Source organism: Peromyscus californicus, unplaced genomic scaffold (assembly GCF_007827085.1).
Source record: "Peromyscus californicus insignis strain IS unplaced genomic scaffold, ASM782708v3 Scaffold_6__1_contigs__length_162567912, whole genome shotgun sequence".
Taxonomy (NCBI): domain Eukaryota; kingdom Metazoa; phylum Chordata; class Mammalia; order Rodentia; family Cricetidae; genus Peromyscus; species Peromyscus californicus.
This window is the reverse complement of record NW_026294584.1, coordinates 137,956,051-138,020,854: the sequence shown is the minus strand read 5'-3', so window position 1 is coordinate 138,020,854 and position 64,804 is coordinate 137,956,051. Positions and strand designations below refer to the sequence as shown.

Genomic DNA, 64,804 nt, shown 5'->3' with positions numbered 1-64,804 from the left:
CCTTTTATTTCCCAAATTTCAGCATTTCTAACCTACATATGTGACTGGAAAAAAAACTATGTTCATTGTCTCTATGGAAAGCTCTCAAGTGACAATCTCTTGAGGCTGCCCATCACCCTCCCACATCCTCCACTAAGCTGCCTATCTCTCCAGGATGGGCTCCAGCACTCAGGTCAAACCTTTGTCCCCTGAACTGATACCTTCCTCCCTTTAGCTGGATGTTCCCTCTCAGGACCAGACACCTTTCTGAAGTTCTCACATCAGGGCGGAGGAAGGCCTCCTTCACCAGGCTTGCGCTCTGAATCCTGGTGCTAATCCCTGAGGAGTCTCCACTTACCTCCTGAGGCTTTGGCACTCCAAGGTCAAAACAAGTTCCCCTCCAAGTGCAGAAGCCCTCAACACTCTGGAAGGTAGTCAGTGGTCACACAGAGCTATCCCACCAGGTAGACAGCATCCTTACTTTGCCAGTCTCTGAAACCCATACCAGCTCTGCCTTCTGCACAGACACTCTCCTCGGCCTATTTGACCACTGCACCCAATGCCAGGACATCCACAACCAGGCAAGGATTCCCCCCCTACCCTACTAGACACTAAGGTCCCACGTTCACATCGACCATAGAGACTCTCTTTAACCATGTCTGGTCCACTATCTGCAAGGAAGCTCCTTTCACTCTTCTGTGTCTCTGAATTCCAACGAAGTATAGAGTCAACACTGTGAATGGTGCCCTCTTCACAACAGATACTTTCCTCACCATGCTCGGGTACCCTCCTCACTAAGCACAGGTGCCCTCCTCACCCTTCCAAATGCCCAGTTCCTCCATCAGGACCCTCTCCTCGCCTATTTGCAGTTCTGACTCCCCACAGGAAGTGACCTAATGAGTTCATACTCTCCTCACCATGCTGGAGCACAGACTCCCTACAAGTGATCATTCCACAGCATAGCTGCCCTCCTCACCTCTCAGGCTCTGACGTCTCACACCCGACTGCTGTTTGGAGACTCTCTCCTGAATCCAGACACTTTCTCACCAGCATGCTGACATTCCCCTCAATGCTTGGGCTCCAGTTCTGCTGTCAGGCCAGCCCTCAGCATGATCTCCCAGACCCTGGACCAGACCATTGCTGCCCCACACCTGACCCTTCCACAGACACCTGCCTTGCCCTCCCTACACCATTCTTTATTCAGTAAGTTACTAAGTAACTGAGGTGCTGCAAGGAAAGAGACCAGATATGATAAATACAAAGTCCTGTGAGATTATTAAACCTATTGAGTATTTACATATAAATAAATATGCCTACACAACACTTCATTCCAGTCACAGATGCTCAGGGATTTTACCCTCTAGACAAAAATATATTTCTAAGTTATCATAACTCACATACACTAGAATAAGTCACACACAATACCAATATTCAGGTGGCTTACAATAACAAATATTTGTCATTTATGTATGTTCTTAGGGTCTGGTTATGGGTCATAGAAATTCTGTTCAGCTTCTTTCAACATTTATCATTTTGGAGACAGATTATAGAGAATAACATCTCCTCGTAAGCTGAACATGTAGTACACTCCTGCATTTAGCAGATCAGATTCATTTTCATCTATTGGCCAATGAAAATCACCTGAACAAATCTGCCAATTGGGGTTGAAAACATACTTCATGTATTGTTGAACAGTGGTGGTGCAGGCTTTAATCCCAGCACCTGGGAGGCAGAGGCAGCCAGATCTCTGTGAGTTCTAGAACAGCCTGGTCTACAGAACTAGTTCCAGGACAACCAAGGCTGTTACACAGCGAAACCCTGTCTTTAAAAACAAACAAAAATCTTGAGTAAATTACACTTTGTGAACACTGTAACTGAGAAAGATCACACACACACACAGATGCATGAGCAAAAATACATTCGTGTCCACACACACACACACACACACACACACACACACACACACACACACACTTAATGAAAACACTTGAGGGACTACAGAAATGGCTCAGTGGTTAAGTGTGTGGACTGCTCTCACAGAGGACTGGAGTTCAGTTCCCAGCACAGATGACCTATGGCTCATATGCACATCTAACTCCAGCTGCAGGGATCTGACACCCTCTTCTGCCTCTGTAGACACTGCACTGATGTACACCAACCCACACAAAGGTGTGTGCATATATACATATTTTAACTAATAATAACATCTTAAACACACACCCTTTAGCATGACTCCCTGGAGACGCTCACATTCACATCATTAGATTTGCTTTATCCTTTCTGGAGCTCCTTTCTCTTTCTAATAAAATTCTGTTCAGCCCAGTATTGCCTCTCCCTCCCTGAAACTCTGCTTTATTGACACTAGGCTGCCACACATCCCAATTATGCCTGATTGGAGACCTCTAAAAAGGACTCCACAGACAGCTGGTACTGAGTGTGTGGTATGAATCGTGTCCCCATAGTGCCCATTGCTGATGGATTGACCTGAGAATCTTGTTGGAAATGCTGACTCTAGGCACATGTAGTACTACATTCCAAGAATGAATGCTGTTTTGTACATTTAACTCAGTGTAATTCAGTTCTTTTATAATTGCTTTTTCTTCAAGGAACTGAGAATATATTTTAAACAAAGTTGTAAAACAGAATTAAAAAAACATTCAGTTTCCTGCTAGTAATAAGACTCAATTTTTTTATTTTTACATTCTTCTATCCTTTGGAGAAAACAAACCTATAAATGTCCAATTACCTGAACAGTTAGAGCCTGCCTGAGAAACACTCCCTATTACCATAGACTGGGTGTGGTGGCTGTGGCCCTAAAACATGGGAATCAGAATGAGGAAGAATAAAGGTTTCTGGTTGTCCTTAACTATACAAGTTAGTGTAGCTGGTTTGTTAGTTAGCTCATGGCTAGCCTGAGCTACATGAGAACCTACACCCCCCCAAAAATATCACCACCTTCAGTCAGTGTTTCTCTGGTCCTGGTGATTTATGACCACAACTATCTTCAGGAAGAGCTGGAAAAACAAGACAGATCCATGACCCTGGGGACTCTTCAACATTTGATGGAGGACACACTAAAGATTACATCTAAGGCGGTAAGTTCCATTAAGTATGTGCACAGCCCAAGAAAGGTGAGGAAGAAATGAGCTAGCCCAGAGCAGTTCCAGGTTACCTGAGCAGGGAAGTAATAAAAGTTCCCACACTGATCAAAAGGACTTTGTTCTCGTCCTCTTCTTTCCTGTATCTCCCTCCACCCCAGCTAGCTCAGACTTCAGTGTCCTCACACTTTCATGGAGTCCCTAACTTAAATCTAACTCACCTTTCCTCTAGAAATTGAATTTTCTTTCTTCTCCTCCTCATCTCCCACTTGTTCCTGGAGTCACTAGATTCTGGCTTTCCCTTCTGCTCATTTACCAAACCGTGTTAGAAATGGACCATCAGCAGGTCCTCCTGTCCACTGATCAGTCGTCATTGATAAGACTTCCCACATTATAAAAGCCTGCTGGTTCTCTTCCTCCTAACTGTTGGGAAACAGTGGCTCCCTCACTTTTGCCTGGACCTGTTTGCTGCTTTTTTCTGTGCTCTCTCCTTCACATTTCCTTCCACACCCACCTCTCCCAAAACGGAAAATTGCACCCAGTTCCATCTGAATTCCTCTTTATCCTCCAATTCCTCTTCCTTAGTGATATTGCATTTTTCCTGGGTTGTTGGAGGATGGGAGTGTTCCTTTTGTTTTTTAGTCTGGTTTTGTTATCTGCTACAAAGGTGTTCTAAAATGTGTACCTCTATCCTAAAACATGTGAGTGTGCATCCAAGTAAATTTGTGCATCTGAGATTTAGGTGAATATAAGCAAAACTTAAATCTTCATATTCCAACCCAAACCTGCTACTCATCTTCTTCCTCTTCAAATATCTTCATAATTGATAACTTTATGAAATCAGAATGTTAAAGTCATACCTCACTCCTCTGTGTCTCCAATACTCAGCTATCAATATTGATCAAAATGGCACCTCCTTTTGTCCAACTTATCTCCTCTCCTGTACATCACTAGCATGATCCTTGGATCAAACCCCTAGTGCTGCTCAGATGGATTCTGTAGCTCCCTAATTTCTGCTTCCCTTCATTTTCACACCTCGGTAAGAGCACACTTGCCTAAGTTTTAATTTTATCATGTCCTGCTTCAGATTCATCAGGGGATCTCCAAGACTGTTGGACATTGTAAAGCTGGACACACTTCTCCACCTTCCCTATATGAATATCCATTTAGACTATACCTTTCCAGTTCCCAACTCAAGATACTGGTCTGTTTCTACATCACCTCATCTGAGCTGCTTTCAAGAGTTCCTTGGCCACTAAAATACACAAAGGCAAATGTGTGTGCATTCTATGTTGGGCTTGGCTTACTGTCTCCATCTGTCTTGCAAGTTTGAAGTTGCCATGGGAGGCTGGGTTGTCTGTTACTGATGTATGACTCCATGAGAATGAGTAAGCTCACCTACAACCATGGGAATGTCCCGATTGAAACCAGTCTTGGTGAAGCCACCAAGCAAGAACTAATTAAATCGTTCAATTAACCTACTAAGTTTTAAGTTGGCTAATGGTTCAGGCACAACTACTAAATAAAATAACATTTAGAGGGGATGCACGTGTAATATGGTATGTACTATTTTGTGATCTGAGTCCAGGTTTTGTCTGTCTCTACAGTTTCATGCTTAGATCTCCATGTGGCACTATACATGACAGTAATGTGTACTTATATTTGCCCATATTTCCCATGCCCCCACATGTCTATGACATTGCTGGCACACACAGGTCTAGGTGTCATCTGCTCCAAGCTTTTCTTAGCCTCCTGTGCTTACTCCTTACTTCTCACCTGCAGAGCATTTCCCATGCAATTTTTAAAGCACTGGTTCACCTAAATATTCCCTAATTTCCTGAGAGAGGGCCTGTAGATCTTTTGGACTCTTTGACATGCAGCTCAATATATAGTAAATCGTTATTACTAAATATTGAATGAATGAATAGAATATCTACATAAAATGTACTGTTTATACTTTTCAATGTTTGATAAATTTAAAGGCCAATTTACAGAGAAATCGACTGTTTTCTAAATTAGCTTTCAGGTTTCATATGATCTGGAACAAAAATAAATGATTAGAAGGAGCTCCACCAGAGCACTGTCCCTGAAATATCTCTGTCCATATCTTCTCATTCCAAAATATAGATGTCTATGCATCCAAATACTGCTGATGAGGAAATACAGGTTTGTCCTTGTTACTGGAGCCTAACACAGAAGCCCCAGGATTTTACTCTGTGACGCCAACAAGCCCACACTTACTTCTCTAGTGAGAATGAATGAGTTTTACACAAGAGTTATTCTGAAACAGAAAAATCCCCAATGTCATTTATTGTAACATGAATCTTAAAAGATCTTATTAATTAAAAATAAACCCTGGAGCCAAATATTTGGGTGAAAACTGAAAGATCAGAGAAACAGAACAAGCCATTCTTGTTCTTACCTTTATGATACCCTCAGCCTCATGAGAGAAACTTGCCGTTTACTCACACCTTATATACCTTTTTGTGCCATGCCATCTTACTTCCTTCCTAGTGCTGGGATTAAAGGCATGTGTCATCATGCCTGGCTCTGTTCCCAGTGTGGTCTTCAACTCACAGAGATCTGCATGGATCTGCCTGAGGAATGCTAGGATTAAAGGCGAGTGCTACCACTGCCTGACCTCTGTGTTTAATATAGTGGCTGGCTTTGTCCTCTGATCCCTAGGCAACCTTTTTGGGGTACACAATATATCACCACAATCTATTTCTCCAGAGTGTCTGTCTCAGGTTTCTGGGTCACTGTCTGTCTAATGGGTCCCTTTCCTTCTCTGTGTCTACTTGTCCCACTATCATTCTTACGGATCAGAGCAATGGAGAATAAGATTGTCAACAGCAGGAAATAGATTGTGAATGATGTGAGGTGGACCTTGGAGAATCTATGACAACTTTCAGGACTCATTATCTTCTTTAGAAGAGCTGAAAGACAAAAGAAATTCATGTCTTCAGCTCTGTTCCTATTTCCTCTTCTTTCTCCTAATTCTTCTCTTTTTGTGCATGATAAACACTAATAACATGATGTTTGAAATAACAGCAAATAATTATGTTAGATATAGAAACATTACAATATATACAAAATACCTCATTCCTGATGTTTAGAGTACTCATTGTCCTCAGGGAACCCCACAGATGAAGAGGCAGAAAGAGTGTAAGCACCTGAGGGGATGGGGACACCAGGAGATCAAAGCCCTCTGAATCAACTGAGTCAGGCACAGAGAAGTCACAGAGACTGAAGCAGCAAGCACAGGGCCAGCACAGGTCTACACCAGGTCCTATGCTTGGCTATTATAGCTTTCAGCTTAGTGTTAGTATGGCACTCCTGAGTGTGAGAACGGGTGGGTCTTTGACTCTTCTTCCTGCTCTTGGGGCTCTTTTCCTCCTGTTGGGTTGCATTGCCCAGCTCCAATGTGATGATTTTTGTGTTATCTGATTATAGTTTATTTTGTCATATTTGGTTGTTATCTCTTAGATGTCTGTTCTTTTCTAATGAGACAGAGAGGGAATGGATCTGGAGGGCAGGGTTAGTAGGGAGGAATTGGGAGGAGTAGAAAGAGGAGAAACTATAATCAGGAGATATCGTATGACAAAAGAATCTACTTTCCATTTAAAAAATGTCAAAAGTATTTATGATAAAATAAATAAACAAGAAAAATTGTTGTTGGCCATCCAGCTCAAGTGGATGCAAGCCACCCAAAGGGGAGCCTGGGTCCTCAAGACCCGGTCTGGTGGGAAGATAACAACTGACCCACCCAGCCCCTTATGGCACCAGGCAAGTTGGTCCCATTATGATGAGCAAGTATGTGGTGGAGAAATGAGAGTGAAAGAGAAACAGAGTGGTTCATGTGCTGTGGAAAGAAACAGAATGGAAGAAGTGAACTGAAGGAGGAGTAGGCTAGGTGGGAGGCCTTCTTGCTACCTGGGCCATGGTGATTTCCAGGATGGGCTGCTGCTTAGAGCCATGACTGGGTTATACACCTAACATGGCCAGAGTCTGTATGGCCATCTATGGCCCACGTTGCCTCCTAAGTCCACAAGGATGCTTATTGTCTGGAACTGCCATCAGTGGCCATGTAATGGTTCAAGAGCCATGTAGCCACCAGAGTCACACCGATCTTCATGGCTAATATTGCCACCTGGGGCCAAGGTGTTGACCAGGCCTGGGCTGCTTCTGAGAGCCATGTCTGGGTCTGTGGCCCTATAGCAGCCATGGTCTGAGTCATTGTCTGTGGCTTCTGTTGCAACTGAGGACCATGTGATTGCATGGAGTCTGATGGGCCACCTAGGACCATGTTGGTGCCCAGGGCCATGCTGCATCCAGGGCCATTCAGGTCTAAGTGGCACATACTGGTATATTGTGCCATGGTGACATCAGGGCCAGGGCTGCATGTCTGGGTTCATGGCCCTACTGTAGCCAGGGTCTGTGTTGATATCTGTAGTTCCTTTTTCCATGAGAGCCATGTGGATCCCTGGGGTCTGATCCCCCACCTGGTGCTGTGTTGGTGTCTAAGGGCTGCGCTACTGCTGAGGCCATGCAGATGTGGGTGGCCTGTGCCACCACCTGGGACCATGGTGACATCCAGACCCAGGGTGCTGCAGAAGACCATGTCCTTCTGGGTTTATGGTCCTTCTGCAACCAGGGTCTATGTTGAAGACTGTGGCCCATGTGACCACCAGGGGTAACACAGAAGCCTTGGATCTGGGATGCAACCTGTGGCCTTGTTGGGGTCTGGAGGTCATACTGCATCCAAGGCCATACAATTCTAAGTGGCAAAAACTGCTATCTGGTGCCATAGTGATTTTCATGAGCTTGGGCCATGTCTTGGTCTGTGACCCTACTACAGCCAGGGTCTGTGTTGATGTCTGTAGCTCCTGTTGCCACAAGGGCAATGCAGATTCCCAGGGTCTGGGCTGCCAGCTTAAGCAGTGTTTGTGTCTGAGGGCCATGCTGCCACCAGGGCCATGCCAGACTGGTCGCCTGCATTGCCAGGTGGGGCCATGGTGACATCCACACCTGGGCTGATACCAAGGGCCGTGTCTGGATCCATGGTCCCACTGCAGCTAAAGTCTGTGTTCCCACCAAAGGTTACACAGAAGCCTGGTGTAAGACCATAATAATATGTGGTCTTGTTGATGTCTGGGGGCCATGTCCCCACCAGAGCTGTCCTGATCTGAGTGGCCTGTGCTCCCATCAGCCAGGATGTTGTCCAAAAGACCAAGCTGCTGTCAAGAGCCATGTCTGGGTCCCTGGTCCTGCTGCAGCTGGGGTCTGTGTTGTTGTCTGTGGCCCAGGGAGCCAAGGGAACCATGTGTGATGGAATCAGAGGGCCATGCTGAGTCAGCCCTGCCCTTTGCTGGCCTTAGATAGCTGGCCTTGCCCCACAATGGATGCTGCAGCAGAGAGCTGGCCCCAGCCCTCATGGGAGAGCTGGCCCCCTACTCTTGGAAGAGATAGCCTCACCCCTCACTGTAAATGGAAGTGGAGCTTTCTGTCCTGTAGGATCAATTATACCAGACAATCACTTCCCAAATTACCACTCAGAGGCTTATATTAATTACAAATACTTGGCCAATGTCTCAGGTTCGTTACTAGCTAGCTCTTGCATTTAAATTAACCCATATTTCTTATCTATACTTTGCCACATGGTTCATGGCTTGTTACCTCATTTTCTACAAGTCTTGCTTCCTTGGCAGCTGGCTAGTGTCTTCCCAGACTCTGCCCTCCTTCTCCCTGTATCTCTGTTTGGCTTTCCTACCCAGACTTATTCTTCCTGACTATAGGTCAAACCAGCTTTTATCATCAGCCAGTGAGATCAACACATATTCACAGAATACAGGATATCCCACAGCACCTCACAATGGGTTGGGAAGAGTTGACCCTGATGGCATTGGTATAGGGGAGCTGGCCCCACCCCTCACCTGTGGCGGGTGGCCCCAGTGGCCTGGAATGGCCCCAGCTGAGCTATCACTCAAGCCCATAGCTGTATCTGGGGTTGGCTCACCCTAACATCTACTCCATCTAGGACCTGCTGGAACAATAACTGCAGGATCTCCATGACACAGGGCATGCTCGGGATATCCAAGAAAAGTTTGGGTGAGGATCCAGTGATGAGAGCATACCTGAAACCAGAGGCCTTGACCAGACCAGTGACTCACTGCAATGAACATTTGCAAGTAAAGCTGACTGGACAAAAGGGGACACTGTGTGACACACCTCGGCTCCCAGTGCCACCAGGACGAATGAAGAGATGTTGGGGAGGCAGGAAAGATGGAGGAGAGAAGAGTTTTGTTTTGTTTTGTTTTTGTTTGGTTCTTTTTGTTTGTTTGTTTGTTTGCTTGCTTCGTTTGATTTGGTTTGATTTGATTTTTTTAAATTTTCACTTGGGGGGGCTGCTATACAGGGGAGCAGAGGTTATGGAGGGTCTGGGAGGTGACCAGAACTGGGGTACATTATGTGAAATTCCCGAAGATTCAATAAAGAAATTATGTTAAATATAAAAAAAGAATAATAGTTCTCAGTGTTTTGATATGAATCTTTCCAACAAGTTAAAGCTTTTACATTTTTCACAACTGGAACATCATAAATACTGATTTCTGACTATCATTTTATTTTAATTTTTCCTCATGAATTTTTTCTTTAATGATTTTTTTGTTTTGATTTTTAGAGAGAGTCTTTATATGTACCCCAGGCAGACCTTGAATGCATTATGTAGTCCAAGCTGGCCTCAATCTCACAGAAAACCCTGTCTCAGCCTCCTGAGTTTTGTGACTATAGACTTGTGCCAGCACATCTGGATGAACATTTTTCTATATCATCATGTCTTCTTTATCATTTTCATTATGATTGCATAGTATTTTATTATATACTTTTAAAGACTTCCAGCTAGCTTCCAGCTTCAAGAAGTCACATTTTATACTACAGTCACCACGTTTTTAGTCACCACTTCTAAAAGAGTTACAATACTTCCCAAACATGGGTGAGGTCCTGGGTTCTGTCCCCATCACAGGAGGCAGAGAGTGAAAGAAACTAATTAATCCCTAGATGCCAGCAGACTGTTGACATGTCACCAAATAGAGAGGGGAAATCAGTATGCTGTGGTTTAACCTTGAAAGAACTTATTATACATTTATATGCATATTTATATGTAGAAAAGATACGATAGCATGGGTGGTGGGATTTTTCTTTTTTTTTTTTTTTTTAAATTTATTTTGCAATACAATTCAGTTCTACATATCAGCCACGGATTCCCTTGTTCTCCCCCCTCCCGTCCCCCTCACCTTCCCCCAACACCCCCCCATTCCCATCTCCTCCAGGGCAAAGCCTTCCCCACAGACTGAGGTCAACCTGGTAGACTCAGTCCAGGTAGGTCTAGTCCCCTCCTCCCAGGCCGAGCCAAACAATCCTGCATAGGCCCCAGGTTTCAAACAGCCAACTCATGCAATGAGCACAAGATCTGGTCCCACTGCCTGGATGCCTCCCAAACAGATCAAGCCAATCAACTGTCTCACCCATTCAGAGGGCCTGATCCAGTGGGGACCCCTCAGCCATTGGTTCATAGTTCATGTGTTTCCATTCATTTGGCTATTTGTCCCTGTGCTTTATCCAACCTTGGTCTCAACAATTCTCGCTCATATAAACCCTCCTCATTCTCGCTAATTGGACTCCCAGAGATCCACCCAGGGCCTAGTCATGGATCTCTGCATCCAGATCCCTCAGTAGTTGGATGAGGTTTCTAGCACAACAATTAGGGTGTTTGGCCATTCCATCACCAGAGTAGGTCAGTTCGGGCTGTCTCTCGACCATTGCCAGCAGTCTGTTGTGTGGGTATCTTTGTGGATTTCTGTGGGCCTCTCTAGCACTTTGCTTCTTCCTATTCTCATGTGGTCTTCATTTACCATGGTCTCCTATTCCTTGTTCTCCCTCTCTGTTGTTGATCCAGCTGGGATCTCCCGCTCCCCCAAGCTCTCTTTCCCTCAACCCTCGCCTTTCATTACCCCCACTCATGTCCAGGCTGTTCATGTAGATCTCATTCCATTTCTCTGTCATTGGGTGATCCCTGTGTCTTTCTTGGGGTCCTGTTTTCCAGGTAGCCTCCCTGGTGATGTGAGTAGCAGACAAGTCATCCTTGTTTCATGTCTAGAATCCTGCTCTGAGTGAGTACATACCATGTTTGTCTTTCTGAGTCTGGGTTACCTCACTCAGGATGATTTTTTCTAGATCCATCCATTTGTCTGCAAACCTCATGATGCCATTGTTTTTCTCTGCTGAGTAGTATTCCATTGTGTATATGTACCACATTTTGTTTATCCATTCTTCAGTTGAAGGGCATCTGGGTTGTTTCCATGTTCTGGCTATTACAAACAATGCTGATATGAACATAGCTGAACAAGTGCTCTTATGGTGTGGTTGAGCATTTCTTGGGTATATGCCCAAGAGTGGTATAGCTGGATCTTGGGGGAGATTGATTCCCAATTTTCTAAGAAAGCTCCATATTGATTTCCAAAGTGGTTGTACAAGCTTGCATTCCCACCAGCAGTGGAGGAGAGTTCCCCTAGCTCCACATCCTCTCCAGCATAAGGTGTCTTCAGTGTTTTTGATCTTAGCCATTCTGACAGGCGTAAGGTGGTATCTCAGAGTTGTTTTGCTTTGCATTTCCCTGATGATTAGGGATGTTGAGCAGTTCCTTAAATGTCTTTCAGCCATTTGAGTTTCCTCTGTTGAGAATTCTCTGTTTAGTTCTATAGCCCATTTCTTAATTGGACTGTTGGGCATTTTGATGTCTAATTTCTTGAATTCCTTATATATTCTGGATATCAGTCCTCTGTCAGATGTGGGGTTGGTGAAGATCTTTTCCCATTCTGTAGTCTGTCGCTTTGCCTTGTTGACCGTATCCTTTGCTCTACAAAAGCTTCTCAGTTTCAAGAGGTCCCATTGATTGATTGTTTCTCTCAGAGTCTGTGCTACTGGTGTTCTATTTAGGAAGTGGTCTCCTATGCCAATGCGTTCAAGACTACTTCCTACTTTCTCTTCTAGCAGGTTCAGAGTAGCTGGATTTATGTTGAGGTCCTTGATCCACTTGGACTTAAGTTTTGTGCACGGTGATAGATATGGATCTATTTGCAGCCTTCTACATGTTGATATCCAGTTTTGCCAGCACCATTTGTTGAAGATGCTTTCTTTTTTCCATTGTGCACTTTTGGCTTCTTTGTCAAAAATTATATGTTCATAGGTGTGCGGATTAATGTCAGGGTCTTCAATTCGATTCCATTGGTCCACATGTCGGTTTTTATGCCAGTACCAAGCTGTTTTTATTACTGTAGCTCTATAGTAGAGCTTGAAGTCAGGGATCGTGATGCCTCCAGAAGTTGTGTTATTGTACAGGATTCCTTTGGCTATCCTGGGTTTTTTGTTTTTCCATATGAAGTTGAGTATTATTTTTTCCAGGTCTGTGAAGAATTGTGTTGGTATTTTGATGGGGATTGCATTGAATCTGTAGATTGCTTTTGGTAAGATTGCCATTTTTACTATGTTAGTCCTGCCTATCCATGAGCATGGGAGATCTTTCCATTTTCTGACATCTTCTTCAATTTCTTTTTTCAGGGACTTAAAGTTCTTGTCATATAGGTCCTTCACTTGCTTGGTTAGTGTTACCCCAAGGTATTTTATGTCATTTGTGGCTATAGTAAAGGGTGATGTATCTCTGATTTCCTTCTCCGCTTCTTTGTCCATTGTATATAGGAGAGCTACTGATTTTTTTGAGTTGATCTTGTATCCTGCTATGTTGCTGAAGGTGTTTATAAGCTGTATCAGTTCCTTGGTGGAATCTTTGGGGTCGCTCAAGTATACTATCATGTCATCTGCAAATAGGGAAAGCTTGACTTCTTCCTTTCCAATTTGTATCCCCTTAATCTCCTTATGTTGTCTTATTGCTCTGGCTAGAACTTCAAGTACTATATTGAATAAGTATGGGGAGAGTGGACAGCCTTGCCTCGTTCCTGATTTTAGTGGAATTGCTTTGAGTTTCTCTCCATTTAATTTGATGTTGGCTGTTGGCTTGCTGTAAATTGCCTTTATTATGTTTAGGTATGTTCCCTGTATTCCTGATCGCTCCAATACCTTTATCATGAAGGGGTGTTGGATTTTGTCAAATGCCTTTTCTGCATCCAGTGAGATGATCATATGGTTTTTTTCTTTGAGTTTGTTTATATGGTGTATTACATTGACGGACTTTCGTATGTTGAACCACCCTTGCATCCCTGGAATGAATCCTACTTGATCATGGTGGATAATTGTTTTGATGTGTTCTTGGAGTCTGTTTGCCAGTATTTTATTGAGTATTTTTGCATCAATGTTCATGAGGGAGATCGGTCTGTAGTTCTCTTTCTTTGTTGTATCCTTGTTTGGTTTAGGAATTAGGGTAATTGTAGCCTCGTAGAAGGAGTTTGGTAATGTTCCTTCTGTTTCTATTGTGTGGAACAATTTAGAGAGTATTGGTATTAACTCTTCTTTGAAGATCTGGTAGAATTCTGCGCTGAAACCATCTGGTCCTGGGCTTTTTTTGGTTGGGAGACTTTTAATGACTGTTTCTATTTCGTTAGGGGTTATTGGACTATTTAAATAGTTTATCTGGTCTTGATTTAACTTAGGTATGTGGTACCTATCCAGAAAGTTATCCATTTCTTTTTAGGTTTTCCAGTTTTGTCGAATAGAGGTTTTTGAAGTATGACCTGATGATTCTCTGGATTTCCTCAATGTCTGTTGTTATGTCCCCCTTTTCATTTCTGATTTTGTTGATTTGGATGCTCTCTCTCTGTCTTTTGGTTAGTTTGGATAAGGGCTTGTCTATCTTGTTGATTTTCTCAAAAAACCAACTCTTTGTTTCATTAATTTTTGTATTGTTCTCTTTGTTTCTATTTTATTGATTTCAGCTCTCACTTTGATAATTTCCTGGCGTCTATTTTTCCTGGGAGACTGTGCTTCTTCTTGTTCTAGAGCTTTCAGGTATGCTGTTAAGTCTCTAGTGTGAGATTTCTCCAACTTATTTATGTGGGCATTTAGTGCTATGAATTTCCCTCTTAGTACTGCTTTCATAGTGTCCCATAAATTTGGATATGTGGTGTCTTCATTTTCATTGATCTCTAGGAAGTCTTTAATTTCTTTCTTTATTTCTTCCTTAACCCATTGGTGATTCAGTTGGGTATTATTCAGTTTCCATGAGATTGCAGGTTTTCTGTAGTTTTTGTTGTTGTTGAAATCCAACTTTAGACCATGGTGGTCTGATAGAACACAGGAGGTTATTCCAATTGTTTTGTATCTGTTTAGATTCGTTTTGTGGCCAAGTATGTGGTCAATTTTAGAGAAGGTTCCATGGGGTGCTGAGAAGAAGGTATATTCTTTTTTGTTAGGATGGAATGTTCTGTAGATATCGATTAAGTCCATTTGAGTCATGACATCAGTTAAGTCCTTTATTTCTCTGTTAAGTTTCAATTTGGGAGATCTGTCCAGTGGTGAAAGTGGGGTGTTGAGGTCTCCCACTATTAATGTGTGGGGTTTTATATGTGATTTAAGCTTTAGTAATGTTTCTTTTACATATGTGGGTGCCCTTGTGTTTGGGGCATAAATATTCAGAATTGAGACTTCATCTTGGTGGATCTTTCCTGTGATGAGTATGTAATGCCCTTCTTGATCTCTTTTGATTGATTTTAGTTTGAAGTCTATTTTGCTGGATATCAGGATGGCTACACCCGCTTGTTTCTTAAGACCATTTGATTGGAAAGTCTTTTCCCAGCCTTTTATTTTTAGGTAGTGTCTATCTTTGAATTTGAGATGTGTTTCTTGTATGCAGCAGAAAGATGGGTCCTGCTTTTGTATCCATTCTGTAAGCCTATGTCTTTTTATAGGTGAATTAAGTCCATTGATATTGAGGGAAATTAATGACCAGTGATTGTTCATTCCTGTTATTTTTTGGTGGTGATGTGTGGGTACTTCTATACGTTGGGGTTTACTGCTGTGGCTTTATCTGTTGCCTGTGTTTTCGAGGGTGTATCTGACTTCCTTAGGTTGGAATTTTCCTTCTAGTGCTTTCTGTAGGGCTGGGTTTGTGGATAAGTATTGTTTAAATCTGGCTTTGTCATGGAATGTCTTGTTCACTCCATCTATGGTGATTGAAAGTTTTGCTGGGTATATTAGTCTAGGTTGACATCCATGGTCTCTTAGTGTCTGCATTACATCTGTCCAGGTTCTTCTGGCTTTCAAAGTCTCCATTGAGAAATCGGGTGTTATTCTGATGGGTTTGCCTTTATATGTCACTTGGCCTTTTTCCTTTGCTGCTCTTAATATTCTTTCTTTATTCTGTACGTTTAGTTGTTTAACTATTATGTGGCGAGGGGACTTTTTTGGGGGGTCTAGTCTGTTTGGTGTTCTATAAGCTTCTTGTATCTTCATAGGCATTTCCTTCTTTAAGTTGGGAAAGTTTTCTTCTATGATCTTGTTGAATATATTTTCTGTGCCCTTGAGTTGGTATTCTTCTCCTTCTTCGACCCCTATTATTCTTAGGTTTGGTCTTTTCATGGTGTCCCAAATTTCTTGGACATTTTGGTTCATGACTTTGTTGGCTTTAGTGTTTTCTTTGACTGATGAATGTATTTCTTCTACTGTATCTTCAACGCTAGAGATCCTCTCTTCCATCTCTTGCATTCTGTTGATTATACTTGCATCTGAAGTTCCCAATCGTTTTCTCAGATTTTCTTTTTTTTTTTTTTCTGTATCAGCTTTTTTTTTTTAAATTTATTTTGCAATACAATTCAGTTCTACATATCAGCCACGGATTCCCTTGTTCTCCCCCCTCCCATCCCCCTCACCTTCCCCCCAACCCCCCCCCCCCCCCATTTCCATCTCCTCCAGGGCAAAGCCTTCCCCACAGACTGAGGTCAACCTGGTAGACTCAGTCCAGGTAGGTCTAGTCCCCTCCTCCCAGGCCGAGCCAAACAATCCTGCATAGGCCCCAGGTTTCAAACAGCCAACTCATGCAATGAGCACAAGATCTGGTCCCAGATTTTCTATTTCCAGCATTCCCTCTGTTTGTGTCTTCTTCATTTTTTCTATTTCCCTTTTCAGGTCTTGGACTGTTTCCTTCATTTGTTTCATTGATTTTTCTTGATTTTCTCTCAGTATTTTATTGTTTTCTTCCAGGACTTTATTGATTTCTTCTAATTTGTTTGCCCTTTCCTCTAGTTGTTTACAGCGTTCTTCACATTTTTTTGTCTTTTCCTCTACACAAGCCTCTAGCTTCTTCATGATGTCATTCATAAGGCTGTTTTCTCCTGCTAATTCCAATTTCTGATGTTCAGGTCTAGGTGTTGGAGGAGGGCTAGGGCCTGGTGATGCTGTATTGCTATTCATTTTGTTGTATATGTTTCTGCCTTGACGTCTGCCCATCTCCTTGTGGTTCGTTCTTGGCCTTATCCGCACACTTGGTTCAGAGAGACCAGTGTTCCAAAAGGGAAGTCAGTGTTCCAAAAGGGAAGTCCGGAGCAAGATGGGAGCTGGGGGCCGGCCTCTAAGTCTCAGGAAGAGGCTTGGGGCTCAGGCGGATGGGCGTGGGGGCAGGGCGTGGAGACTGCAGGGTCTGCCAGGGGTCTTGGAGAAGGGGATCCTTCCCGGTGGGGCTAGCAGGGAACCTGCCCTGTGGCCAGAACCTGGGGCCAAGTTGGGCAGGTCTTCCCTGGAGTGGCTGGTGCCCAGGGATGGGGTCTGGGGCAAGGACGGGCACTCACCAGTGTTGTAAAAGGGAAGTCTGGAGCAAGATGGGAGCTGGGGGCCGGCCTCTAAGTCTCAGGAAGAGGCTTGGGGCTCAGGCGGATGGGCGTGGGGGCAGGGCGTGGAGATTGCAGGGTCTGCCAGGGGTCTTGGAGAAGGGGATCCTTCCCGGTGGGGCTAGCAGGGAACCTGCCTGGTGGCCAGAACCTGGGGCCGAGTTGGGCAGGTCTTCCCTGGAGTGGCTGGTGCCCAGGGATGGGGTCTGGGGCAAGGAAGGGTACTCACGAGTGTTCCGAAAGGGAAGTCTGGAGCAAGATGGGAGCTGGGGGCCGGCCTCTAAGTCTCAGGAAGAGGCTTGGGGCTCAGGTGGATGGGCGTGGGGGCAGGGCATGGAGACTGCAGGGTCTGCCAGGGGTCTTGGAGAAGGGGATCCTTCCTGGTGGGGCTAGCAGGGAACCTGCCCTGTGGCCAGAACCTGGGGCCAAGTTGGGCAGGTCTTCCCTGGAGTGGCTGGAGCCCAGGGATGGGGTCTGGGGCAAGGAAGGGTACTCACCAGTGTTCCAAAAGGGAAGTCTGGAGCAAGATGGGAGCTGGGGGCCGGCCTCTAAGTCTCAGGAAGAGGCTTGGGGCTCAGGCGGATGGTCATGGGGGCAGGGCGTGGAGACTGCAGGGTTTGCCAGGGGTCTTGGAGAAGGGGATCCTTCCCGGTGGGGCTAGCAGGGAACCTGCCCGGTGGCCAGAACCTGGGGCCGAGTTGGGCAGGTCTTCCCTGGAGTGGCTGGTGCCCAGGGATCAGGATTTTTCTAGATGGTAAAAACAACACCTTCTCTTCTCCATTGTACAATCCCACAACCTTTCACATCTATCTACAGGTAACACACTTGATTGAGACACCAGTGACCCACAGGCATGGCCAGAGGCTAATATCATCTTTGTCCTTTACATCATCACTTACTAGGAGCAGCAGAAAATGCTTTCTTACCTGGAGTAGAGTCTGCATTCATGTCTGAGGAATCAAATTCATTTATGAGGTACTTGTTAATATAAATGTTTTCTGAAAACGTGTTGAGAAGAAATCTTCCCCTGCCCTCAGAAGATGTGTGCCATCTCTTCCTTCAAATAGGTCCTAAGAACACGGCCCACAGAACCAGCTAAGCAGGACTCACAGAGCTCACAGAGACTCAAGCTGCGATCATAGCACCTTCATGAGTCTGCACTAGGCCCTCAACATACAAGCTTGGGTTGTTTAGCTCAGGGTTGTTGTGGGACTCCTAACAGAGCGCATCGGGTGTCTCTGTCTCTTCTACCTGCTCTTAGGACACCTCTCCTTCTAGTAGGTTGCCTCATCGAGCCCTGATGTGAGGATTTGTACTAGTCTTATTGTATCTGTTATGCTGAGTTCAATTGATATCCCTGATAGGCTTGCTCTTTTCTGAGAGAAAACAGAGGAGCAATGGATCTGGGGGAGAGGCAGGTAGCAGGAGACCTGGGAGGAGTGGAGGGAGGGGGAGCTATGGTCAGGATATATTATATAAGACAAGAATATTTTTTTAAAAAAAGAACAGAAATACACAATATGAAAAAAATTCCCTAAACAAGAAACAGCAAATTGTCTTGCTATCAGCTAGGCGATGAGAAGCACTCACAGAGAGCTGCCCTGAGTGTGCAGCATGAGGTCCAGTTCCCTGCCACACATTATCTTCAGACAAAGGGCCTATAAAATTGGACTGTGACCTAATATGGACTAAATAAACAGGACTTTTTTCCTTGTCTGCAATACCTGTTGAACTAATTGTAATAAATCATGAATGGAGGTCCTGATGAAGTAAACCATGGTTGAACTAATTGTAATAAACCATGAATGGAGGTCCTGATAAAGTGAACCATGCTATTTCTAGATGCTGCATTCCCCAGACTGTGTACTGTGAATCAGAATATAAGTTTAGAGGTGGAGGGTAACATTGTAAAGGATGTAAATCATGGGTAATTCCATCTGATGTACAGAAGCACCTGAGTGAGTGAAAACCAGTGAGACATCTCTAGAAACCAGGGCACCCTACCATCTTTTGTGTATCTGCTAAATACTTGTGTAAAGGGTGTTGTCTAAAGCCTAGTGCTTTTAGGAAATAAAATAGCATGCTTTGGGTTTGGAGAGATGGCTCAGAGATTAAGAGCACTAACTGCTCTTCCAGAGGTCCTGAGTTCAAGTCCCAGCAACCACATGTTGGCTCACAACCACCTGTAATGAGATCTGGTGCCCTCCTCTGGCGTATAGGCAGAACTGTGTACACATAAATAAATAAATATTTTTAAAAATTGCATGTTTTGATGCAAAATCAGCAAGTTTACTGGAAGGAGTAGGAAAGAGGAACTAGGCCATTAGAGAAGTCTGCCCTGAAACCCCAGCTCTCTCCACTCTGTGCAAGCATAAAGTTCCACATGCAAATATGGTTTTGGGCAAACCAGATCACAAGAGCACACACTGGGTCACTGCAGGTACCACATCATTTTTAACTGAATTCACAGGCAAGTTCTGAGACCACATTCTAGAGGACCATTGGCCCCTCACCATTGTGTGGGCTCCCACTTCCCACTCAGCTGACTCCAGCAGGCGGGAAGGCAAAGCTCAGATCCTATTCCTTCTGAAGCTGCTCCTCTGAGCTCTCTGCTTCCCACTGTCTTTATAACTCACTCATGGGCACTCTCCACTCACTGACCCACTGGCCACATCCTGACACAGCTCTGGTCAGCAGCTGTGGGAGGAGGCTGTCTCTCTCTTCATGCCTCTCTTCCCTTGATCCCTGCACTGCTCAGCTGGAGCTACCCGGGTTCACTGCACTGTTGGGAACAGTTGGGAGAATTAATGGATCACAATATAGCAGAGGAACACTAGTTGCTAAAAAAATGGGATCATTTGGGTTCCTCCCGCAGACGTCTTCCAGCTCATACTCACATGCTCAACCTTCAGCTCTTCCAAACACTTCCCTTCTTGAAATCTCCTCTAGCTACTCCCATGTTCATACACATAACAAGCAAACAGCACATGCATGAACACACACACACACACACACACACACACACACACACACACACACCCCACACACACACACCCCACACTCCCATGCCTGGTCTAACCTATGCAAGGAAGCTCCTTTCAACATTATGAGCCTCTGAATGCCAGCCCACTATGAGCCAACACTACGCACAGGTGCTTCCTCACTCTACACAGGTGCCCTCCTCACCCTTCTGAATACCCATTTCCTCCATCAGGACCCTCTCCTCTCCTCTTTGCAGTTCTGAGTCCCCATAGGAAGTGACCTAATGAGTTGATACTCTCCTCACCATGCTAGAGCACAGACTCCCTACTATGACCATTCCATGGCATAGCTGCTTTCCTCACCTCTGAGGCTCTGACATCTCACACCAGACTGCTGCTTGGAGACTCTCTCCTGAATCCAGACACTTTCTCACCAGTATGCTGACATCCCCTCTGCTTGGGCTCCAGTTCTGCTGTCAGGCCAGCCTTCAGCATGGTCACCCTGGACCAGACCATTGCTGCCCCACACCTGACCCTTCCACAGATACCTGCCTTGCCCTCCCTACACCATTCTTTATTCAGTAAGTTACTAAGTAACTGAGGTATTGCAAGGAAGGAAACAAATATAACAGAATATGAAGTTCTGTATGATTATTGAACCTATTGAGTATTTCCATAGTGATAAATATGCCTACATACAATTCACTCCAATCACAGATGCTCAGGGTTTTTACCCTCTCAGTAAAATATATTTTTAAAGTTATCATATCTCACATACACTTCAATAAGTCATACACAATACTCAAGTGGCTTGCAACAACAAATATTTTTCTTTTGCGTATGTCATAAGTGTGTTCTAAGTCCTAAGTGTCCTATGGGTCATTGTAATTCTGTTCAGTTTCTTACTACTTTTATCATTTGGGAGTCAGGATCATAGAGAATAGCAACTTCTTGTAAATTGAGTGTGTAGTAGCCTCTTTTATTTAGAGAATCAGATTCATTCTCATTCTGTGGGCCAGTGAAATTCCCCTGAACAAACCAGCTAATTGGGGTTGAAAGCATATTCTATATAAAGGAAGATGGGTCAAAGGCATTGAAACGGTCCTTTTACAGAGGGAGTATGAAAGCACTGGGAACCAGCATAACATCTATACCTAATCCCTTTCCTGTTGACTCTGGAGATGTGTGTTATTGGGTTTCAAAAAGGAAAATTAGTCCCATCAGCAGAAAAGAGGTACCATGGCAACACAAGCATGAAATACTAAAACTTGTTGGAGAGATGGCTCAATTGTCATGAGCACTGGCTGCTGTTTCAAAAGTCCTGAGTTCAATTTCCAGCAACCACATGGTGGCTCACAACCATCTATAGTGGGATCTGATGCCATCTTCTGGCATAAAGTCATACATGCAGATCGAAAACTCATGTACATGAAATAAATAAAATACTCAAACTTGTGCTGTACTGATCTCTGATAGTGAAGTAAATTAGTGTCATATGGGTTAGTGTTGGGTGTCTGTCATGTACACCATGGGGTCTGTCTTGAAGCAGTGTGGGAGTGCCTGGGACAGTGATGGTGCACATTCTCCTGTTCACCAACATCTGCATTCATATTATTTTATATCTGATCTGTTGAAGAAAGACTTTGTCTAGACTTTTACCCATTTCATGGGAGGTTACCTCTCTAATTGTTTGGAATTCCTGGAGCTATTTGAAAGTCTGTTTTATCATGGTAGGCCATGAAGCTTTAGGCTGCTCAGTTCTTTCATAGTTCATGCTAACAAGACAATTCATGTAGGGAACTCATAATTTCAGAAACACTGACATTGTGATTAAAGAGTTGAGCCTTTGAGCCATGAGATGCCCACCCTAGCAGGGAAGTGATGCTGAAGGCTGAGTTCACTCTTTCATCAACCAAACACTCACACCTATATAATGAACCCTGGTAAAACTCTGAACACGAGAGCTCAGATGAGTGCCCCCTGGTTGGCTTATTCTGTATACTGACACTAATTAACATTCTGGGAAGGAGATGCATCCATGGAATCAATGGAAGTTTCCTTTATGGGACCCTCCCTGACCTCACCTGGTATGTCTTTCCCTTTAGTTCTGCTGTGTAGCTTTCTGCATAACAAAACTATAATCCTAGAAGAACAGAATCGTTAGTTCTGTGTGTCATTCTAGAAGCTCATAAATCTGCAGGTATCATGGGATCCTGGGACTCTGCAGACAGTTAAATTGAAGTAATGGCATCCTTGAGAACTCCTGAACTTGAAGCTTGAGTCTGAAATGAGGACAGTCTTGTGGAGGCATGTCCTGAACTTGTAGAATAATTTAGTTAGTAAATGAAATATTTTTGGCTATGGCTTACCAGAACAGCCATAAGAAACATTTTGAGGATGGCTGAGGAAATACAGGCAAGATCACACATCATATCAGAGAAGAATTGCTAAATTTTCTAAGAGTGATAATGGTATTGTTTTGTTGTGCAATGACAATTTCAGATGATAAATACTGAAATATTGCCTGAAGTGTTATGTATCAAACTAGTTCTCAAGTGCCCTATCAAATAACATGTGCATATATATACATACATACACATATATATCAAATTATCAAAATGTCAATAATCATTGCTATAAATTGTAGTTATATGAATATTGATGATACCAGTCAGTCAAATTCTGTTTCAAAATATTCATGATAAGAAGTTGAAAAGGCTCCCAAAGTGTTAAGCAGCATGCAGGCTTCCATAGGACATGGGGAATCTCCTCAATGTCCATCCACAGGACACAGGCTGTCCCTATTGCGGCAGGCACAAGGTGGGACACCAAGAATAACAGGTGGTGCTGGAAGAAAGCTGTCTATCATCTTCATAAACTTGATGTGGAAAAAGGTCACCTAGCCCAGTATCAGCCACCATTAGAGGCCCACATCATCTTCACAGCACCCACAGCACCTGACACACTAGCCATGGGGACCAAGTTCCTGAATGGGTCCTGGTAGTGCAGGTTTGGGGGACACGAGAAAATGCTGATGGAAGGGCACAAACTGCCAGAGAAAATGTGAGTAAACACTGAGGATCAAAGTGACAGTAGGTAACAATGTCACAATGTCTGTCTGAATTTGCTAAAAAAGATCTTAAATGTTCTACACAAAACAGACAACTAAGTTAGGTAATAGAGGCTGCTGTTAACCTGATTATGGCAACCATTGCCCGATGCATTTCCATATCAAGTCAAGACAATGTAATGTAAATATATATGATTTATTTGTCAATTATACATCAATAAATCCAAAGACAGAGGAACAAAGAGACAGATGGATAGAGGGTCCACACGATTCAATTCGGTCATCAAATAAGACTTTAGGAATCTAAGAAAGGACAGAGAACCTGGAGTGCTTCCACATATGCACAAAGGGATCCTGTAGAGTCTCTGGTATATGGGAAATTCTCATTATATAAAAGTAATGGATGAATAAATAAGTATATATGGGGACCAGTAATATAATATGTAAAACTTTTGGCTGCCTACGTAAATTTCTATGGACATCTCTTCCAAAAGAAGGTCTTTACAAGTGTCCATATAATGGTGGATAAATAGACAATCCATGTCCATGGAGAATGATTGATTCATAAGTAAATTTTCTTCATCTGACAAACTGACTTCTGTTTACCACTGCAAGGGACGTCATTCCAGCCCCAACTAGAATGTGGATGATTTATTATAACACATTGTTCGTTGTTACTGCTGGGTTCACCTGAGCGCCAGAACCTGGAAGGGAGAAAAGAGCATCAGGGTGTTTCCCACAGTGATGCTGGGAAAGAGAAAACAAGAATAAGCAAGATGAGGATGTGGTGGGAATTTGTGGAAAGCAGATTCAGGTGTGTACACACCACCTGTTCTCCACCACCCATGTCTGACATGTCCCTGGAAAACAAGGCCACCACACTCAATATTCTCTTAGCTTGTTACCTAACTGTTCTCCCGGAAGACATCCCAGAGGCTACTTTATTCTACTTCATCCCTAGGTTTTGGTACCCAGGGACTGCCATTTCATGTGCTTATTTATATATTGAAAAGGTCTCTCATTTTCATGCTGTAATAATTTTTTTTATTTCATTTTACAATAGTCTTATTTTAGAGACAGGAAAAATACTTAAAATAGTTAGATAATCTACTTATTTCTGTCATCTTGGACAAGTAATTTACAACCCAGGATTCCTACTTTTCTTCTCTGAAAATTAAGAATGAGAATAACATTACTACCTATATCTCACAACAGAAATCAGGATAGAATATGGGAACATACTAAGGTATTAGAGTTTTTAAATAATTACATAAATATGACACATAAAAATATGAAATTGAGGGCTTTTAATTTAAGAGAAATAATCAGTTATGATCTTAACACTAATTTTTATTATAGATATAAATAAAATCTGGAGAGATGGCTCAGACATTAAGAGTGCTTGCTGCTTTTCCAGAAAACATGACATTTCTGTTCCCAGCACCCGTATTGACACAATCATACCACCTGTGAGCTCAACTCCAAAGAATCCAACACCCACTTACGGGCTCCATGGGCACCCACATACACATGGCACACAGAGAGACATAGATATACACACTAATAAAAATGAAATAAATCCTATTGTTAAATATATAGATGAGAGACTGAAAATGTAATAAAACTCATCATGGTATAGCACCTTGGTTGGGTACCCTGGGTACTCCTCATCCTACACTCTTCAAACTCAAATTCTTCATCTCTCCTGGAGTATCAGTGACATGTGTCTCACAGGACTCCTTGATGAGGAAATGGAGATAACAGTAACTCCATCCCCAACAGTCACACCAGTTTCATAACCAACAGCTGGAACACCCTAAAATCTTCTCATGCTACAGGACCCAGGACTCCTCTAGGTAACTCTGGACTCACGTGGCACTTTCATTGTATGGTGTCTGATCAACCCATCGCCACTGTCGGTGACCTGAATCTGAAAGCCCAATATAATAAGCAGCTTCAGGATTCAGGATTTTGGTGATAAAATCCTAAGAGGAAAGAAAGATACAGCATTCAGCCTGGATGGAGTGATTCTTTTTCTGTTATAGAATTTTTATAAGATCTTTTAAAAGTTATTTTAACTACACAAAATTATAGGTCCAATATGATGATATATGCAAATATGTAATAATCAAATCCCATTTCATATCTCTAGGCCCTTATAGTTTTCAAATTTTAGATTAATACACCTTAATTATACATTTTAGAGGTACACTGTGATACTTTGACTGACTGATTTCTGGTCACACACAGATGAGAAGACAAAGAAAGGATCAAGGAATAGTAGAGCCACCCACACACCCAGGAGTGCCATCTTCTCCAGCTGACCAGGACACAAAGTCATCACTCAGAGGCCTGATTTCCATGACATTGGAAACAATCTCTGTCCATGATCATAATGAATTCTCATCTCAGACTCACTCCCCTCTTTTCTTCCCCAATACCATTCTTGAAAGTTGTGCATGAGAGAATTTAGCAGATGTAAGCATTCTCCATTCACAACCTCAGATATTTCATTTCTGATGGTTGGCTGTGACTCTCCTGATTTGATCCCCTTTCCCTAGTCAGCTCTGCGCCCTCCTCTCTTAGGCAGATGGTACTACAGGAAGCATTAGATTGCTGAAATCACAAACTACTCTTTCAAGCAGAAACATTTCACCCTTCTCTCCACCCTCAGATGTTGCATTTCTGTTGCCATGGTTCCTTGTGGGTTGTTCAGCTTCACTGAAGCAGGGACAAGGTGTAGAATGCCAAGGCTGAAGCAACCTTTCCAGCTTCCTGATGGAAAGCCTTCTGCCACATCAGCAACACCCATGTCAAGAAAACTCCCTCTTAGTAAAAAGAGGCAGAGAGCAGGCCAGGCCCAGGCCCCACTCTCTCCCAGGATGCACCTGCTCTTCCTGGCTGTGGATCACCATCAGATGAGCACCCATGCTGAAGCACTTCTCCTCACTCTCTTCCCAAGATGCTGAGTCAGTCGCAGTGAAGTAGCAGTGGGAACTAAATGGCTTCCAGTCCTTTGGGCAACAGCTCCAGACTTTGTCTTTGGGGGAAGAAGGAAATGTAAGTGTAATGTCATAAAGTCATTTAAATCTGCCTGATGTGGAGACCACATGGAAGCTGGGACTCCACACTTATCCAGATACAACAAGGAGACCCTCCTCATCAGATGCCAAGCAATCCCAGTCTACCTCTATCTACACTAACATCAGGGCTCCTTTATCCTACTGAGGTATTGTCAGGATAACATAGTGTCATGGACACCCAGACACCGAGGACATAATTCAAACTGTCTGGGTTTCTAAATAATAGTTTAGTTCTTGGTAACTCATTATACCAAGAACCAGAAAATTTCATAATTTTATATGTTGTATTTAAATAATACATATCAATAATCATGGCAGCAAAATTCTGACAATTTATAAGTAAATGATGATAAAATACTTTACAAAAATATTACAAATGTACTAGAAATAAATTTAAAATAGAATTCCTTAAGAAAATAAAAAATTAAAAACCCAATGTGTGTAAATACAACTTTTTTCATTTTTGAAAACATTATTTTAATTATTGCATAGTGTTTCATTACAACCATACATGAATATATTTTTAAAAGATCCCTTTTTTGTCAATTACTTAGGGCATTGCTTTTCTTTACACCTCTATTAAGAATAATAGCAACAGATCAACTTTGTCTACACTAGTTAATTGTGTCCCAGGGAAGAATTTTAGAGAATAAATTGCAGTATCAAAGGATCAAGTGTGGTGTAAATATAACTCTTTCTATGTGTAATAATGTATTTTTCCATTCTTATAATTGAAAAAAGTTGATAGAATAGTCTTTTTTAAATGCAGTGGTTATAGTAGAATGGAGGTGACAGAGAAATCAGGAGAAACAAAAATCACAGAAATTGAATTGATTAATAGAGACAAAACAGAAATAAACAAATAAATACAGTCTCCCATCATGTTCCTTAACTGCTTATATCAAATAAAGAGAGGTGTAAAACACATGAAACATAAAGCAAAGAATTGAGAAGTACATTGTGGCAGATACACGGAGTTATATTCACACACTCATGTATATCCCTATGTGCTTGTACAGATACAAAGAATGTCAGATATGAGAAAGCAATCACAGAACCGAAAGAGATAGAAGAATGAATGGCCAGAGCATGCAGTGTTCAGTGAAGAATAAGAAATTACATTTGCAGTGGTAAACGTAAACAAGGCTCAGACAACAAAGACTATTGTGCACCATTATGAAGATCTTGGATAGATATAGACAGATACATTAGTCTGTCTCTTGAGAAACCTAACCCAATATTCCACCATAGTGTAGGCTATATGTACCAACATCCTTTCAAAATTACAATGTGGAAAATGGATAAAAAAGATCAATTTTTACATTTAATTAAAATATAATTATATCATTTTCCCTCCAGTCCCTGCCGTGTTCCCTCCTCCCTCTCAAATTCATGGCCTATTTTTACTGTTCTAAGAGCTGCAGACAATTAATACCTGCTGAGAGAGGGAGAATTAATCTTCAGGGATGAGCCTCCTAACTGGTTATCCAATACCAAGTGGTGGGCCTTAAAGGTACACTTGTATCAGCCGAACACGGCATAGCAAGATGCAGTCAGACTAGGCATAATCCCTCATATCAAGCCTGGATGAGGCAACCCAGTAGGAGGAAAAAGGTCCCATGAGCAGAGGAGGGCTGCTCTTTTCTAAAGGGAAATGGAGGAGCAGTGGATGTGGAGGGTAGGGGAGGTGGAGGGGGCTGGGAGGAGGGGAGGACAGGAGGCTGCAGCTGGGATGTATTGTATGAAAGAAGAACAATATTTTTAAAAAGAAATAAAAGATTCAGATGATGAAAAAGAGGTACACTTTTAAGTGGCCTACCTTAAGTGGACCATCAGGTGATAATAACGGTCTGTAATAATTTGTATAGTTTAGACCTTGTATACTATATAATTAAACTAGCATTTCACACCTGTCATCTTCCTCTCCAAAAATAATTACTCAAATTTTAATATAGGAATATCCTGTAATATATCAGATCAGTCATCCTCAGAATTAATATTCAGATCATTTAAAACAAGTATCTTCTGAAAACTCATCCCAACCAAGAGAAAACTGAAGAGATGTGACAGCTAAATACAGTGTTGCCATCCCAGATGAGAGTCTAGTAATCGTGAACTTCATTCAGTGATGACGTCAGTAATCACTCGCTAGTTGTAGCAACCACATTTGCTTATAAAGATGTTTGTATAGGGGACAGTGTATGTATATGTGGGGTTAGAATGATATCTTTATATCATATGAAATCGTCTATAATTTTAAAATGTTCTCAAGGAGTCTATTAATACTTTAAGTAATTTGTATTCATGATACAGTGCTTCATCATTTTATTCAAATTATATATGTGTATATATGCATATATATACATATATTTTAAAGTATTCTTTATTCATTATGTATACAGTGTTCTGTCAGCATGTATACCTGCATGCCAGAAACGATACCACATTTCATTACAGATGGTTGTGAACCAAGATGTTGTTTCTTGGAATTGAACTCAAGACCGCTGAAAGAGCAACCAGTACTCTTAACCTCTGAGCGATCCCTACAGCCCGTGTGTGTGTGTGTGTGTGTGTGTGTGTGTGTGTGTGTGTGTGTTTGAGGTAAAAAACAGCAAGTGTGCAGAGATGATTCAGGAAGAAGCAGACACTAGAAAAATCTAATACAACAGAACCTTTCCACAAACAAGACTCGTGTAGATGAATGGAGGCATACATATCAGACTTTCTGGTGTGATATAGATGTACATGTGGACTCCACATCTCAGCATGGGCCACCTGGGAATCTATTAAAAATATCACACAACTCAGGCAGATATCCCCTATTCAAGTGCAGGCCACAGCAGCCAGAAAAACCAGTAGGCAAACTCAGGCACAGACTCAACTGCTGGACCAGAGGCCACTCGGCCACCAGAACTCCAGATAGACCTCCCGCCCCAGGACTTCCTCCACTCTCTTAGTGCGCCCCAGACACTACCCCCAATCATCCCTCCCCTAATGACAAGGTCCCAGCCCCCAATTCAGATGGAGAGCCCATGCTCAAAAAGAGGCCAGACAAGCTGCCAGAAGTCCAGTCCTCAGCTCGGGAGAAGAACCTCTGTTCAACCATAGACCACACAGAATAAAAGACCAATAGGAAAGAGAAACCAAGAAATAAAACACCCACCAAAGATAAACTTGATACCTAGACCTAAAATCACCCCAAACCCAGATGGCTGGGCTAGAGCAAGAATGCAATCAACAACAGCCATGGTGATATGTCACCACCAGGGCCCAGCTGTCCTACTACAGCAAGCCCCGAATATCCCAACACAGCCAAAGTACAAGAAAAAGACCTTAGAACCAACTTTATAGAGGTGATAGAGGGCCTTAAAAAGGAAAACTGAATGAACCCCTTAAAGAAATCAAGGAAAACACAAACAAAAAATTGGAGGAAATGAATAAAACCCATAAAGAAAGCCAAGAAAAAACAAACAGTTGAAGGAAATGAATAAAACTGATCAAGACCTGAAAATGGAAATAGAAGCAATAAAGAAAACACAAACTGAAGGAATTCTGGAAATGGAAAATCTAGGTAAGTGAACGGGAGCTACAGATGCAAACATAACCAAGAGAATACAAGAGAGGGAAGGGAGGATCTCAGGCATTCAAGATACAATAGAAGAAATAGGTACTTCAGCCAAAAAACATTAAATCTAAAAAATTTCTGACACAAAACAGCTAGGAAATCTTGGATTCTATAAAGAGATTAAACCTAAATATAATGGGAATATAGCAAGGAGAAGAATCTCAGCTCAAAGGCCCAGAAAATATTTTCAACAAAATCATACAAGAAAATTTTTCTAATCTGAAGAAGGAGATGCCTATAAAGGTACAAGAAGCATACAGAACACCAAATAAACTGAACCAGAAAAGAAAGTCCCCATACCACATAATAATGAAAACACTAAGCATATAGAACAAATAAAAATTATTAAAGACTGCAAGGGGAAAAGACCAATTAACATATAAAGGCATACCTATTAGAATTACACCTGATTTCTCAGTGGAATCTATAAAAGCCAGAAGGGCCTGGACAGATAAACTGCAGACTGAAAGAGACCATAGATGCCAGTACTTACTACAATAGCAAAACTTTCAATCAACATAGATGAAGATATGATATATCATGATAAATTCAAATTCAAATAATATCTATCCACAACTCCAGCCCTACAGAAGGTACTAGAAAGAAAACTCCAACCCAAGGATGTTAACAATGACTATGAAAACACAGGAAATAAATAATCCCACTCCAGCAAAACCAAAAGAAGGGAAGCACACACAGATACACACACCACAACCAACAAAAACAACAACAACAACAAAATAACAGGAATTAAAAATCATTGGTCATTGATATCTTTCAATATCAATAGACTCTATTTCCTAAGAAAAAACACACAGACTAAGAGAATGGAAGCAAAACCAGGATCCATCCTTCTGCTGCATACAAAAATATTCCTCAATATCAAAGATAAACATTACTTCAGAATAAAAGGTTGGAAAAAGATATTCCAAGCAAAGGAACCTAAGAAGCAGCCTGGAGTAAGCATTCTAATGTCTAACAAAATAGACTTCAAACCAAAATTAGTCAAAAGAGACTGGGAGGGGCACTTCATACTCGTCAAAGGGAAAATCCACCAAGATGACATTTCAATTCTTAACATCTATGCTCCAAATTCAAAGGCACCCAAGTTTGTAAAGGAAACACTACTAAAGCATACATCACATATCTACGAGGTTGACCCTATCAAAGACTCATAGTAATGGGTGATATGGAGCCTGAACTGGCCATCTCCTGTAACCAGGCAAGGCTTTCAGTGGTGGGACTGAGATTCCAACCCAGCTACAAAACCTTCAACCTACACTTTATTCTGCCTGCAAGATGTGCGGGGGGGAGAGGTGGCACAGAACTTGTGGGAATAGCCAACCAATGACTGGTCCAACTTGAGGCCCAGCCACAAGAGGGAGCCCATGCTGGACCCTGCCTGGATGGCCAGGAATCTGAAATGGGATGGCTCAGAGACCTAGGGCAGAGCTAAATATAAAAACAAAACAAACAAACTAAAGTCAATGAACTGATTTCTAACAACATTCCGCTATACTCATAGACTGGTGGCTCACTTATTAGTCATCAGAGAGGCTTCATCCAGAACTGATGGGAGCAAAGGCAGAGACCCACAACCAAACATTAGACAGAGCTTGGGGAACCCTGCAGAAGAGGGGGAAAGGATTTTAGGAGCCAAAGAGGTCGAGGATACCAGGCTGCATGTATGTTATGGTTGTTAGCTTGGTATTCTTGTGGGATTCCTAAGAGTGGGAGTGGGGGTGTCTCTGACTCTTACCTGCTCTTGAGATGTTTTTCTCCCACTGGGTTGCCTTGGTCAGCCTTGATATGAGGGTTTGTGCCTAGTCTTGTTATAACTTGCTGTGCTGTATTTGGTTGACATCCCTTTGGAGACCTGCTCTCTTATGAATGGAAACAGAGGAGGAGTGGATCTAGGGGAGAGAGGAGATGGGGAAGAGAATTGGGAGGAGTGAAGGGAGGGGAAACTGTGGCTGGGATGCAGTGTATGAGAGAAGAATAAACATAAAAGGAAGGAACAAAGGAAGGAATGAAGGAACAAAGGAAGGAACGAACGTAGGAAGGAAGGAATGAAGGAACGAAGTAAATAAAGTTTATTTGAAACCATTAAACTCTACAGCAAGAAAACAGACTCATAGGTGCTCTGATTCTTACCAGATGTGGGTGGATCGTCTTTTTTGCAGTTCAATTCTTTGTGAGTTATAACTTTGTGAGTTAAACTTATAGCTTTTTTTTCTTCAAGAAGTTGAGAGTATTTTTGAAAATAAACTGTAAAAAAAAAAACAGAAACAAAACCACTCATTTTCATGTAAATATTATGGCTTTGACTTTCTACTTACTGGTACAAAGATCTACCAAGTCCCAATTACATAAGTAGACAGAGCCTAAGATTCCCATCACCCCATAGTCAATGTAGTCCTCAGCCTCCTATTTTGAAACCAAAGATACTCCTAGGACTCAGGAAAGACCATGATTTGAAAGGCAGGACAGGCCCACTGTCATGACTCTAAAGGGAGTGAGTCATACCCTTCCATGTTAACATAAGATGAAAATGCTAACTCTTGGGGGAGATGAAGCAGATATAGATAATCATATTTAAGGATGTAAACTGCCTTGGCTTAGGGAGAAAAGGGAGTTAGCTAATTCTGAATAGCTCTAGGTTATTTTAGAATGTAAAATAGAAAAGAACTCAGCATGTATCTATGGGACACTGTTTTCTTACTTAAACTCTCCTCATTTCGACCAGCTTACTCCTCCACGTACACGCTCACTCTCTTCCAGTTTACAGCTGACTGGCTTCTCTCTAGAACTGAATTTCTTCACTTTCCTCCCAGAGTCTTGTCCTCCTTACCCCACCACTTTGGCTTCCTCCATTTCACTCACACCAGGTTTGAAATGGATCATCAAAAATACCCCAGGATAATTAGTTATCCATCTTGATATTGGACTCAACCCATTTCTCCTCTTCCCCAGCTCTTAAGACATTGCTCTGTCCTAGATTTGCATCAACCTTTTTTGCCGTCACTTCTTGTTGTTTTTTATAATCTCTTTTCCCTCCATCCATCCTTTAAAATGTAACACTTCCTACAGTCTTGTCATGATTCTTCCTCCTCATACAAAGTCTTCCTGAGTGGTGCCATGTATTGCTATGGTCTTGCCTGCTGCCTGTATGTGCGGGATTTTGTTCTCACTAAACACAAACATATTAGGTTCGACTCAGTATGCCCAAAACTGAAATCAACACCTGCCAACTTAAACCTATAACATATCCAAGATTGTCTATCTTTTTGAATAACTTCATGGTTGCTGAGTTTACATCATCAGAATATGAAAGTCACACTGTACTTTTTGGACCCCTTATTCCCTGGATCTCGATGTTCATCAGCATCCACTTCCTTGGTGTTGTGCTCTTTACCATTCAAAGTCACCTCCTCTCATGCTCTTCAGATACTTATCTCATTATCAGGTTAGAAATAGGCCTTCTCATTTCTCTTTTTGTCCTAGTGACTCTGTTTTCAGAATCCTACTAAAGCACTGTCTATAACCTAAATTCAGCTACACCAGTTCTCTATTTGAAATGTTGCAGTGGTTCTCCATGGCTGTGATGCCTTGCAAAAAAAGACAACAACATTTAACTTCAGTATCCACACACCATTTCAATGTGATTTTGAAATTTCCCTGGTTAAGAAAGAAAGAAAGAAAGAAAGAAAGAAAGAAAGAAAGAAAGAAAGAAAAGAAAGAAAGAAAGAAAGAAAGAAAGAAAAAGGAAGGAAGGAAGGAAGGAAGGAAGGAAGGAAGGAAGGAAGGAAGGAAAGAAGGAAGGAAGGAAGGAAGGAAGGAAGGAAGGAAGGAAGGAAGGAAGGAAGAAAAAGAAAAGAAAAACAGTGAAGTCTTCTGTGTGAGCTGCCTCCCAGATTCCTTTGGCTAAGAGAATGTGCAAAATCAACTCTGATCTACTATTAAGTTAAATTGTTTAAAAAATTTATATATTTATTATATATAGTGTTCTGTCTGCATGTATGCCTGCAGGCCAGAAGAGGGCACAAGATCTCATTGCAGATGATTGTGAGCCACCATATGGTTTCTGGGAGTTGAACTCAGGACCTCTGGAAGAGCATTCTGTTTCTTAACCTCTGAGCCATCTCTTCAGCCCTTGTGTTAAATATTTTGAGAAATCTGGCTGATGGTCACCCACAATCTTGGAAGTCTGCAAGCTGCTGTGTAAACAAGCCAGGGCATCCTAAGTAACTATATAAAGGTGGGTCATACTGTTAGTCATCCTAGCTGGCTTCCTCCTCTCAGAAGCTGAGGTTCCTGGACTGGTAACTGACCACATACACACATCTAAGTTCAACTAGGACCAGAGAAGCCACTCAGTGGAGATCAGCCTAAACTGACAAACCACAGAAGCATAAGATAAATAAGTCGTTGTCTTACCTCATTAAGTTTATACTGATTTATTAAGCAGAAAAATATAATTGATTAAAAAACAATATTTAGAAGAAAAAACTGAGTATTTTATAACAGGGCACAACACAAGCTCTGCATGCTGCCATGTCTGCCTAGGGATTGTCATTTCTTCTTCACCTAGAACTGTGTACTTCAGCCATTCATGCTTCTGTCTCTCACCCCTGTGACATTCTTGGTGCAGACAGTTCTAGACACAGCCTCTTCTAGGAAATCTGTGTCAGCACAAGACTTCCTGGACAATGTTGTAGACACTAGTCCATTTTTTCCTCATATTTTTAGACACAGATTTTTACATAGTCCAGTCTAGCTCCTCACTTCCTGTCTTCCTGTCTCAACATCCTGAGTAGCCACTGAACCTGGCTGGCACTGATTCGTTGACTTTCCTCTAAGTTTCTGGAGAAAAGAGTCCATGTTCTTCCTGGACTCTGTCTGTTAGACACACTGTAAGACATACAAAATGGCTACTGCTTGGTTCAAGTGAATGAGTAAAACACCCTAAATACATGAGTTTGCATGCATTTTAAAGTTTTCAGAAATTCTCGAAACTTTGATGAGCAGAAATCCACCCATTTGCTCAGTTGGCTTCTAGATTTCACATAATCCTGGGCAGGACAGAGCAATTAGAAATTAGCTAAAGAACACTTCTTGGATAATTTCTTCCTAAATCCTTCTTGTCCACAAGCTCATCCCAGGATGAAGGAGTCCTATACACACACAGCTTGTATACACATGTAGATTGACTTCTAAATGCCAATGAGAAAACAGATTTGATCTCCCAGTCTAACAAAGACAATGCTCCACAGAGTTCATCCACAAGTCCACATATGCTCATAAATGCACTTCAGTTTCTCTAATGAGATGGATTCCTTTTTCCCCAAGACAATAGCTAAATCCAAGGACAGTAAAAGACACAGTGTAACCCCTTGAATTATTTCTCCCCAAACAACATTTCTTCCCCATACTCTGTTAAATGCCAGTGCTGCAGCAGACCCTCTCTTCACCTAAGGCAGACATCGTCTGTTGATACATCGGGGATACGTACAGATAAAAGCAGCCAAGAATGTGATGGCCAACAGCAGGAAAAGTGCCATCAGTGATGTGAAGAGCAGCGAGGGGTGGCCAGGCTTACTTAGAGAAGAGGTGGGCTTCTCTTTGGGAGCTGGAAGGAGAGCACAGTCACCTCATGAGTGATAAGTTTCACCTTTGTTTCTGTTTTTCCTCCCTCCCTGTCTCCCTACTTCTCCATGTCACATAATCACTAATAGTGTGACCATTTGAAATAATGGAAAAATAACGTCCATTGTAAAAAACATTACCAAATATATAAAAGAACACACACTACGAAATAACTGGTATTAATATTTTGAGATCTGAAAATTAATTTGAATATATATATATATATTCACAAAAACACTTAGATCAAATCCTTTCAGGAAGTTCTTTTTTTGGTGGTGGGAGGTTTAATGGGCTAGGGACTCACTATGTAGACTAGGCTGGTCTGCAACTCATTATGTAGAGCAGGCTGATCTCAAATCCTTGGTGATCCTCCTGCCTCTGCCTCCAGAGTGCTGGAATTCCACCACACTGGTCCTTTCAGTAAATTTTAAAGGATGTACATATAGTATGTTTTCCCACATGACAACACAGCATAAGTACTGCCATCTGCCTGTGGCTTTCCTTTTACACTGCCTTGTAAGTACATTTTCACACCACCATGTTTTCTTGGTGTTCTTTACTGTGGTTGCAGCACTATATATTCTAATACCTTCCAGACTGTCTGAAAATTAAAGACGCATATACAATAAAAGGTAAATATTTCTAATCATAGTCCACTTTTTTAGCATATGGTCAGTCTGCTAGTCACTGACTCATGGCTGGAAACCGTTTGGTAGATGAAGATAAAATGTAGCACAGAGCACCTGCCTGCTGAGGGAGAGGCTCTGCTTTGATCTATACTATAAACGAAAAAGTTCCTTCAAGATAAGAGCTCCACATTCAGAAACAGTTTTCATAAAGTTACAATATACTGTCAAACACAGAGGGAAAAAGCCCAATAGTGAAAAGTATGATTTCATTTTATGTTCATTTTTATATAGCAGGAAATGCTATCTACTATACATGTATATATACAAGAATGCAAGATACAAGGTATAGTTTCTGTAAATGGCAAGAGCAAAAACCATGCCACGCAAGCTTTTCTTTCCCACAAAACTCTACAACCCTTAAAGTCACTCTACAAACAATTCAATCCCCTGCGACTTCAATGAAATCCCAGACATGAGCACTGAGAGGATTAGTAACAAACATCACCCAAAATTTATTAATGACTCTTCTTTTATCCTTCCCCCTACATTAAGTCCAGAATTTTTTTTACCTGTAGCACAATCTGAGTAGATGCTTGGGGAGTTGGATTCATTCTTGAAATTCACTTCTGCATAGATGATTTCTGAAGCCATATCAAGATGAGACCTGCCTCACTCAGAAAATGCACCCTGTCTCCTTCCTAAAACTCGTGGTATGTGAGAACCAAACACAGTGATAAATTGTCATATCACACAATTATATATGAGAAGAGAGATTTCCAGATGTAACATACCACATGAGAATGGGAAATCACAACACGGAATCACTCAGGCCACATACAGAGATGCAACATCTTAAAACAAGAAAATAAGAATTGTAGCGTTTGGACCTACTCAGCATGATATGCAAATACTATAAAGTGGGAACTCAAAGAGGGAAGGAAAGAAATAGGAAGGAGGGAGAAGAGGAACCATGCTGTTAGAGAACTCTGTCCTAAGACACTCTGCAGCAAACATAAATTCATGCGCTTCTGTATGCAAATGTGGTTTCAGACGAACCGGACAACGTGAGCAAACACTTAAGGCATAACAACATCCATTTTGACTGAACAACCAAGTTCTGACACCACATTTTAGAGGATCATTGGCCCCTCACCATTGTGTGGTCTCCCACTTCCCCCTCAGCTGCCTCCTGCAGGGGGAAGGCAAAGCTCAGATCCTGTTTCTTCTGAAGCTGCTCCTCTGAGCTCTCTGCTTCCCACTGTCTTTATAACTCACTCATGGGCACTCTCCACTCACTGGGCCACTGGCCACATCCTGACACAGCTCTGGTTAGCTGCTGTGGGAGGAGGCTGTCTCTCTCCTCATGCGTCTCCTCCCTTGATCCCTGCACTGCTCAGCTAGAGCCTTGTGGGTTCACAGCACTGTTGGGAACAGTTGGGACAATTAATGGATCACAATATACCAGAGGGAAACTTAAACTAGCTGCTAATAATGGGATCATCAGCCGGGCGGTGGTGGCGCATGCCTTTAATCCCAGCATCACGAGGCAGAGTTAGGTGGATGTCTGTGAGTTCGAGGCCAGCCTGGCCTACCTAGAAACACCCTGAGAGTTTTCAAACAACTCATAGATTATGAGGGAACTGCAGGGGCAACGAGCAGAGCTACACTCAATTACAGCATGAGGTCCCCAGGAAACAGTCCTTGGGGCTCTGCCTCTCCAAGGCTCACCTTTCTTGTTTACACTGACCAGTACGCAGTTTTCCATGGGTTCCAAAGCTGCTCGCTGTTCCTCTCATCTGGCCCCAACACCTCACTCTGTGTCCTCTATTTCCCAGCTGTTAATATTCATCAAAATTTTGCCCCCTTTCACTTAAAGCTCCCTTCTTTTATGTACATCACTAGCATGATCCTTGGATCAAAGCCCTAGTGCTGCTCCAACGGAGTCTGAATTAGTGTCCTACTTTCCACTTCCCTTCGTTTCCACACCGCTGTAAGAGCACACTTCTCTAAGTCCGTTTTAATTTTATCATGTCCTGCTTCAGATTCTTCAGGAGATCTCCATGACCGTGGCACATTGAAAAACTGGACACACTTCTCAACCTTCCCTATATGAATATCCATTTGGACTATGCCTTTGCAGTTCCCTACAAGACAACTGGTCTTTTTCTACATCACCTCATCTGAGCTGCCTTTAAGAGTTCTTTGGCCACTAAAATACACAAAGGCAAATGTGTGTGTGCTCCATGGTGGGCTTGGCTTACTGCCACCATCTGTCCTGGAACTCTGAAGTTGCCATGGGAAGCTGAGTTGAACTGATGCATGACTCCATGAGAATGAGTAAGTTCACCTAGGACCATGGGAATCTCCCAAGAGAGACCAGGCTCAGTGAAGCCACCAAGTAATATTAAATAAATAGTTCAAATTAACCTACTAAATTTAAGTTGGCTAATAATTCATCAACAGCTACTAAATAAACTACTAAATATCACATACCGTCTGATATGGTATGCACTGTTTTGTGATCTGAATCCAGTTTTGTCTGCCCCTACAGTTTCATACTTAGTTCTCCATGTAGCACTATACATGACAGTAATGTGTACTTGTATTTGCCTATATTTTCCATGCAACCACATGTCTAGAACATTGCTGGCACACACAGGTCTAGGTGTCATCTGCTCCAAGCTTTTCTTAGCCCCCCTGTGCTTACTCCTTACTTCTCACCTGCACAGCATTTCCCATGCAATTTTTTAAGCACTGGTTCACTTGAATATTCTCTAAATTGAAGTATATTTACTGGACTCTGAGACTGGGGACTGTAGATCTTTCTGGGCTCTCTACATGCTGCCTAATATATAGTAAATGGATATTACTAATTATTAAATAAATGAACGAATAAAAACATCTACATAAAATATAGTTTATGCTTTTTAGTTTTTGATGAACTTTGAAGGCCAATCTACAAAGAAATCCACTATTTTCTAAATTAGCTTCCAGGTCTCACACAATCTGGAGCAAAAAAAAAAAATAAATGATTAGAAGGAACTCCACTGAAGCACAGTCCCTGGAATAGCTCTGGCCATCTCTTCTCATCACCCTGCTTATTCCAAATTACAAATATCTGTGCATCCAATGGATCTGACCTCTAAATGCTGCTGATGAGAAAATACAGATTCATCTTCAGTACTAGAGCCTAACACAGCTGCCCCAGTATTTCACTCTGTGACACCAAAAACACACACATGCTTCTCTAGTGAGAATGAATGACTTTTACAGAAGAGTTATTCTGAACCAGAGGGAAATTCCCAATGTATCCAATTCCCCAGAAAGTGTCTGTCTCAGGTTTCTGCGTCACCATCTGTCTGATGGTTCCCTTTCCTTCTCTTGTTTACTTGTCCCATTATTATACTTACTGATCAGAGCAATGGAGAATAAGATTGTCAACAGCAGGAAACAGACTGTGAATGAGGTGAGGAGGACCTTGGGGAATCTGTAACAACTTTCATGAGTCATGGTCTTCTTTTGAGGAGCTGAAAGACAAATCAAATTCATGTCTTCAGCTCTGTTCCTATTTCCTCTTCTTTTCCTATTCTACTCTTTTTCTGCATGATAAACACTAATAATATGATGTTTGAAATAACAGGAAAATGCAAATAGGAAATAATCATGTTAATTATAGAAACATTACAATATATACAAAATCACTCATTCCTGATGTTAAGAATACTCATTGTCCTCAGGGAACCCCACAGATGAAGAGGCAGAAAGAGTGTAAGCACCTGAGGGGATGGGGACACCAGGAGATCAAAGCCCTCTGAATCAACTGAGTCAGGCACAGAGAAGTCACAGAGACTGAAGCAGCAAGCACAGGGCCAGCACAGGTCTACACCAGGTCCTATGCTTGGCTATTATAGCTTTCAGCTTAGTGTTAGTATGGCACTCCTGAGTGTGAGAACGGGTGGGTCTTTGACTCTTCTTCCTGCTCTTGGGGCTCTTTTCCTCCTGTTGGGTTGCCTTGCCCAGCTCCAATGTGATGATTTTTGTGTTATCTGATTATAGTTTATTTTGTCATATTTGGTTGTTATCTCTTAGATGTCTGTTCTTTTCTAATGAGACAGAAAGGGAATGGATCTGGAGTACAGGGTTAGTGGTGAGGAACTGGGAGGAGTAGAAAGAGGAGAAACTGTAATCAAAATACATTGTATGAGAAAAGAATCTACTTTCAATAAAAGAAAAAAAGAAAATAATATTCATGATAAAACAAATAAATAAGAAAAAATGTTGTTGGCCATCCTTCTCAAGCAGATTCAAGCCACCCTAAGGGCAGCCTGGGTCCTCAAGACCCAGGCTGGTGGGAAGATAACCACTGGCCCACCCAGCCCCTTATGGCACCAGGCAGGTGGGTCCCATTATGATGAGCAAGTATGTGGTGGAGAAATGAGAGTGAAAGAGAAGCAGAGTGTCTCAAGTGCTGTGGAAGAAGTGAACTCGAGGAGGAGTAGGCTAAGGTGGGAGGCCTTCTTGCTACCTGGGCCAGGGTGATTTCCGGGACGAGCTGCTGCTAAGAGCCATATCTGGGTTATAGACCTAACATGGCCAGGGTCTATATGGCCATCTTTGGCCCATGTTGCCACCAAAGTCCACAAAAATGTCTAGTGTCTGGAACTGCCATCAGTGGCCATGTAGTAGTTCAAGAGTCATACTGATTTTGGTGGCTAGTGTTGCCACCTGGGGCCATGGTGTTGACCAGGCCTGGACTGCTTCTTAGGGCCAAGTCTGGGTCCATGGCCCTACAACAGACATGGACTGAGTCATTGTCTGTGGCTTCTGTTACAACCGAAGACCATGTGATTGTGTGGAGTCTGATCGGCCACCGGGGTCCATGTTGGTGCCCAGGGGCCATGCTGCATCCAAGGCCATACAGGTCTAAGGGGCACATACTGCTATCTGGTGCCATGGTGACATCTGGGCCAGGGCTGCAGCTGGGGACCATGTCTGGGTCCATGGCCCTACTGTAGCCAGGATCTGTGTTGATATCTATGGTTCCTTTTTCCATGAGAGCCATGTGGATCCCCAGGGTCTGGGCTGCCACCTGGTGCTGTGTTGGTGTCTAAGGGCTGTGCTACTACTGAGGCCATACAGATGTGGGTGGCCTGCACCACTACCTGGGACCATATTGACATGCAGATCCCGGGGTGCTCCAGAAGACCATGTCTGGGTCCATGGTCCTACTGCAACCAGGGTCTGTGTTGAAGACTGTGGTCCATGTGGCCACCAGGGACAACTTGGAAGCCTGGGATCTGGGATGCAACCTGTGGCCTTAATGGAGTCTAGAGGCCATGCTGCATCCCGGGCCATATAGATCTAAGGGACATGTACTGCTATCTGGTGCCATGGTGAAGTCCAGGCCAGGGCTGCAGCTAGGGGCCATGTGTGGGTCCATAGCACTGCTGCAGCCAGGGTCAGTGTTAATGTTCATGGTTCCTTTTGCCATGAGAGCCATGCTGATTCACGGGGTCTGGGCTGTCACCTGGTACCATGTTGGTGTCTAATGCCTGCGCTACTGCTGAAGTCATGCAGATGTGGTTCCAGGTTGTCCTACTGATCAGACATAGCATCTCTCCAAAGGACCATGGGCCTGACTTGTTTCAGAGGGGCCCAAAAACTTTCTGCAGCCCAGAGGTAGATGTAACCATTAATAACTCCTTTCTTTCTAAAGGGATGGACTGTAATTTAAATGGAGTTGATGCTTTGGGGTGAGAAACTTCCCCAATAACCTCAGTAGGAGATGAAGCAAAGCGTGGAAAAAGGCCTCCATGTTATCAGGACTTGATGGACAGGCGTTAGGAGCAGAGGGAGCTGGAGCTGGAGCTGGAGGGACCAAAACCAGCACAGCGGGGAGGAAGGCATCAACTTTATCACAGAGACACTACATAATACATATTTAGGCTCTCTTTTGTTTGTTTGTTGTTAGTGTTAGTTCGGCTTTTTTGATCACTTTTATTTTTAATTTTAACGATGTCACTTATATCTATTACTGTTTTTATTTCTTTTTCAAAGCTGGAATGCATCACTAGGAATTTTTTTTTGGTCCCCTTACATCTAATTTTTCCTAAATTGTTCTTTCTAAGCAGGACCAAGTTCTGGAATCCAGAGATCCCTCTTCAGGGAAAGAAGGCTGAAGTTCGCTAATGAATCACTATCCAAATATAGTGATACCCAAGAACTCAAGAGGGGCGAGAAGGAAACAGGAAGGAACGGGCAAGAGGAACTAGGCCATTAGAGAAGTCTGCCCTGAGACCCGAGCTCTCTGCTCTCTGTGCAAGTGTAAAGTTCCACATGCAAATATGGTTCCGGGCAAACCAGACCACAAGAGCACACACTGAGTCACTGGAGGTACCACAACATTTTGACTGAACAGGCAAGTTCTGGCTCAACGTTCTAGAGGACCATTGGCCCCTCTCCATTGTGTGGTCTCCCACTTCCCCCTCACCTGCCTCCTGCAGGGGGAAGGCAAAGCTCACATCCTTTTTCTTCTGAAGCTGCTCCTCTGAGCTCTCTGCTTCCCACTGTCTTTATAACTCACTCATGGGCACTCTCCACTCACTGGGCCACTGGCCACATCCTGACACAGCTCTGGTTAGCAGCTGTGGGAGGAGGCTGTCTCTCTCCTCATGCCTCTCCTCCCTTGATCCCTGCACTGCTCAGCTGGAGCCTTGTGGGTTCACAGCACTGTTGGGAACAGTTGGGACAATTAATGGATCACAATATAGCAGAGGGGAAACTTAAACTTGTTACTAAAAGTGGCAACATTTGAGTTCCTCCCGCAGGCATCTTCCAGCTCATACCCACATGGTCAGCCTCCAACTCTTCCGAACACTTCCCTTCTTGGAATCTCCTCTAGCTACTCCCGTGTTTGTGGTGATATATTGTGTATCCTAATAAAATTTGTCTGAAGACCAGAGGGCAGAGCCAGCCACTAGATTAAACATAGAGGCCAGGCAGTGGTGGCACACACCTTTAATCTTAGCACTCAGGAGACAGAGATCCGTCTGGATTTCTGAGTTCAAAGCCACCCTGGACTACATGAGATGGATTCAGTCTAGGAGAGACACAGAGCCAGGCAGTGTTGGCACACACCTTTAATCCCAGCACTTGGGAAGCACACACACCTTTAATGGCTGGCAGAGAAATGTATCTAAGGCATGAGGAGACAGGAACTAAAGACTTTTTCAGGTGGAGCCTTTCCAGTGAGGACTCAGAGAATTTCAGTCAGAGGATATGTGGAGTTGGTGATGTGAGACATGGCAGTGGCTTGTTCTTTTGTCTCTCTGATCTTTCAGCATTTGCTCCAATATCTGGTACCATTTTCTTTTTTTTTTTTACTAATAAGACCATTTAAAGATTCGAGCAACACATGTTCCTACACATAACAGGCAAACAGCATGTGCATGAACACACACACACACCCACACACCCCACACACATACACGCTTTACCCATGCCTGGTCTACCCTATTCAAGGAAGCTCCTTTCAACATTATGAGCCTCTGAATCCCAGTCCACTATGAAGCCAACACTCTGCACGTGTGTATAGTGAGGAGTGCACGTGTGTATAGTGAGGAGTGCATGTGTGTATAGTGAGGAGTGCATGTGTGTATAGTGAGGAGTGCATGTGTGTATAGTGAGGAGTGCACCTGTGCAGAGTGTTGGCTTCATAGTGGACTGGGATTCAGAGGCTCATAATGTTGAAAGGAGCTTCCTTGAATAGGGTGCACTCCTCACTATACACAGGTGCACTCCTCACTATACACAGATGCACTCCTCACTATACACAGGTGCACTCCTCACTATACACAGGTGCACTCCTCACTATACACAGGTGCACTCCTCACTATACACACGTGCCCTCCTCACTATACACAGGTGCACTCCTCACTCTACACAGGTGAACTCCTCACTATACACAGGTGCACTCCTCACTATACACAGATGCACTCCTCACTATACACAGGTGCACTCCTCACTATACACAGGTGCACTCCTCACTATACACAGATGCCCTCCTCACTATACACACGTGCACTCCTCACTCTACACACGTGCACTCCTCACTATACACAGGTGCACTCCTCACTCTACACACGTGCACTCCTCACTTGTCCAATTGCCCAGTTCCTCCATCAGGACCCTCTCCTCTCCTATTTGCAGTTCTGACTCCCCACAGGAAGTGACCTAATGAGTTCATACTCTCCTCACCATGCTGGAGCCCAGACTCCCTACAAGTGACCCTTCCACAGCATAGCTGCCCTCCTCACCTCTCAGGCTCTGGCATCTCACACCAGACTGCTGCTTGGAGACTCTCTCCTGAATCCAGACACTTTCCCACCAGTATGCTGACATCTCCTCACTGCTTGGTCTCCAGTTCTGCTGTCAAGTCAGCCCTCAGCACGGTCACCTAGACCCTGGACCAGACCATTGCTGCCCCACACCTAATCCTTCCACAGACACCTGCCTTGCCCTCCCTACACCATTCTTTATTGGTAAGTAACTAAGTAACTGAGGTGCTGCACGGAAGGGAAACCAGATGTGACAGAATATAAAGTCAATCAGAGCAACACATTCACATACAAAAAGACATCCCCAACATTAAATCTATTGACCATTTCCATGGTAATAAATATGCCTACACACCACTTCACTCCAGTCACAGATGCTCAGGAGTTTCACTCTCTCAGCAAAATACATTTCTCAGTTATCATATCCCACATACACTAGAATAAGTCACAGACAATACCAATATTCAGGCAGCTTCCAACAACAAATATTTCTCATTTGTGTATGTCCTAAGGATCTGGCTATGGGTCACTGTAATTCTGTTCAGCTTCTTTCCACATTTATTATTTGGGAGCCAGGACCATAGAGAATAGCACCTTCTTATAAATTGAATGTGTATTAGCCTCCTGTATTTAGAGAGTCAGATTCATTCTCATTCTATGGGCCAGTGAAATTCATCTGAACAAACCAGTTAATTGGGTTTGAAAGCATACTCTATACAAAGGAAGATGGGTCTAAGGCATTGAAACAGTCCTTTTATAGAGGAGTATATAAGCACTTAGGAACCAGCATAGCATCTACACCTAATCCCTTACTGTTTACTTAGGAGATGTCTTGTTACTAGGTTTCAAAATGAAACATCAGTCCCATTGGCTCTGGTGATATTGTGTTCCCCAATATATCGTGCACCCTAATAAACTTATCTGGGGTCAGAGAACAGAACAGCCACTAGACAGACATAGAGGCCAGAAAATGGTGGCACTCACACCTTTAATCTTAGCCTTCTGGAGGCAAAGCTCCATCCGGATCGCTGTGAGTTTAAAGCCATACTGGAAACAGCCAGGCATGGTGACTCACACATTTAAACCCAGGAAGTGATGGCAGAAAGCAGAAAAGTATATAAGGCATGAAAACAAGGAACTAGAACCTGGTTAAGCTTTTAGGCTTTTAGCAGCATTTCAGCTGAGATCCATTAGGATGAGGACTCACAGGCTTACAGTTTGAGGAAACAGGAGCAGCTGAGGAATTGGCAAGGTGAGGTGATTGTGGCTTGTTCTGCTTCTGATCTTCCAGCATTCACCCTAATACCTGGCTCCAGGTTTGTTTTTATTAATACGACCTTCTAACAATTTGTGCTACAATTGGCAGAAAAGAGGTACCATTGCAACACAAGCATAAAATTGTTGCTAGTTTTCTCCTGCCTGGCCCACAGTCAGGACAAATCTTTGACACCGGCCAGTCCCACAGCCACTCAGACCCAACCAAGTAAACACAGAGACTTACATTGCTTACAAACTGTATGACCATGGCAGGCATCTTGCTAACTGTTCTTACAGCTTAAATTAATCCATTTCTATAAATCTATACCTTGCCACGTGGCTCGTGGCTTACCGGCATCTTCACATGCTGTTTGTCATGGTGGCAGCTGTCAGTGTCTCTGAATCAGCCTTCCACTTCCCAGAATTCTTCTCCTCCTTGTCCCGCCTATACTTCCTCCTGCCTGACTACTGGTCAATCAGTGTTTTATTTACTAACCAATCAGAGCAACACATTTGCCATACAGAACATCCCACAGCATAAAATACTTAAACTTGCTAGATAGATTGCTCAGGGGTTAAGAGCACTGACTGCTCTTCCAAAGGTCCTGCATTCAATTCCCAGCAACCACATGGTGGCTCACAACCATCTATAGTGAGATCTGCTGTCCTTTTCTGGTATAAAGTCATACATACAGGTAGAGCACTCATGTGCATAAAATAAATAAATACAATACTCAAACTTATGCTTTACTTACCTCTGATATTGAAGCAACCCAGTGTCATATAGGTTTAGTGTTGGGTGTGTGTCATGTACAACGTGGGGTCTGTCATGAAGCAGTGAGGGAGTGCTTGGGGCGGTGATGGTTTGTCTTCTCCTGTTCACTTACACCTGCAGTCATATCATTTTACACCTGACTTTCTCTGGACTTCTAACCAGTTCATGGGAGGTTACCTGCTGTGGGATGTCTTTCTGTAAACTGTGAATATGGTTTGCTCTCATTGGTTGATAAATAAAATTGTTTGGCCAATAGTGAGGCAGAATAAGGCTAGGTGCAACATTCAAACTGAAGATGGAAACGAAGAAGGGTGGAGTCACAGCAGATGCTATAAGCTGCTGCCAGGAGAAGCAAGATGTGAGAGAACAGGTGAGCCATGAAGCCACGTGGTAATGCATAGATGAATAGAAATGGGCGGAGTTAAGTTGTAAGAGCTAGCTAGCAAGATGCCTGAGTCATAGGCCATGCACTTTGCAATTAATATAAGCCTCTGTGTGTTTATTTTATAAGCAACTGTGGTACCAAGTGGGAGATTCATCCAGAGAAACCTCCGGCTACATTTGGCTGCCCAATGTGGGGCAATAATTTCCACCTAAAACCTGAGAAAGCTTTAAAAAAGCATTCTAAAGTGGAACCAAGAGCAGCTGCCTAGTTTGTGTCTCTCATGCAGGCCATGGCACAGAGATTCTCTGGCATTTGAGCTTGAGCACAGCATGGCAGATTCCTGCCGCTGTATTTAGAGGCATCTCTAAGTTGCTCAGCACACCATGTAGTGGATTTAGCTTTTGCTAGTACAAACAAACAAACAACAACAGCAACAAAAAAGATTTCTGGGCTAACATGCTGCTTGATAGAGGCATAGACCCACTGATTCCCAGAGTTGTCAATGAGCATGGCTCCCAGTGCTAGTGATAAATGTACCTCTGCCATATTGGGAAGCCAAATGGGGCACAGTCAACAGCCAAAGCTGCCATACAGCTTAGTAGTTTAAAATCTTTCTTGGTCAAAAAGGGATTATAGATACACGGTAAGACAGATTCAGATGGAATAAACCTCTAAACAGTTTACAGTGTGTGTAAAAATGTACATAGGATTGGAAGAGAGAGGAAAATGAGTATAGGCAATTATATAAAGAAATACACAATTTTTTTTTTTTTTTTTTTTTTTTTTGGTTTTTCGAGACAGGGTTTCTCTGTGTAGCTTTGCGCCTTTCCTGGAACTCACTTGGTAGTCCAGGCTGGCCTCGAACTCACAGAGATCCGGCTGGCTCTGCCTCCCGAGTGCTGGGATTAAAGGCGTGCGCCACCACCGCCCGGCAGAAATACACAATTTTAAAACAGTAAAATAAAGTCCTTAGAAAGGGAGTAAAGTAATATAAAGAAAATGAGCCATGTGAGAATAGAAAATGCACAGAAAGTCTAGATTATGTATATTATTGCATTGTCTTTAAAATTTTTAACTGCTATGAGACATTTGACTATAAAAGCTGCTAGATTAAACCAACCTACATATTTTAAAAATATCTTGACTCCAAAATTTAAGTCAAAAGTTATGCCACTTTACGGGAGAGGTTATGCGTTTGTTTCCACAGGAAATGAGAGGCTATGGATTCATTCAAAATTAAAAATCAGATTTGATCAAGGAAGACCCCCTGAAATCCTGACTATGGACATAAAACATAAACCTGGAAGAACTATAAGACACGTGATGTATATTTTACCTGCTCAAACATAACAAAAAATTATCTTTGGCTGACTTATGTACAATGCACAGTCTATACTTGTATTAACACAGATATGTATATTGCCTTTAAAAGTTTATGTATTTTCAAGATGAGGAGACCAGACACCAGTGAAAACAGATAGCCCAGATGATCCAGCATCCCAAAATGCCTCTGTTGCACTTTCCTCTGAGTTCTGCATCCAGAAAGGCTTCAAGCTGCTGGCTGAGATGATTTAGCCTCACAGACTACTCCAGTCAGGACTTGACCATAATCCTAAATTTTCTCAGGGTCCCCATAAGATTAACAGTGCCCCTAATCAACAGGAGGTAGCCTAGAAAACTACACCCATATTCCCCAAAAAAAGAATTATGGATGTTTGTTTTTGTTTAGGGAATTTGGTTACAAATTGTTATTAGTCCTGTCAATCTCTTTCCAAAATCAAAAAGGGAGGTATAATATAGAAAGAGTAGATTGTTGAATCTACTTTAATAAAAAAAACAACTATTAATCTTACATATGTTACATTGATATGGATTTTGGTTTATTGATACAAATTTAAGGTTAATTTTATTATACTGTATGTATATTTCTACTCTTGTTTAGGGTATTATGTTTATATAGCTTATTTTAAAATGTAATATATAATTAAGAAAAACAACTTAATAATCATCTTAATAGCAAACTTATAGTCATATTAGTTAGGTTTTATAGATATGCAGAGATATATTTCAAATGGATAGGTAATTTTCAAACACTTCAAAGACCTACAGAATATGGCATAGATATGCAGAGATCTATTTCAGATAGATAGGCAATTTTCAAACACTTCAAAGACCTACAGAATATGGCATTTAAAATGTATTAAGAATTTAGACTTTTTGGGACATTGAGACATGTCTGCTCCTGGCAGCACCAATCTACTTCAGAGAAGATGATGGACTTCGAGGAAACTCTATATGGAGTTTGCTTTCTTTATGACAAAAATTAGCCATTTGGGAAAGAAACTATTCTTGCCAGACTATTTGACAGTATGTTGTATAAATTGGATACACAGGACCCATAAGAAAGTGACCACTGAATTTTGCCAAAACAAGACAAGATGGTCCTTCATGTTCCTGCTTCGCAGAGAAGACTGCCAGACATTCTGCAGAACACAGGGAGAAGTGACTGAAGAACTTTGTCAATGGATGAGACAATCCTTCAGATTTCCGACTTCACTACAAAGTCAGCCAGAGACTCTAGGCCTATAGGCTAAAGATGGATGCCCCAACGTTGCATAGGAACTTTGGGTGACTGTCCAGGAATCCAGATGTCTCTGTCAATTCTAGAATTTTGGAAGTTGCTTGGAATACACTTCCTATTTACTTAGGAAATATTGTATCCTTCTGGGGTCTTTGATAGAGTTGAAGACTAGATAGTTATGATTATAGTTTTTGCTGAGTCATGATAAAAGATAAATTAGATATAAAACTGTAGACTCACAAAACAGGATAAATGATAGAATATTTTCTAATCTTGCCCAATACAAAGAGACTAGATATTGTAACTGCAATTCCTGCTTGATAACTGTTTAGTTATATATAATTTTACTATGTTAAAGTTAAAACCTTCCTTTTTGATTAGACAGAAAAGGGAAATTGCTATGGGATGTCTTTTTATATGCTGTGAATATGGTTTGCTATCATTAGTTGATAAATAAAATTGTTTGGCCAATAGTGAGGCAGAATAAGGTTAGGTGTTACATTCAAACTGAAGATGGAGATGAAGAAGGGTGGAGTCACAGCAGATGCTACAAGCTGCTGCCAGGAGAAGAAAGATGTGAGAGAACAGGTGAAGCCATGAAGCCACGTGGTAATGCATAGATGAATAGAAATGCTGAGTTAAGTTGTAAGAGCTAGCTAGCAAGAAGCCTGAGACATAGACCACATAGTTTGTAATTAATGTAAGCCTACGTATGTTTATAAGCAGGTATGGGACTAGATGAAAGATTTGTTCAGAGAAACCTCCTGCTACAGTTACTTCTGTAATTCTTTGGAATTCCTGGAGCTATTGGAAAGTCTGTTTTATCATGGTAGGTCATGAAGCCTTATGCTGCTCAGTTCTTTCATAGTTCATGCTAACAAGATGATTCGTGTTGGGAGTTTACCATTTCAGAAACACTGATCATGTGATTAAAGTATGAAAACTTTGAGCCATGAGATGCTCACCCTGGCAGGGAAGTGATGCTGAAGGCTGAGTTCACTCTCTTATCAACCAAACACTCACACCTATGTAATAAACTCTGATAAATCTCTGAACATCAGAGCTCAGATGAGTGCCCCTTGGTTGGCCTATTCTGTATACTGCCACTCATTAACATTCTGGGAAGGAGATGCATCCATGGGGTCAATGGAAGTTCCCTTTATGGGACCCTCTGACCTCACCTGATGTGTCCCTCCCTTTAGTTCTGCTTTGTAGCTTTCTACATAACAAAACTATAATCTTTTTTTAAAGATTTACTTATTTATTATGTATACAGTGTTCTGTCTGCATGTATCCCAGAACAGCCATAGAAACATTTTGGAGATGGATGAGGAAATACAGGCAAGATCACACATCATCTGAGAAAAGAGTTGTTAAATTTTCTATCAGTGATAATGGCATTGTTTTGTTGTGCAATGACAATTTCAGATGATATACACTGAAATATTGACTGAAGTATAATTTATCAAACTAACTCTCAAGTGCCCTATGATGTAACATGTGCATATGTATGTATATACATGCATACATATCAAATTATTGAGCAGTCAACAATCATTACTATAGATGGTAGTTATATGAGTATTGATGATACCACCCAGTCAACTTCTGGTTCAAAATATTCATGATAAAAAGCTGAAAAAGCTTCCAAAGTGTTAAGTAGAATACAGGCTTCCATGGGACATATGGCTCTCGTCAATCCCCATTCACAGGGCAGAGGCTATCCCTAATGCGGCAGGTACAAGAATAACAGGCGGTGCCAGTAGAAGGTTGGCTATCATCTTCTTGGACTTGCTCTTGAGGAAGGTCACCCAGACAGGATCAGCCACCCATTAGAGGCCCACATCAGCCTCACAGCCTCACAGCCTCACAAGATACTGAATGGGTCCTGGTAGTGCAGGTATTGGGAGACATGAGAAAATGCTGATGAAAGGGCACAAACTGCCAGAGAAAATGTGAGTAAGCACTGAGGATCAAAGTGACAATAAATAACAATGTCACCCTGTCTGTGTGAATTTGCTTAAGAAGATCTTAAATGTTCTAACACCACACACACAAAAAAAACAGACAACTAAGTTAGGTAATAGAGGAAGCTGTTAACCTGATTGTGGTAGCCACTGCATAATACATTTCCATATCAAGTCAAGACAGTGTGATGTAAATATACATTATTTATTTGTCAATTATACATCAATAAATCCAAAGACAGAGGAACAAAGAGAGAGAGAATTGGATGGAGAAACACAACATCCAATTCTGTCATCATATAAGAATTTAGGAATCAAAGAATGGACACAGAGGCTGGAGTGCTTCCACACATGCCCAAAGGGATCCTGTGGAGTCTCTGGTATATGAGAAATTCTCATTATATAAAGAGTTAAGGATGAATAAAATAAGTATATATGGGGACCAGTATAATCATAAGGATAACTGTTGATGCCTACCTAAATATCTATGGACATCTCTTCCCCAAGAAGATCTTTCCAGGTGTCCATGTAGTGCTGGATAAAAATACAATCCATGTCTACGGAGAAAGCTTGATTCATAGGTATATTTCGTTCATCTGACAAACTGACTTCTGTTTACCACTGCAAGGGACGTCATTCCAGCCCCAACTAGAATATGGATGACTTACTATAACACATTGTTCGTTGTCGCTGCTGGGCTCACCTGGGTGCCAGAACCTGGAAGGGAGAAAAAAGCATCAGAGTGTTTCCCACAGTGATGCTGAGAAAGAGAAAACAAGAGTAAGCAAGCCTGAGGATGTGGTGGGAATGTGTGGAAAGCAGATTCAGGTGTGTACAAATCAACCATTCTCCACCACCCATGTCTGACATGTCCCTTGAAAACAGGGTCCACTGCACTCAATATTCTCTTAGCTTGTTACTCGACTGTTCTCCCAGAACACATCCCAGAGGCTACTTCATCCCTAGGTCTTGGTAACCGGGGATTGTACCATGGAGCTCATAAGAGGGTGTTAGATTCCCTGGAGCTGTGGTTACAGTTGGTATGACCGTGCAAATATGAGTGCTAGGAAGAGAACTCACACAGTTCTTGACACATAAGTCCATGAGCTTATATATATGTTGAAAAGGTATCTCCCTATTCTTGTGTTGTAATAAAGTATTTTTTCCATTTTACAATAGTTTTATTTTAGAGATTAGAGAACTACTAAAAATATCTAGATAATCCACTTATTTCTGTCACCTAGGAAAGTAATTTACTATCCTGGATTCCTACTTTTCTTCTCTGAAAATTGAGAATGACAATAATATTACTACCTATTTCTCACAACAGTAATAAGGATAGAATATGGGAACATACTAAAATATTAGAGTTTTTAAATAATTACATAAATGTGAGACATAAAAATATCAGATTGAGTGCTTTTGCTTTAAGAGAAATAATCAGTTGACACTAATTTTTGTTATACAGATATAAACGAAATCCAGAGAGGTGGCTTAGAAATTAAGGGGGTTTGCTGCTTTTCCAAAAAAAAATGTGTGATTTCTGTTCCTAGCACTCATTTTGGCATGGTATACCACCTGTAACCACGGCTCCATGGAATTCAACACCCTCTTATGAATGCCATGGGCACCCACATACACATGGCACACACTCAAGAGAGATACAGATACACACACAAATAAAAATAAATTAAATCCTATTGTTAAATATGTAGAGAGACTGAAAGCATAATGAAACCCACCATGGTGTAGCACCTTGGTTGGGTGCCCTGGGTACTTATCATGCTTCACTCTTCAAACTCAATTTCCTCATCTTTCCTGTAGTATCAGTGACATGTGTCTCACAGGACTCCTTGATGAGGAAATGGGAATAAAGTAACTCCATCCCCAGCACTCACACCAGGAGTGAGCTGTTTTAGTTTCATAACCAACAGCTGGAACACCCTAAAGTCTTCTCATGCTACAGGACCCAGGACTCCTCTAGGTAACTCTGGACTCACGTGGCACTTTCATTGTATGGTGTCTGATCAACCCATCGCCACTGTCGGTGACCTGGATCTGAAAGCCCAATATAATAAGCAGCTTTAGGATCCAGGATCTTGGAGATAAAATCCTAAGAGGAAAGAAAGATACAGCATTCAGCCTGGATGGAGTGATTCTTTTTCAATTATAGAATTTTTATAAGATCTTTTAAAAATTATTTTAACTATACAAAATTATAGGTCCAATATGATGCACCTATGGAAATACATAATAATCAAGTCCTAGTTCATCTCTCTAGGCCCTTAAATAGTTTTCAAATTTTAGATAAAGACACAATAATTGCACATTTTAGAGATACATTGTGATACTTTGACTGACTTTTTTTCTGGTCACACAGAGATGAGAAGACAAAGAAAGGATCAAGGAATAGAAGAGCCACCCCACCCCCAGGATTGCCATCTTCTCCAGCTGACCAGGACACAAAGTCATCACTCAGAGGCCTGATTTCCATCACACTGGAAACAATCTCTGTCCATGATCATAATGAATTCTCATCTCAGACTCACTCCCCTCTTTTCTTCCCCAGCACCATTCTTGAAAGTTGTGCATGAGAGAATTTAGCAGATGTAAGCATTCTCCATTCATAACCTCAGATATGTTATTTCTGATGGTTGGCTGTGACTCTCCTGATTTGATCCCCTTTCCCTAGTCAGCTCTGCACCCTCCTCTATTAGGCAGTGGGTACTACAGGAAGCATTAGAGTGCTGAAATCACAAACTGGTCTTTCAAGCACAAACATTTCATCCTTCCCTCCACCTCAGATGTTGCATTTCTGTTGCCATGGTTCCCTGTGGGTTGTTCAGCTTCACTGAAGCAGGGACAAGGTGTAGAAGGCCAAGGCTGAAGCATCCTTTCCGGCTTCCTGATGGTAAGCCTTCTGCCACATCAGCAACACCCATGTCAAGAAAACTCTCTCTTAGTAAAAAGAGGCAGATAGCAGGCCAGGCCCGGGCCCCACTCTCTCCCAGGATGCACCTGCTCTTCCTGGCTGTGGATCACCATCAGATGAGCACCCATGCTGGAGCACTTCTCCTCACTCTCTTCCCAAGATGCTGAGTCAGTCACAGTGAAGTAGCAGTGGGAACTAAATGGCTTCCAGTCCTTTGGGCAACAGCTCCAGACTTTGTCTTTGGGGGAAAGAAGGAAATATAAGTGAATGTCATAGAGTCATTTTAAATCCTGCTTGATGTGGAGATCACACAGAAGCTGGGACTCCCCCCTTCTCCAGATACATCAAGGAACCCCTCAGCCCTCAGATGACAAGAAACCTCAGTCTACCTCCATCTACACTAACATCAAGGCCCCTTTGTCCTACTGGGGTACAGTCAGGAAAACAACTGTAAAGAACACTCAGACGTTATGCCAAACAGTCTGAGTCTCAAAAATAGAACTCATCATACCAAGAACCAGAAAGTTCTCATATTACATAAATATACACATATTTACATGTGAAAACAATAGATGTCATTAACCAGGGCCTCAAATTTTCAGAGTTAGAAGACAGATGAACACAAAAAGAACCACAAGCATAAGCCCACATAGCTACAGCCACCTAACTTTCTCACCAAAAATACTTATCAGAGGAAGATCGGCTCTTCAGCAAACTGTGCTGTGAAAACTAGGTACCGATGTGCTGAAGAATGAAGCTAGATTCATACCCATTCTGTGTAAAAGTTGACTTCAAAACAGACTCTAAATGGATTAAACACCTTACTGTGAGGCCTGCAACCCTGAAATTGTTACAGAAAGAAAAGAAAGAAAACAGTTCAAGATGTAGGCATAGGCCAAGACTCCCTGAATAAGATTGCAGGCTGCTTTACAGCAAAGGATCCAGTGAGTGAAGAGAGAGATCTGCTGAGAAAGGCAGGAACCCCAGACAAGCTCAAATGCTCTAGGAAAACATGTTTTCCAAAAGGTCTCTTGTCAAAGACAGTAACCAAACTGTGTCTGTTTAGGACCAGATGGTTTATTCCAAAGACATCTCAGTTACAGATGTCAAAGACAGTCAAGAAACTTTGCTTACTTGGAGCCAAAGGGATAGACAGCCTAAAGTACTCTCCCTCTCTTTCCTAAATCTAGATAATACATCTTCATCAGTCTACCTTCCAGCTTAGTTTATGAGAAAAACAAATTCTCTATTCAAATGTTGAGTAAATTACACTTTGTAGACACTGTAACTGAGAATGCAACAAGATCCTCTCTCTCTCTTTCTCTCTCTCTCTCTCTCTCTCTCTCTCTCTCTCTCTCTCTCTCTCTCTCTCTCTCTCTCTCTCACACACACACACACACACACACACACACACACACACACACACACAAACTTATGAAAACGCTTGAGGGACTATAGATATGGTTCAGTGGTTCAGAGTGTGTACTGCTCTCACAGAGGGCTGGAGTTCAGTTCCCAGCGCCCACAACCTCTGACTCACAACCACATCTAACTGCATTCATGTACACAAACCCACACACAGGCACGTGCATATATACATATTTTAATTAAAAACGAAATCTTAAACACACACCCTTGAGCATGACTCCCTGGAGATGCTCACATTCACACCATCAGATTTGATTTATTATTTCTGGAGCTCCTTTCTCTTTCTAATAAAATTCTATTCAGCCCAGTATTGCCTCTTCCTCCCTGAAACTCTGCTTTATTGACACTAGGCTGCCACACATCCCAATTGTGCCTAACTGGAGACCTCTAAAAAGGACTCCACAGGCAGCTGGTACTGGGTGTGTGGTCTGAAGTCATGTCCCCATAGTGCCCATTGCTGATCTAAATAAGAATCTTGCTGGAAATGCTGATCATAAGCATGTTAAGTTTTACCTTTCAAGAATAAATTCTGTTTTGTACACTCTAATTCGGTGTAATTCAGTTCTTTTATGATTGCTTTTTCATCAAGAAGCTGAGAATATTTTTTAAACAAAGCTGTAAAACAGAATAAAAACAATTCATTTTTTGTTAGTGCTAACAAACAAAAAAATCCACTCTTTACTTTTACCTTCTTACATTCTTTGTAGACACAAAACCTTTAAATGTCCAGTTACCTGAGTCATTAGAGTCTGCGTGGGACAGATTCCCCATCACCACAGAGTGTGGAGCCTGTGGCCCTAGCACTTGGGAATTAGAGTGAGGAAGAATGGAAGTTTCAGGTCATCCTTAACTATCTAAGTTAGTATAGTTGGTTGGTTGGTTTAGCTAGCTAGTAAGTTAGTTTAGCTTAGTTGGTTCATTGGATAGTTTATTTAGTTGGTTAGTTAGTTAATGGCCAGCCTGGTCTACATGAGAACCTACCACAAAAAAAGACAATTTTTCATTACCCCACAAACAGTATAACCCTGATCCTAGTGATTTATGACCACAGATATTTTCAGGAAGAGCTGGAAGGACAGGACAGATCCATGACCCTGGGCACTCTTCAACATTTCATGGAGGACACACTGAAGACTACAACTTAGGTGATAAGTTCTATTAAGTATGTGAGGACCCCCAGGAAAGGTGAGGGAGAAATGAGCTAATCCAGAGCAGTTCCAGGTTACCTGAGCACGGAAGTTATAAAAGCCCGACTCTGATCAAAAGGACTTTGTTTTCGTCCTCTTCTTTCCTGTATCTCCCTCCACCCCAGCTCTGACTTCTCTGTTTCCCCATAATTTCACAGTGCTCCTAACTGAAAACTAACTCACCTTTCCTCTAGAAACTGAATTTTCTTTCTTCTCTTCTTCATTTCCCACTTGTTCCTGGAGTCACTAGATTCTGGCTTTCCCTTCTGTTAATTTACCAAACTGTTCTTGAAATAGATGTCAATGACTCCTCATGTCCACTGATCAGTCATCTTCCTGTGGGACTTCTCACATGACCCTGCCCACTTCTCTTCCTCCTTAACTGTTGAGAGACATTGGCTCCCTATGTTTTGCCTGGTCCTGTTTGCTGCTATTTCCTGTGCTCTTTCCTACCAGTTGTCCTCTACATCTACCCCTCTTAAATTGAAACATTGCATCCAGTTCCTTCTGTATCTCTCTTTCTCATCCAAATTCCTCTTTCTTAGTGATATTCATTGTCCTGGATTGTTGGGGAGGGGGGAGTAGTGGTGGTTGTTTTGTTTTTTAGTCTGTTTTTGTTATGTTGCGTATTAGCAAAGTTCTTAAAAAATGTACACTTCTTTCCTAAAATACGTTAATATGCATCAACTAAACGGTGCATTAGAAATTTAGGTGAACATAAGCCGGGCGGTGGTGGCGCACGCCTTTAATCCCAGCACTCGGGGGGCAGAGCCAGGCGGATCTCTGTGAGTTCGAGGCCAGCCTGGGCTACCAAGTGAGTCCCAGGAAAGGCGCAAAGCTACACAGAGAAACCCTGTCTCGAAAAACCAAAAAAAAAAAAAAAAAAAAAAAAGAAATTTAGGTGAACATAAACAAAACTTAAGTCATCATATTCAAACTCATCTTCTTATGCTATGGGACACAGGAATATGAAATAGAGATTCAGCTGTATAAGGTAAAGCTATACCTAGAAGGATCAAGGAATCCTTCTGGAGGAAAAGTCAAACCTCAACGAGTATTTGGTGTTATTTGGTATTAATATATCAGCTGTTTCCTGCTATGAATTTTTTGTGCTCTCATAATTTCCCCAAGAACTTATAACAGTGTGAATGGACCATTGCTGTGGGATGGTCTGTATGTCAAATGTGTTGCTGATTGGTCAATAAATAAATCACTGATTGGTCAGTGGCCAGGCAGGAAGTGTAGGCGGGACAAGGAGGAGAAAAAACTGGGAAGTGGAAGGTTGAGTCAGAGAGACACTGCCAGCCGCCATCAGGACAAGGAAGATGTAAAGTACCGGTAAGCCACAAGCCACGTGGCAAGGTATAGATTAATAGAAATGGATTAATTTAAGCTGTAAGAACAGTTAGCAAGAAGCCTGCCACGGCCATACAGTTTGTAACCAATATAAGTCTCTGTGTTTACTTGGTCGGGTCTGAGTGGCTGTGGGACTGGCGGGTGAGAGAGTTTGTCCTGACTGTGGGCCAGGCAGGAAAACTCAAGCTACAGACCATTCCTTGGGCATATACATTTAAAGTACTTGGATAAAGTCACATAGAAAAGGCTTTCTGCCTCCAGACTCCCTGCTCCCAGGGAAGTTAACCATGATGTCTCTGCTGAGGACCTTGTAAGTCTTGTATTGTAGTGTTGCTGTTTTGGTGAGATATAGACCAGTTCCCCAGAGGACCAGGCAGAATTATGGTGGCAGAGGAATAAAGCAGATGGATGAAAGAGCTCCTTGTATTTAGATTCTTTTCCCAAAAGTCACTTGCACCATTAATAGTGTCTCTTCTGGGGCCTTGGGAAGGAAAATAAAGAGGCTGGACCTCAATAGTATTCAAAATTCTTCCTAAAAATAAATTCATGACTGCTGACTTTATGAAATCAGAATATTAAAGACAGACCTCACTCCTCTGTGTCCCCTAATGTAAGCTATCAATATTGATCAAAATGTCACCTCCTTTTGTCCAAGTTATCTCCTCTCCTGTGCATCACTAGCATGTTACTTGTATCAAACCCCTAGTGCTGTTCAAACAGATTCTGAATTAGTGTCCTAATTTTTCCTTCCCTTCGTTTTTGCACCTCTGTAAGAGCACACTTCTCTAAGTCAGTTTTAATTTTATCATGTCCTGCTTCAGATTCATCAGGGAATCTCCATGACTGTGACACATGGAAAAACTGGACATACTCCTTATCCTTCCCTATGTGAATATCCATTTAGACTATACCTTTGCAGTTCCCTACTCAAGATACTGGTCTATTTCTACATCACCTCATCTGAGCTGCCATTAAGAGTTCTTTGGCCACTAAAATATACAAAGGCAAATATGTATTAGCTCCATGTAGAGCTTGGCTTACTGCCTCCATCTGTCCTGCAAGTCTGAATTTGTCATGGAGAGCTGAGTTGAACTGATGCATGCCTCCATGAGAATGAGTAAGTTCACCTAGAACCATGGGAATCTCCCAAGAGAGACCAGTCTCTGTGAAGCCACCAAGCGAGAATTAAATAAATAACTCAAAGAACCTACCAAGTTTTAAGTTGGCTAATGGTTCAGCAACAACTACTAAATAAAATAACATTTAGAGGGGGATGCCCTGTAATATGGTATACACTACTTTATGATCTGAGTCCAGTTTTGTCTGCTACAGTTGCATGCTTGTTTCTCCATGTAGCACTATACATGACAGTAATGTGTACTTATAATAACCCACATTTCCCATGCCCCCACATGTCTAGGACATTGCTGGCACACAGGTCTAGGTGTCATCTGCTCCAAGCTTTTCTTAGCCCCACTGTGTTTACTTCTTACTTCTCACTTGCAGAGCATTTCCCATGCAATTTTTAAAGTACTGATTCACTTGACTCTACTCTAAATTTCCTGAGACTGGGGACTGTAGATCTTTCTGGACTCTCTACATGCTGCCTAATATATAGTAAATGATTATTACTATTTATTTAATGAATGGATAAAACACCTACATAAAATATACCATTTATACTTTTCAATTTTTCATAAATTTGAAAGCCAATCTGCAAAGAAATCCACTATCTTCTAAATTAGCTTCTAGGACTCACACGATCGGGAACAAAAATTAAATGATTAGAAGGAGCTCCACTGGAGCACTGTCCCTGGAATAGCTCTGGCCATCTCTTCTCATCACCTGCCTCATTCCAAATATTAATGTGTCTGCATCCAAATGATGTGGAAATAGGTTTGTCCTGGGTACTGGAGTCTAATATAGATGCCCAGGATTTCACTCTGTGCCACCAACAAACACACACTTGCTTCTCTAGTGAGAATGAATGACTTTTACAAAAGAGTTATTCTGAAACAGGGAAAATTCCCAATGTCATCCATCTCCCCAGAGAGTGTCTGCCTCAGGTTTCTGGGTCACCATCTGTCTGATGGGTCCCTTTCCTTCTCTGTGTTTACTTGTCCCACTGTCATACTTACTGATCAGAGCAACAGAGAACAAGGTTGTCAACAGCAGGAAATAGACTGTGAATGAGGTGAGGAGGACCTTGGAGAATCTGTGACAGCTTTCATGAGTCGTGGTCTTCTTTTGAGGAGCTGAAAGTCAAACCAAACTCATGTCTTGCGCTCTGTTCCTATTTCCTCATCTTTCTCCTGTTCTTCTCTTTTTGTGCGTGATAAACACTAGTAACATGATGTTTAAAGTAGTCGGAAAATGCAAATAGGAAATAATTATATTATCTATGTACTACATACTATATTAATAATATAATGTATTATATTGTTAATTATAGAAACAATACAATGTGAATAAAATCACTCATTCCTGACATTGACAATGATTGTTGCCAATATTTTGGTATGTATCTTTCCAACAAGCTTAAAGGTTTTACATAAAAATGTTTATATTATAAAATTGGAACATCATAAATACTGATTAGGTACTATCATTTTTTGACATTATATCATAATTTTCCTTATTATTTTTGTTTTATTTTGAGACAGGGTCTTGGTATGTACCCCAGGTAGACCTTGAATGCATTATGTAGTCCAAGCTGGCCTCAAACTCACAGACAACCCATGTCTCAGCCTCCTGAGTTTTGTGACTATAGGCTTGTGCCAGCACATCTTGATGAACATTATTCTATATCATTATGTCTTCTTTATCAGTTTTATTATGATTGCATAGTATTTTATTATATACTCTTAAAGTTTTCCAGCTTGCTTCCAACTTCAAATATGCAATAGTCAAGAAGTCACATTTTGTGATAAAGTCACCACGTTTTCAGTCACCACTTCTAAAATAGTAACAATACTTCCCAACCATGGGTGAGGTCCTGTGTTGTGTCCCCATCACAGGAGGGAGAGAGTGAAAGAAACTACTCAACACTTGGATGCCAACAGACTATGACATGTCACCTGATAGAGAGGGGGAAATCAGTATGCCATGGTTTAACTTTGAAACAATTGGTTACACATATATATGTGTATTTATATGTAAAAAAGATACAATAACATGGGTGGTGGGATTTTCTCTAAATGGTAAAAGACACCTTCTCTTCTCCGTTGTACAATCCCACAACCTTTCACATCTGTGTACAGGCAACACACTTGGTTGAGACTCCAGTGACCCACAGGCATGGCCAGAGGCTAACATTATCTTTGTCCTTTACATCATCACTCACTAGGAGTAGCAGAAAATGTTTTCTTACCTGGAGGAGAGTCAGCATTGAGGTCTGAGGAATCAAATTTATTTTTGAAGTTTGTGTTAATATAAATGTTTTCTGAAAACATGTTGAGAAGAAATCTTCCCCTGCCCTCAGAAGAAGTATGCCATCCCTTCTTTAAAACGGGTCCTGAACAAGAAACAAACGTGGCAGCAATTGTCCCGATACCAGCTAGAGATGAGAGGAAGCAACAGACAGCTGCCCTGAGCCTGCAGCATGAGGTCCAGTCCCCTGACCTGCAAAGGGAGAATCACAGGCAGAGAATGCACCCAGGATCATTATACAATCGTAGAAATACCAAGAATTCAAAGGGCAAGAGAAGAAAACAGGAAGGAATGGAAAAGAGGAACCAGGCCATTAGAGAAGTCAAACTTCTCACAGAATTGAGATTCTGACACTCGGTCTGAGCTGACCTCTACAATAAAGCCTCTGTTTTTTTTTTTTTTTCTTGTGCTGTGATTCCTACTCCTTATCGCTATAGAGCTGCCTCTTGGACTCTCTGAGGCTTTAAAACCACACTCAAGTCACCCCCATGGACAGAAGAGTTCTTCAACCCAAAGACACCTAGTATACACCTTAGACTGTTCCACTTCATGTGGAACTTCACACTGTTCAGCCTCTGGAACCCACAACAACTCTATCTGAGGCATGGATACTCCCCTAAACCTGCCTGAACTCTGACAGCCCAGTTCTTACACACCCCAGCAAGGATTTCCTCTTTCTCTTGAAAGTCACTGAGTTCCCACCTTGTGTTTTGCACTCCCACAATCTGTACCTTGCCTGGTTCCTGGAATCCATGCCGGTTTACACTTTGTGAGGAACACTGAGTCCCCAGACCCCAACCTGACTTGGAACTAACACTGCACTGGGGCTCACCCTCACCTCCTTCAAGTGCTGAGGTGTCACACCAGGCTGTCCTTGAGAACCCTCTGCTCACTCACTCATTTAGGATTCTGACTTCCCACAAGAAGTGGCCTCAAGCATGGATGCCTTCTCCCCCTGCTTCAGCTCAGAGGCTCTGCACCTGCCCACTCTCAGACACAGACCTTGTCACCTCTCATGCTCTGAAGTCTCACATCAGGCTGTTGCTCATGGACTCACTCCCCATTCAAGACACATTTCCCCTCACTCCTCAGGCTCCAATTCTGCTGTCAAGCCAGCCCTCTGCACAGACAGATCATTGCCTCCCCACACCCCACCCTACCATGGATGCCTACCCTGCCTTGTCCTGTAAAATACTTTACTCAAAATTGCATTATTTAGTAAGGAAAGGGAAAATAGGATTTTTAAAGGATAGAAGAAGAACAAGAGAATTAGTAGTTCTTCATTATATGGTTTAGGGTCCCTGTGATTCATGCACAAACTGTAACCCACTGTAACCACTTATTCCAGAGTCTCTATCATCCAAACTCCTTATAAAAAATTGAGTTCTAAAGTTACCTCTCTCTCCCTAGGTAGAAAATCACATTGTGCATGTATTATGTATACTGTGTCAACAACCATTCCAGTAGCTAACTGGCTTACAACATCAAACACTTATTTCTTAATCACATTTTATTTGTGCTTAGGGTCTGCCTAAGGCTAATTCTGCTTCAATCCTTCCATGTGTTTCCTCATTCTGGAGCCAAGAGCACAGAGTAGTTGGGCATGAAATATACTACTCTATTTTCATACGGTGTTTAGGGCTAGCGATATACCTCAGCAGGGATAGGTGCTTGCTACCAACCCTGACCACCCGAGTTCAATCCCTTACATGGTAAGAGAGAACCATCTCCTACAGGTTGTCCTAACTTCCACGTCCATCTACACACACACACACACACACACACACACACACACACACACACACACACACACAAATAAATGAATAATATAGTGGTCATTAAAATGTCACTCTTATAATATTAGTGAATGGCACTCATTTGCACAAACCTATAAATGAGGCAGAAAGACAGACTACCTACACCACAGGAAAATGTGTCAAGAGCATCAAAGTTTAATCCTTCCACAGAGAATTATGCAAACACTTTTGATCAATTGTGCAAACTACTTCAAATCACTTCACATTATCTAGCTAAAGCGTTGCTAACAATATCTTCAAAAAAACATGGTGTAAACAGCAAAAGAAACAATTAGCAGGATGGAGAGACAGCTTAAGGATAGGTTAAAAAAAAAAACATTCCCAACAGGACTCATGAAATGAACAGAGAATTCTCAAAGGAATAAATAAAGATGGCCAATGGATACCTAAAAATGTGGTCAAAATATCCATAAAAGAAATAAAAATTTAAACAGTTTTGAGATTCTTTTTTATACCAGTCAAAATGAAGTGGAGACATAAGAATCCCTGGAAGAATCTTCAGGATATATGCAATGGATGATCAATCATCCCACAAGGACACTTGCTCAACTATGTTCATAGCAGTGTTATTCATAATATCCAGAACCTAGAAACAATGTTGAGACTGGGTTTCTCCCATGATAGGATTTGGTACGACTTGGGCTTGTGCATTCTGTAACAACCACTGTGAGTCCATATATTCAGGTGCCCTACTCTATCCAAAAGACACTGTTTCCTTACAGTCATCCATAACATTTGGCTCTTAAATTTTCTGTTCCTCTTCCACAATATTCCCTGAGCTGTGTAGGGAAAGGAGTTGTGGTATATATGTCCCATTTAGGGGCAAGCATTCTGCTTATTCACTGTACCTTGGCCAGTTTTGGGTCTCAGTGTTAATCATTATCTACAGCAAATTGAAACTTCTCAGAAGAATGTTGATAGATTGATAGAGGTTTAATGATAAATCTTTAAGAGTCAGTATACTTTGTCCCTTTAGCTAAATAACAGTAATAGATTCTCCCCTATGGCCTATGATCTGTCTAACCATAGGTTGTTGCCTAATAATGGTTTCAGGTATGTATGTGTTTCATCTTATGGAGCAAAACTTAAATCTAATCAGAAAGTTGTTGGTTGCTGACATGATGTTGCAGCCACTATTGCACCAGGGGCAGGTCATGCCAGGTCAATCATAATTGTAGCTCCCAGGGTTCAGAACTGAATAAGATTGATGATTACCATTCTTCTCCGGTAGCATGGATAGCACCTTCCAGCATTATGATAGCTATACAGTAGGGATGAAGCTTCTAGGTCAATGACAACTTGATTTTTTTTAATGTGGTCTGCAGTAACAGGGTCTTATCATAAAATTCTGGAGCATTGTTCACAAAGGCTAGGTTATAGAACAAACAATTGCCCAACAGCAGAGGAATGGATA

General features: G+C 42.1%; 2 protein-coding genes across 3 annotated transcripts; both read right to left on the bottom strand.

Moving 5' to 3' along the window:
• Window positions 1–23,228: 23,228 nt before the first annotated feature.
• Window positions 23,229–38,739, bottom strand: LOC128099397 (C-type lectin domain family 4 member A-like). Its single transcript, XM_052721298.1, has 7 exons — window positions 37,094–38,739; window positions 36,510–36,638; window positions 35,178–35,294; window positions 31,820–31,933; window positions 25,846–25,997; window positions 24,830–24,942; window positions 23,229–23,661 (listed from the first exon to the last, which is right to left on the bottom strand). Exons 2-7 carry the CDS (start codon window positions 36,589–36,591, stop codon window positions 23,520–23,522), a joined length of 720 nt encoding a protein of 239 aa, XP_052577258.1. The 5' UTR covers window positions 36,592–36,638; window positions 37,094–38,739; the 3' UTR covers window positions 23,229–23,519.
• Window positions 38,740–38,895: 156 nt separating this feature from the next.
• On the bottom strand, window positions 38,896–61,841 carry LOC128099398 (C-type lectin domain family 4 member A-like). 2 transcript variants are annotated; one of them, XR_008214509.1, is made up of 7 exons: window positions 61,515–61,841; window positions 60,283–60,399; window positions 56,115–56,216; window positions 54,260–54,411; window positions 53,242–53,354; window positions 51,719–51,958; window positions 38,896–39,467 (listed from the first exon to the last, which is right to left on the bottom strand). XR_008214509.1 is itself a non-coding variant. In XM_052721299.1 (6 exons), the coding sequence occupies exons 1-6, from the start codon at window positions 61,594–61,596 to the stop codon at window positions 51,817–51,819; spliced, it is 708 nt and encodes a 235-aa protein (XP_052577259.1). In that variant the 5' UTR covers window positions 61,597–61,841; the 3' UTR covers window positions 51,459–51,816. The 2 variants fall into 2 exon arrangements, 1 of the variants encoding a protein (XP_052577259.1); XM_052721299.1 differs by lacking the exon at window positions 38,896–39,467 and having other exon boundaries at window positions 51,459–51,958.
• Window positions 61,842–64,804: the final 2,963 nt, after the last annotated feature.

Bases quoted from the DNA above. Each gene is read 5' to 3' on its own strand.
- LOC128099397 (XM_052721298.1), bottom strand. From the start codon at position 36,591: ATGGCTTCAGAAATCATCTATGCAGAAGTGAATTTCAAGAATGAATCC. The intron at 31,934-35,177 runs GTACGTATCCCC...TTTTTTTTACAG, and splicing joins ATTCTTGGCTGCTTTTATCT to TTTATTTTCAAAAATACTCT. The intron at 23,662-24,829 runs GTGAGTCCAGAG...TCTCCCTTCCAG, and splicing joins CCATACAATGAAAGTGCCAC to GTTCTGGCGCTCAGGTGAAC.
- LOC128099398 (XM_052721299.1), bottom strand. From the start codon at position 61,596: ATGTTTTCAGAAAACATTTATATTAACACAAACTTCAAAAATAAATTT. The intron at 56,217-60,282 runs GTAAGTATGACA...TCTGTTTTACAG, and splicing joins GTTCTCTGTTGCTCTGATCA to CTTTGTTTAAAAAATATTCT. The intron at 51,959-53,241 runs GTGAGTCCAGAG...TCTCCCTTCCAG, and splicing joins CCATACAATGAAAGTGCCAC to GTTCTGGCACCCAGGTGAGC.